This window comes from Carassius carassius, chromosome 10 (assembly GCF_963082965.1).
Source record: "Carassius carassius chromosome 10, fCarCar2.1, whole genome shotgun sequence".
In the NCBI taxonomy this organism is placed as follows: Eukaryota; Metazoa; Chordata; class Actinopteri; order Cypriniformes; family Cyprinidae; genus Carassius; species Carassius carassius.
The window spans coordinates 8,181,532-8,253,620 of record NC_081764.1 but is presented as its reverse complement, the minus strand read 5'-3'; the positions used below and the strand labels follow the sequence as shown (position 1 = coordinate 8,253,620).

Here is a 72,089-nt window from a genome sequence, read left to right as displayed (position 1 = left end):
CAGGTTTTGTCTGAGCAGTTTTGTTAGCCTTGTCATCGTCTGTTGGCATTGGTTGGCGCTTGTTTTCAATGACTGAATGTTGAATCAGCGTTTGGTGACTCTTGGCATGTCTGAGAAGTGATGTACTGCACAATATCGGCTGTTGGTGTTGGACTGCGTCTGTCGATAGGGTGGGAATTGGTCTAAAGTAATTTTGTTATTTACTGTATGATCATGAGATACTAGGTGGCACATCCTCAAGATTAATTAAGAGGTAATTAAGAGGTAATTAATGCATTTTTTGTCATTTTAAAACCCTCATTTGCTGGCATGCACTCAATGACTATTATTATATAATATTACCTATTTTAATGTTGTTATTTTGGCCATGTGATCATAGCTGGCACATCTTCAAGACTCATTTGGAAACGTGAGGTATTTATTGTTTACCTTGGATTTTAAAACCTCATGCACCTATAAAGACTATTTGTGTGTAATATTTTTGTACATATTTTAATTTTGTTTGTACTTTTTGTGTTTTGTTTTAACAAACACAGCGGACAACACTTAAATTAAAATAGACTTTGCAATATTTGAGTTTTTAGTTTTTCATAACAATCTTAAGTAGCTATAGTTCATTCGAAACTGAAAGTGCTATCATCATACTGTATACGTATGAGTGCCCAGTTGTTCTTCAATGTATAGAAAAAAAGCAAAGACATTTTTCTAAATCTTCTTTTATGTTTCACAGAAAATATATCATTTTAACAGCTGTAAACTTTTCTTACATTATCCAATTCAGATTGAGAAAGCAAGAGAAAGAGAGAGGTGTGAGTTCTTGAAGGTGAGTAGGAAGGTAAGACAAGCATGAACACTGACAAATGCACCTCACGCATCAGCTAATGTAAAATAAGGGTGTAAATTACATTTCTAGTCATTAAATACTGAGGAGCTTTGATGGAACCTTTTCACTTTTACAGCACAGTGTCTCAAAGTGAAGTCTTAGTCTAGAATTTGTTGTTCAGATGTAAGAGAACCATTTTTCGGAGGAAGACAAATGCCATCTTATAGGTTTTGACCTGTGGAGGTGGACAGAATATCCAATTCTTCAAGATGTTAACTTTTGATTGACATCTCGCTGTCTATCAAAGCCTGACCCGCACACCTATTTTAATGAGATCCATACCATGATGGTTTTCCAACATTATCACAAATAAAGACCATATGTGTGTGTAGTCAGTTATAGTACTCAGAGATACTTTTAAAGAGATACTACACCAATGTCATTTTAAAACTTTAAAACAGATTTTCTTCCACTGAGTTTCAGTTTGTTATTTGCCTAATAATTAACATTACAATTTTTAGTTTTAAACAAGTTTTTGACAGATTCCTAAAATATTTGTTTTCTCTTTTTATCATGACAGGTGGAATACCGTACATATACATATACATATACATATACATATACATATACATATACACCTTGGTGTTTTTATTTATTTATATATAAAAAAAGAAGTTTATATTATTGAATATATTGTCAAAGTCAAAGTCAAAGTCACCTTTATTTATATAGCGCTTTAAACAAAATACATTGCGTCAAAGCAACTGAACAACATTCATTAGGAAAACAGTGTTAATAATGCAAAAATGATAGTTAAAGGCAGTTCATCATTGGATTCAGTTAAATAGTGTCTGTGCATTTATTTGCAATCAAGTCAACGATATCGCTGTAGGTGAAGTGTCCCCAACTAAGCAAGCCAGAGGCGACAGCGGCCAGGAACCGAAACTCCATCGGTGACAGAATGGAGAAAAAAACCTTGGGAGAAACCAGGATCAGTTGAGGGGCCAGTTCTCCTCTGACCAGACGAAACCAGTAGTTCAATTCCAGGCTGCAGCAAAGTCAGATTGTGCAGAAGAATCATCTGTTTCCTGTGGTCTTGTCCTGGTGCTCCTCTGAGACAAGGTCTTTACAGGGGATCTGTATCTGGGGCTCTAGTTGTCCTGGTCTCCGCTGTCTTTCAGGGATGTAGAGGTCCTTTCTAGGTGCTGATCCAGCATCTGGTCTGGATACGTACTGGATCCGGGTGACTGCAGTGACCCTCTGATCTGGACACAGACTGGATCTGGTGGCCACGGTGACCTCGGAACAAGAGAGAAACAGACAAGTATTAGCGTAGATGCCATTCTTTTAATGATGTAGCAAGTGCATAGGGTGTTATGGGAAGTGTTCCCAGTTCCAGCTAATTAATCCAGCCTAAAAATCCTTTAACGGATTTGGATAATAAAAGCATATTAGTATGTTATGTGTATGCCAGGTTAAAGAGATGGGTCTTTAATCTAGATTTAAACTGCAAGAGTGTGTCTGCCTCCCGAACAGTGTTAGGTAGGTTATTCCAGAGTTTAGGCGCCAAATAGGAAAAGGATCTGCCGCCCGCAGTTGATTTTGATATTCTAGGAATTATCAAATTGCCTGAGTTTTGAGAACGTAGCGAACGTAGAGGATTATAATGTAAAAGGAGCTCATTCAAATACTGAGGTGCTAAACCATTCAGGGCTTTATAAGTAATATATTTTTAAATCTATACGATGCTTGATAGGGAGCCAGTGCAGTGTTGACAGGACCGGGCTAATATGGTCATACTTCCTGTCAAATATTGTCAAATATTATTACAGATTGCTATGACTGCAATGCTGAATTTTCAGCAGTCATTACTCCAGTCTTCAGTGACGCATGATTCTTCAGAAATCATTCTAATATGCTGATTTGGTGCTCAAGAAACATTTGCTACTGTAAGTGTTAAAAACAGTTGTGCTGGTTAACATTTTTATGAAAGTGAAAAGTATAAGACTTGTGGCCAAGTATGGTGTCCCATACTCTGAATTTGTGCACTGCATTTAACCTTCCGAGTGCACACACACACACACACACACAAATGGTGAACACACACCCAGAGCAGTGAACAGCCATTTTTTCTGTAGCACCCAGGGAGCAGTTGGGGATGTGATGCTTTGCTCGAGGGCACCTCAGTCGTGGCATTGAGGGTGGAAGAGAGCGCTGGTTATTCACTCCCCCCACCTACAATCCCTGCTGGTACCGAGACTTAAACCCTGTGACCTTTGGGTTACAATTCTGACTCTCTAACCATTAGGCCACAACTGTCCCCATGGAAATCCTGCTAAATATATTTTTTCAGGGTAATTTGATGAATAGAAAGTTCAAAAGAGCATTTTTAATTTGAAATAAATTTTGTAACATTGTACTGTCACTTTTGAACAATTTAATGCCATTCTGCTGAATAAAAATATTACTGACCCCAAATTTTTCAGTGACTGTATATACATTAAACATTGATTGAATTGTTATATTAGTGGACATGGTTTATGAACAATGAGTAGTTGTGTTTACGTTTATAACATGTCATCTCATCAGTCAAACGCTCATCTGTGTAAAATGAAAAAAATTGTGACTCTGTGCTAGTCAATGTATTTCATTTAACATGCAGTTAAAATTAGAACGGATCATTATAACTAAATATTCATGATACAGAGTGGCATTGCTGCCAACCATCTCCCTACATACTGGTGAGCATAATGAGCAAGAGGTCACATGAGGTTACAGTGCTTGAACTTTTCAGCTCATGCAGCAGAAATGCTGCTCAGTTATGGAGTTTTTAATTGATTCATTTTTAGGAAGAGGTCTCCAGGTTAACCATTCAGATAATTTTGTTCCTGCTGAACTGGCTTTTTTGAAGATCATATTATATTACGTCTTGTGAAAAGGACACACATACAATATGCATGCTAGTGTGGAGGTTACACATTTAATTAGAGGTTACAGTCTGGGAAAAGACAAATGTTCTTCATATTTTATTATATTGTTTCCTATCATATTATGTTGCTGTATAGTCATCTAAAATGCAAAAGCTGTTTCATATATGTCAGTAATTAACTTTCCCATGGCTACTTTTGTTGATTGTACTAAAATAATTTACAAATGATTATATCCTATTAAATAGTAATAATTGTATTATTGTTATTAAAAAGGTTTAATTGTACTTTTAACATTTAGGGGAAAATGGCAAAACAAGCTTATTATTCGAAGTGAGCAGGATTTCAGCAGATTTGATCTTTATGGGAAAGGACCTGCTGTTATTTGGCTCTTAAACGTGAATAATTGCTGCTATAATCAATGTTTCTTTGACAGACCATGCTGTGAGGTTTATATAGACCCATAGCTGTGGAAATCACTTGGGTTTTGTTACTTCAGGAGGTTAAAGATGTGGAAGACGCTGCAGCCAATCACAAACATTCCTAAAGGATTAATAAAAGGGCAGCTGTGACATCACTGTAAGATCAGAGCCACGTGTTGTTTTTTGGTGTTTAATCCAAACCATGGTGAGCGTGCACATATACACATGCACCAGATACCTCATACTGCATGCTGACATCTGGGTAAGAGATAGCAGGTCTCTTGAAAACACGGAAATTCCTGGAGCAGATGTGTGAACGTAGTCATTCTTCTCTTCTAACATTTGTTGTTTTTACATCATCTCATATCATAGAGTTATATAATCTTACTGTGGTGACCCTGCTTATTTACGTCACTTTAAATGTTGTATTACTGTTGGTTCTGGATGTTGCCCTAGAGCTTAAATTGATATGCTGATCTTACAGATGAAGCATCTATGTCATTCATGATTTTCCTACTTCTTTGATATTATATGCTTAATTGTCAGTCCTGGAAACATTTATTCATTTAATGTATGTTTTTATCCAAAGTACAGTCATGCAAATAAGGAAGCAAAAGTAGTTTATCACAGGTGAGCAAACAATAATACCATAGTAGAAGAATAGCACATAAAAAGAGGTAACACTGCAGAAGAGGAGAAAAGAGAGGAAAAAATTATGTTTTTCTCCCCAGAAAACCTCTAAACGGGTCTGCTTTGGTTAAACTTTGATATACTTTGGGTAAATAAAAAATGTAAACGCACAAATATGATCAGTTGGTCAAAAAATGCAGAGGAAACTTCTACTTTATTCTGAGCTTATTTGACATTTCTGTCATCCTCATCCCCATGTGCACCAGAGGAAGAAGGGTTAACTGTTATTAATTCAGGGGGATTTAAACATGTTCAGACATGGCTCAGTGATTTAGTGCTGCATGTGCCAGTAGCTCGTGGCCTAAATCAGAGGGCAACTGTGCCAATGTGAAAATGTCAGCATCTCTGAACATAGACTACTGCACCGATTCATTAATCAGCATATTCATCACAAATTCGCGCCCTTCATGCCACTTCCCGCCGAAACGGGTGTGGCCCAACCCTATAAAAGGAGCTCGAAAAGGCTGACTCACCTGATTTTTCATCTCTTCAGCGAAGCTCACGCATCGCTGGATCACGAAGGAAGCAAGCGCCGTCTGATAGGCATCTCAGTGGGACGAGCCACTTCTGAAGCTGCTGGCCTTCGAAGGCGGCGTTGCCATCGAAAGCCTGCCGCATGACGTCATCGCTGCTCGCACGGATCTTCTCTGCTGCTGGGCAGGCTGCGTCTGCGCTACACACCATGGCCACGCTGCAGATTTTCCAGGGCGATCTCCTCCGCAAGCTGGATGAAATGGAACATGAAGCGATCTGTCTCGCGGATCTGAGGAGTGCTTCGGATCTCTCCCTCCGCGCTACTAAGTCCGCTGCACAGGCCATGGGACGGGTTATGGCTTCAGCTACGGTGGCTGAGAGGCATTTGTGGCTAACGCTTTCCGACATCGTGGAGTCTGAGCACGCTGCGTTCCTCGACGCGCCGCTGACTCCTGCTGGCCTCTTCGGATCATCTGTCAACGAGTTTGTCGAGAGATTCGTCGAGGACCAGAAAGCGTCACAGGCCGGAAGCCCCGGAAGCCGGAAGCCCCGACGTCATTCTAGCACTGCTAGGACAGTGCCGGTGTACGAGTTCCGCTGCGGCCGAGCTCTCACCCAAGCGCGCCGCTGTTGCAGTTGCAAGAATTGTGGCTGTCTCAGCGTCTTCTGCAACGTGCAAGCCTGCACGAGCGCCCGCTTGCCTGCACACAAAAGCCGTTATCACGGCTACCCAGATATTTCCCGAAAAGAGTGTTATTTCTGGTGTTCCGGCCACGGCCGATGGTGCTATAAATGTAGTGACGATGCCCACTCCTCAGTGCCCATCTCCACATGTAAGCACAGCCCTGCACACAAGGCTCGCGCCTATAAGATCGACTCAGGTCGGTCGCGCGCGCCACATAGTAAACGTGCCCACTCCTCAGTGCCCACAAACACTATGTCACACACGGCGCGTGGTTTCTGTAAAAACGAAACCTGTGCACGTACGCTTTGCCCTGGCAGACAGCGAGTCAAAAGCAGTAAATGTGCACACTTGCAGCCCACAGTTACTCGCAGACATCACGAGTCCCACGGGACCCGCTCAGCCCTCCCTCAATCGGTTAAGCGCCGGGACGGGGTCGAGGAGGAGCGATCTGCCCGCTGTGATCAGCGCGCTCCCCGCCTCAAATACCACAGGCGTAACGCCCATGGTGCAGCGCACCCAAGCGCCGCCGTTGCCCAGTCAACAGAGCGCGCTTCGCATCCAGCCCTTAGCCATTCATGCAGATGCATGGTCAGCGCTTCCAGGGGTTTCGGATTGGGTGCTAGGCATTATAAAGGGAGGCTACTCGCTACAGTTTTTTCGACGCCCTCCGCGTTTTTTAGCACGCGTCGAAACCACAGTCAAAACAGAAGTAGCACACATACTTCGGGCCGAAATATCAAAACTGTTGAGCAAAGGGGCTGTAGAGTCTGTATCTCAAGCTCAAAGCCAGGGGGGGCTGTACAGCAGATACTTTCTAGTGCCCAAGAAAGACGGGGGTCTCAGGCCCATACTGGATCTAAGACAGCTGAACAGGGCATTGGTGAAACGCAGTTTCAGAATGCTTACGACCAGGAAGCTCCTCGCGCATATTCGCAGAGGAGACTGGTTCATGTCAATAGATCTGAAGGACGCGTATTTTCAAATACAGATAGCGTCAAGTCACAGGCGATATTTGAGATTCGCCTTCGAGGGCCAAGCATACCAGTTTACAGTCCTGCCGTTCGGCTTGTCCGTAGCTCCTCGTACGTTTACGAGGTGCATGGACGCAGCGCTCGCTCCTCTCAGACTCAGAGGCATGCGAGTGCTGAACTATTTGGACGACTGGCTGGTTCTGGCTCAGTCACGAGCAGAGCTCGTGGAGCACAGGGCCGTTTTTCTCGATCACCTCGAGAAACTCGGTCTCAGTGTCAACTGGACGAAGAGTTCGCTGAACCCCAGTCAGACGATACTGTTTTTGGGTTTAGCTCTGGACTCACGTTCCATGACGGCGCGGCTGTCACCACAGTGCGCGTTGGGAATTCAGCGCGCGGCGAGTTATGTCAGAGGATGCTGGGTCTCATGGCCTCAGCATCTTCGGTTTTGCAGTTGGGCCTGCTCCGCATGCGCCCCCTGCAGTTCTGGCTGAAAGCGCGGGTACCGCGCGGAGCGTGGGTATCTGGTCGACTGTGTCTCAAGGTCGAGAAACCCTGGACAGCAAACGACTGGTACCAATCAGGTGTAAGCCTGGGGACTTCCTCGAAAGTGAAGATGGTGTCGACGGACGCCTCCACTTCGGGATGGGGAGCGCTGCTCGAAGGCAGACTGTCCTTTGGCCTGTGGTCAGAACGGGAAAAGCTCCAACATATAAACTGTCTGGAAATGCTGGCACTGGAGAACACGCTGACGCGCTTTTGTCCCTGAATCAAGGGCCGCCACGTCTTAGTCCATTCGGACAACATGTCTGTGGTGTCCTACATAAATCGCCAGGGCGGTCTAGGGTCCCGAAACCTGTACAGGCTGACGGAACGCCTCCTGGTTTGGGCTCAGCGCAACTTGCGCTCGCTGAGGGCAGTTCATGTGCCTGGGCTACAGAATCTGGGTCCAGACAGGCTGTCCAGAAACAACATTCCCACGGGCGAATGGTCTCTACACCCGCAAACAGTCCGGCTGTTGTGGGAGAGATTTGGCAGGGCGGAGGTGGACCTCTTCGCGTCCCACGAAAATGCTCACTGCCCCGCGTTCTTTTCCAAGAGCGAAAGCGCGCTGTCACGGAGATGGCCGTGCTGCCCGCTTTAAGCTTTCCCTCCCGTCTCCCTCCTTCCGCAGGTGATAGAACGGGTGAGAGAAACGAGATGTTCAATACTGCTTGTAGCACCTTTTTGGATGAACCAACCATGGTTCCCAGATTTGATGCAGTTAGCAGACATCGCCCCGTGGCCAGTGCCGTTGAGGAGGGACCTCGGCAGAAATAAATTATATTTTAAAATGTATTTAAATAAAATAGTGAAAATATTTCACAATTTCACTGTGTTTTAGATTAAATAAATACAGCCTTGACGAAAATGACTTGTATCTATGTATCTAAATGTATCTGTACACTCTGTATGTATCTTAAAAACAGGTGCATCTCAATATATTAGAATGTAATGGAAAAGTTCATTTATTTCAGTAATTCAACTCAAATTGTGAAACTTGTGTGTTAAATAAATTCAATACACACAGACAAAAGTAGTTTAAGTCTTTGTTTCTTTTAATTGTGATGATTTTGGCTTACATTTAACAAAAACCCACCAATTCACTATCTCACCAAATTAGAATATGGTGACATGCAAATCAGCTTATCAACTCAAAACACCTGCAAAGGTTTCCTGAGCCTTCAAAATGGTCTCTCAGTTTGGCTCACTAGGACACACAATTATGGGGAAGGGTAAGCCACAAACATTCATTGCCAAAGAACCTGGCTGTTCACAAAGTGCTGTATCCAAGCATGTTAACAGAAAGTTGAGTGGAAGGAAAAAGTATGGAAGAAAAAGATGCACAACCAACCGAGAGAACCGCAGCCTTATGAGGATTGTCAAGCAAAATCTATTCAAGAATTTGAGTAAACTTCACAAGGAATGGACTGAGGCTGGGGTCAAGGCAAACAGACGTGTCAAGGAATTTGGCTACAGCTGTCATATTCCTCTTGTTAAGCCACTCCTGAACCACAGACAACGTCAGAGGCGTCTTATCTGGGCTAAGGAGAAGAAGAACTGGACTGTTGCCCAGTGGTCCAAAGTCATCTTTTCAGATGAGAGCAAGTTTTGTATTTCATTTGGAAACCAAGGTCCTAGAGTACGGAGGAAGGGTGGTGAAGCTCATTGCCCAAGTTGCTTGAAGTCCAGTGTTGAGTTTCCACAGTCTGTGATGATTTGGGGTGCAATGTGTTGGTCCATTGTGTTTTTTGGAAACCAAAGTCACTGCACCCATTTACCGAAAATTTTTTGGAGCACTTCGTGCTTCCTTCTGCTGACCAGCTTTTTGAAGATGCTGATTTCATTTTCCAGCAGGATTTGGCACCTGTCAACACTGCCAAAAGCACCAAAAGTTGGTTAAATGACCATGGTGTTGTTGTGCTTGACTGGCCAGCAAACTCACCAGACCTGAACCCCAGAGAGAATCTTGTCAAGAGGAAAATGAGAAACAAGAGACCAAAAAATGCAGATGAGCTGAAGGCCACTGTCAAAGAAGCCTGGGCTTCCATACCACCTCAGCAGTGCCACAAACTGATCACCTCCATGCCATACCGAATTGAGGCAGTAATTAAAGCAAAAGGAGCCCCTACCAAGTATTGAGTACATGTACAGTAAAATAATATAGTTTCCAGAAGGCCAACAACTCATTTTATTGGTCTTATAAAGTATTCTAATTTGTTGAGATAGTGAATTGGTGGGATTTTGTTAAATGTGAGCCAAAATCATCACAATTAAAAGAAACAAAGACTTAAACTACTTCAGTCTGTGTGCATTGAATTTATTTAATACATGAGTTTCACAATTTGAGTTGATTTACTGAAATAAATGAACTTTTCCACGACATTCTAATTTATTGAGATGCTCCTGTTGTTGATCAGTTGTATGATCAGCTGAGGCTTATAAAATGTTTCTCCATTTGTGTTCCACGAGAGAAAGTCATATGAGTTTGGTAAGACATGAAAGTAAATAAAAAGTTGACAGAATTGTATTTTTTAGAAAAAAACTAAAACAACTAAAACAAAAAAACGTTACTTGGAATGGGAGTTAACTGGAGTTTGTAGCCTAAATAGACATTTACAAAACATTCAAAAAGACTTTTGTACCCAGTAGACTGCAATACTGTATCTCAAATCTGCGATGACCCACATCAGTCCTTCGTTTCTCATTGTATTCATCTACTCCCAAGTGAACTGGATCTTGTAAGTCCAGTTCTTGGATCATTCCTTTCCATCCCCTAAAAAGTCCCACATGACCATAATTTTCTTGTTCTGAAACCATCACTTCCACTCCAGTAGAATCCTTCATCTCTTCAGCCCATTTCCTTGGTCACTAGAGCTTTGGATTTTGTATATATAGTACATAGTTCAGATTTAGAGCATGTTTCCTCAGCGTTCACTGGACAAGTCCTCCAACTAGGGGCCGTCTGTGGTTTTCTGGGGCGGCGAGTTGGAGTTTGAGGTGGGTTTTATTCAGCCAACTCTGACAGGACGATGGTTACACAACCCTGCTGGCCACGGGATGTGAGGAGAGAGGCTCTTTCAGACAGGGGCCCATTTGAAAATGAACCCATTGTTGTTATTCGTGGGACACCTCAGTTTGTAACAGCCATGATTACATCCATATGTGACCATGCAGGGAAGCTTATATACCTTCAGCTCTGGGAAAAAGGAAAATCCTGTGACACTCTTACTTTGAATCTATAAAAAGGATAGTAGGTCACTCACAAAATCAAAAACCTACCATAAACAAAACATTATTAAAACATGAATGCTGGTCTGAGGCCACAAATTGGAAACATGCATAAGTCTTAAGTTAAACTTGTGCTCCCTTTCCTTTAAAAACATAGTGTTGGTTGCTTCAGTTAAGGATGTGGAAAAAATCAAGAACAAGCAGACTATAATCTTTTAAGCTACTTGTTCCAAAGATTGACAGATTGATCTTTCAGGCACAGCAGTATGTCTTTCCATAACTCTAAACACATCAAGATGTAGAGATGAGTTTGCTTTTTCATCACAACCGATTTGGAAAAATGTAGCATTACATCACTTGCTTCCCAATGGATCCTCTTGAATGGGTGAATGGGTGCCGTCGGAATGAGAATCCAAACAGATGATAAAAACATCACAATACTCCACAAGTAATCTACATGACTCCAGCCCATCAGTTAATCTTGTAAAGTCAAAATCTGCATGTTTGGAAGAAATAATTCCAGAAATGTGAAGTTGTAAATTCAAACCATGGCAAGTAATGCTAAATTCCTCCAAATCTTAGATTAAAGTCAAAGTCAAAGTTTATTTATAAAGCACATTTTAGAAACAGCATGTGTTTACCAAATAGAAATACCAATATATATATATATATATATATATATATATATATATATATATATATATATACACACACACACACACACACACAGATGGCCTGAAGATATTTTTTGCAATTTTAAATTTTTTGGTGATTAGAACTCAATGAGCTCTTAATATTTTTTGCAATTATTCAAAAATTATTTTAAAGTCAAAACTATTTTATGTGGAAATGCTGTTTATTCCCAATAAAATAATGTTGAGTTTTCAAATAATTTGGAGCAATTTTGACCATTTGTAAATGCAACAAAACATGTTTAGAGTTATTAAACAATCAGTTAGAAGGTGCATGAGCAATTGAATACACTTTCCAAACTTACTGGTTAGATTGAAAATTTCTAGTAACCATATCTGTTCTCATGAATATGCAGATGTGAATTAAATAGCCATACCTTATGTTTGGTGAACTGCTTTTGAAACAGCATTGCTGAACTAATCTAAACCCTCCTACAAACACAACAGCTAATTTGACAACAATCCAGCAGTCTTTTGTCAGCAGCTGGAGATAAAAGCAGAAGCTCCTATAGTTGTTCTCAGTTATTTGCGGGGATTAATTCAGAAGAAGCCTAGTCCACTGAAGTCTCTTTGCTCTTTGCTGTAGGCATATGACTTGCAGGCAAACACGGCTATCTCTTTCCCATTTAAATGCTAATGAACAGTAGGATGGGTGCTGAGAGTGGTGGCGGAGGCTGTGCATTTTTAATGTCTTATCTCAAAGGTAAAAGGTAGCAGCTCCTGTGCCATGATTACATGAGTAAGTACATGATCATTTGCATTACAAGCACCAGAGGAGATCTGACCTGCGTGTGTTTATGTGTGTGAGAAAATGCATATTCCTGCAGGCCTGTCATGAGAGAAATTAAGCAAAACTAAACACAGATATTAATGGACTTGCATGTGTGCATGTGTAATCTTTTCATGACTATGCATGAATCATAACTTATTGCTTAGCTTGAAGTGTACACCCAAGAACAAAATAATGTTAGGTTAGGGGGAATAGGGGGAATACAGGGGAAATATATCCTCATTATTAATTAATTAATTTGATTTAAAACATTAAATATATTTTACTTATTTTTTTAAGTAAAATTAATAACAAAAATTAAGATATAAATATTTTATTTTAACTTTATTTTAATTAAAACTTTATTTTAATTTTTCCATCAAGCATTGTTTTTGTCTTAGTGGAAATACATCCCAACTATACAGAAAAATCTGATCTAGACAACTTTCCCTTGACCTTCATCTATAAATTAACTACAAAGGAATTATGTAATTTCCTTCAGTTCCTTTTCTCCCTGATTTTCAAGTGCTAAGTATCTTTCCATTCTACTTTAATGCCATTGCCTGGATCTATTCATTTCCCCAGATGTTTTTAATTATTATCAAAGATAATGTCTGAATATGCCATGGATCCCACGAACAATATTCCATACAGTCATCTCTAAAATCCCAAGACATCTGCCTCATTCTAAATGTCATTTTGATTTTATTACCCAACATCTGGTTGTACAATCATGATATTTGATGATAATCATAAATGAGATTATGAAGCATCACAAAGAACCGCAGAAAATCATTCAGATAATTAAAAAGTAGAGTAACTCTATGTTAACCTAACAGGCCAGCATTTATACATTTCATGGTAATATTTGCATATAGACAATGGAAAATTATATTAATCTGAGTGGGCAGTTTTGAATACTGAGCACTCTAAATAAAACCTTTACTGAATATATTACACACAAATCACGCTTAATACACTCATCCAGTGTGTATCGCCATCTCCTTTCTATCTTATTAAATAGATTGTAATATAATTACACACAAACACAAGCCTGTGCTTGGACTGACTGCTGATGCAGAGATAATGAGATGCTGGTAATTGAGTGGTAATTTCTGGCTTGGTATGTGAAAATCAAGTCCACTTTGTGTCTCTGTGTCAGTGTCATCCTGGATCTGGACCTGTTATCTGTCTGCTTGAGCCAACTGCAACCAGACACTTAAAGTTCAAAACTCTCACTTACAGTACTCGGTTTAATCATTTATTTTTAATTCTCTCATATTCAAAGTTATTGTTGTGTGCTACATTTGGTTGTCATTGCTGAGGCTTTTGAAATCCAGGCACAGTGAGTCATTTTGGCTATCAAGACTTCAGACTTGCTGTTTCCTCTAGTGCACAAACACACACTCACACAGAATGACATGCTTCGCTAGCAAACAGTCAGGTGTTGAAAGGAAGAAATCTCTCCTTGATCTGCCTATCTTCATCTGTGCTTCTTCAATAGCCTCAACAGACAGAGGGAGAGAGTGTTTGCACACACATTCCAACTTCAAAGAGAAATCTGGCAGACATTCATCAGCTATCACAGAATAATGACTCATTTTAACTCCAGACCATATATTTCTTTGTGTTTATAGAAACAGTTTATTTTTTAACATCATAATAGAGTTATTATCGTTTAGTTTTAATAACCTTTTTTTTTTTTTTTTGCTGATCAGAAAACGTTGCATGGAATGTTACATGTTTAAGCATGTAATCTAATTAAGTAATGAAACATCCATGCTTTTTGTCTTAAAGAAAGAGTTTGGCCAAAAATTTAAATTTACTTAAACTCAGTCACCAAAGATGTAGGTGAGTTTTTTTCTTCATCAGAACAGATTTAAAGCAATTGTGTACTTCTTCACTTGCCCAATGAATCCTCTGCAGTGACTGGGTGCCGTCAGAATGAGAGTCCAAACAACTGATAAAAACATCACAATAATACACATCAAGCAGTCTATTAATTAACATCTTGTGAAGTCAAATGCTGTGTGTTTGTAAGAAATAAATCCACCATTAAGACACTTAATTGCAAACTCTTGTTTCTGGCTGAAATAGTCCTCTATCCACAATATCAGCTATTTCCAGTAAACAAAACCAAAATTGTCCAGTCTGAATCAGGAGAGAAATATGCACAGATGAAGAACCATTTACAAGCAAAGATGGTTCAAAACAGTTCTAAACAAATATGTCCGTGGATTTTGATGTGAGAGTACAACAAGGGATGGACCTTTTTCATTACAGGAAGCATTATTATTTATTATAGATTATTATATTTTGGACCGAAGTGATTTTTTTTTTTACAGATAAAAATGTCTTAATTATAGATTTGTTTCTTATGAATATATCTATTCACTTCAATTTTCATGAATTGATGGGCTAGTGTGGATTACTTGTGGATTATTTTGATGTGTTTATCAGTTTTGACTCTCATTCTGACGGCACCCATTCAACTGCAACTCTTCTGATGAAGAAAAAAATTATATCTTGATTTATTTTTTAATTTCTTTTGGCCTAAGGTCCATTTTTTGTGTAAACTATTCCTTTATTTTGGAGACCGGATCAAGAATAGCAAGAATAAGTGTTGTACAAATGGCATATTTAGAAAATATTTTGCCTTAAAAAAAACAGCATTAAAGACAGATTAATTAATCCATGTACGTTGATTGTTATATTAGGTCAGAACATTGCAACATTGGCTTCCCACTCTAAATTACTCTCATTCTCACTTTTTCTTTATCACACACACACGCACACACACACACACACACACACACACACACACACACACACACACACACACACACACACACACACACACACACACACACACACACACAGAGTTAAGCACTTAAACTGTAACATAGATAAAATGTAATTCACAAATCTGTCAGTGAGCATTCTTAATTAAAGGTTTGTATATTGTGGTTTGGATGTGTGTTGCAATTCATCCATTTATTTGATGAACTGGCATGTGGTTAGGCAATGGATTTTTTTGGCCAAACTTGGTCTAACCTCAGGTTGTGCTGTTTTGCACAAATACTCGGACACACAAGAATGCATGCAAAATTCATAATGCATTCAGCCTCCAGGTTCTGTGTGTGTTCATATGACAATGCAAAGAGGGGCTTGACTGAGAGTGCAACACATTAAAATAAACAAATCTACAAATCATCATGCTGCACTCTATGCTGTTTTTAAAGGAAAGTCCCAACAAATCTCACGTAATCCTCATGTGTTCTGCACTTACTTGCCATTCTCGAACCTTTCTCCCCAGGGGGTGGATTTCATAATTTATTCTATATTGTCATAAAATAATAATAAAAAAAAAAAAAAAAAAAAAAAACTGTTACTGCTTCTCACCAGAGAAATCACTCGTGGATTGAGCCTTTAACATTTATTTTTAGCTTCAGTTTTATGAATGGCTGACACATCCTCAGCTCATGCAGCCTCATGGGATAGTAAAAAATACATCCTTTTGATATCCTAGTTATTTCACATGGTTTATGCATAGGCTAGTCTAGAAGTATGCAGGGGGCATTTGCTCCATACTGGATGTGAAACAAGCTTATTTAGTAATTTATTTTTATACAAACTGTGTTTCTCCATCATTATTTAATACAAAAAAAACTCGGGGGGGGGGGGGTATTTAGTATCAGAAAAAGACACGTTTTCCATTAAGAAGTGTGTTCTATCTTAATGTTTAATAAATATAGATACCATTAGCCTATAATTATAGACACACTGTTTCCTATATTTTCAGAGCAATGCACTGAAAATGTAGTCTTTTATCTTCAAATAACTGTGTGCTTCTGTTGTGAACGGGTGTAGCGCGTGGGCGTCGCCTAGAGTGATAGAGAGTGAGCGCGCGAGGCGAGCGCACGCGAGAGTCGTTCGCGTGTTTGCGTGTGATTTAATGAAGATAAGCGCTGCACCCCCATTACCATCATGTCTCGTGTTTTTGTTTTGATTTCCCCGCATGCATTGCAATGCCTAATTGCTTTGAAAACATAAATGGGTGTTACTTTTAAGGTAAGTCTCCGCCCAGGGGGAGTAACAAGCGCTCCATCCACCTGCCAGACTACTTCAGCAGCAGACAGTCAGTGGACCTGAAGCGTACGCTGCTGCTGCGTGGACGAAAATACACGAGACGCGTTTAAAAACTCCGGGCGAGAGGGGATACGTGCACTTCATTTGAACTGCCACGGAATCACAGTCACATAAATTAGTTTAAAGGAGCAATTACTTTGTGGACACGTGTATGCAGTTACTTTTGACTGGACGCATTGTTTTGGTTTCTGTGCGTTTTCTTTGCGCTGGATCGCAAATGATTTGTACACTGGGACACACAGGATCGTTTGTGACCGACGTTTTGTAGGTGTGTTATGTGTTCATTTATGAGTAACATGTTTTCATGCTTCAGAATCATAAATTCTTGTTTTTAAAGAAGATCAGCAGCACTGTTATTATCCAAATATTTTTATATAATATTTTTAAGAGGATCAGTCCATTACACAGCACTGAAATCCGATTAAAATTGATATTTTTATGTTTTTGTTGAAAATGTAAATGACACCGCTGTTGATAACTGAATTTAATTTGCAAGTCATATGCTTATGAATTTGATTTGATTGGAATAAAAAAAAAACATTAGTTGTGACAGAAATGAACCAGTTTAGTTTTATGACGTACTTTACTGGTTATTTTAAGTAATGTAAAAAATAATTATTATTTTATTTTTATTATTATTATTTATTTTTTATACAGTTGACTAAATGGCCATTATACTAAAACAATAAAAACATAACGTGCATTATGAAAGTTTTAATCATAATAAGTCAATATGACAAAGTGGAAGGTTTCCACATAGAATTTAGAACAGTGTTTTACCATTGGTAGACTCCGTATTCAGGAACCGACAACCAATTAAGTACAAGTGTGTAAATATTTGTGAAGATAGATATTTGTGAATATATTTGTGAATAGGTGACTTATCGTTCTATCTCTATTATCAATTTCCATTTTCTTCCATTCAATAAAAAGATAAGTGAATGGTTATGTGAAATCTTAATCATGAATATATAATTGGATCCTCACCCCTTTCCTTCCTCCCTTCCCATGCAGGACCGGATACATCTCTTGTGGGTCTTTGGATATAGTGACCATGCAGGGTGTCAGGACTTTGGTGCTGGGGACCCTTCTGGTCTCTGTGTTTTCAGCTGTCTCGGTCCACAGCAGCCCTTTGTCTTCCCTGCCACCCTTTTCTGCTCCACGAGTCTTCCTGTCCTTCAAAGGTAAGTGGCATTGCTGCTGTGCATGCTGTGTCTCACATTGTTGCTCTGTGGATGACTTCCACCGGTTTCCTGTTAAAATTAATACAGAAATATAAACAACTGCAGCTGAGATTGCATGGGAAACATGCATTATTATTTTTGCCCTCCGTGTTTCCAGGAGCCTCATAATATTAACTTTCAGTGCATACTGTTATAGTATTAGGCAATAGGGTGATTTTTTTTATTGTTTTGTGGGAATCTCTTCAGTTTTATGCTGAGCAAGCTGCATCCCTTCTTAGGTTACCTGTCTGTTTCACCTTTGTAATTCAAGGAGTTTTCACAGTCTGCTGCCTAAACTAATTTTCCTTTCTGTTGAATGTTATTGTGTTTTTTAATTGGTTTTTCAAACACTCTTTGGGATTGAGCATGTCTACCAGCAAAGACCTAAACTCAGAATTTGAGCCACACTCTGTGACTGTGAATTTAACCCTTGCTGGGGGAATTGGATTTAATGTTGGTTTGGTTGGGGTTCATGCATGGCTCTTGGTTGGCTTAGCAATGCAATTAGGTTTTAGTTCTGAAACAGTATTTCCCTTGGGATTCTCTGAACTGTTTTTTCTGAATATCTATGTTCTTGGTAGTAGCCCATTTTCTAGGACTACGCATCCATGATTTTAACAGTTTTATTGTAATTTTATTCTCAGGAATTGCAATTGGAAGGCAATATTTACTTTTAAGCTTAAACTATATGTTTACAGTATTTCCTCCAAAGTGGAATACTGATACGGTATACGATATTGGTCTGGTTTGTTTCCCAGGACCTTTATGTCCAGTCGTAGTGTACTTCTGTCAGTCAACACTGACACTGACCACTCTTTGCTGCCAAGATATACACTGGAGACATACTACATGCATGCGCTGGATGGGATATTCCAGTTTACAATAAAACAAAATCTGATCTGTGAGTTTCTGGAGATTATTAAAACACTGTAGTGCAAGTAAGGATGAAATAAAAGATCTAGTTTACTTTATGGTGAAAGCCCTTTGGTTGGATTAAAGTTTTTAGTTCTGGTTACTTATGCTCCTCTGTCTAACAGCCTTGATTAAACACTTGAATCATGTTCCTCCCCTGAGAGTGAATGTCTTGTCTACATTTGTTTAGGGCTTTAACTCACTAAACATTCAGCTCTCTCCCACAAACAGCTTCAAGCTTAGTGGGATCTTGTTTTGGTGTTGTACTTAGATGTGCCATTAGAAAATTATTATGATGGCTAACCAAAATCCAGGCTTATGTTGTAATTGCTTGCCTCTGTGCTTTTACACTTTGAGACACACAGGACATCCTGTTTTACATCCCTCTCAGTTACTTAAATGTGACTGTTTGAGCCATGAGGTCATCATTTGTTCACTGTTGTAACAGTTATGTACCGTTCCACTGTTCCAATTCTACATCCTGTAGTTTGTGGTCAATTCAATTTATCAATCAATCAATTCTTTAGTTCTGAATTTTAAAATATTGTGTTGTGATATGTTGTTTAAATGCTTACGTGTTTCATGCATGGAGCGTACTGATTCAATTTAGTTTGAGGTCCAGTTTAAGAAAAACAGCGTAAAGAAAGAAATGAATACCTTTTAAGTGATCCTCCCTGGGGGGATTCAGGTATTAGTACTGTCCCTCATACACGCAAGCTTGAACACAAACATAAATGCACCCACACACATTCACTACGGTTCACCAAGATGTTTATTTTTCTGATAGATTCTTATTCTCCAGTATGAGCATGTAAGGAGGGAGGGCAGGGAACTCAGCCAGACAGTCAGTTTTGGGCTCTGAGGGAGGACTTTGCTGCTGTTAGCAATGTCGGTGAGTTAAGAGAGCAGATACTCTGGTTTTGTTGTGCCCTTACGCATTACAGACAGTCCAAATCACAAGAACATCCCTGAAAGCCCAATCATCTGTGAAGTTCGAGGTCTAGGTCTCATGACTAATTACAAGTTCAGACTCTTTTCTATGGCTCTTCTCTTGTCTTTACTCTTTTTATGGGACTAACTATGATATATTACATTTGCCCTTCTCTTTCACATGCACATACTTCTTTTTAATTCCCCTCTTTCTTATGTATCTCTATAAGCCTGGGATTTACATGCTAAAAGGTAGCCCAGAGGACTTACTAAGAGTCCCATGACAGCCTAAGTTCATTTCTTTGCATATGAGCCCTCACATAACTCCTTATTTTTGTACGTGACAGTGAATTTATGGGCATGTGTATGTGTATTATATCACTTTAAGTGGTTAAGGGAAGATTTCAAGGAGGAATGCTATGTGTGAATTGGTATTGTTTGTGTGTGTGTGTGTGTGTGTGTGTGTGTGTGTGTGTGTGTGTGTGTGTGTGGGTGAAAATGGTGCTACGGGTGTTGTTTGTGCACACTGTTTTAATTTAAATTCTATCAGTAGATTCTCTGAGGGGCAGAGTGCTTATTGCTCAATTTAAACAAATGTTTTCAGACAAAGAAAAGAACACTTTAAAGTAAGTCTCTCAAGGTGCATCACAACTAGAAGGTGGTTCTGATGGCAATGCATAAATTGTCACAATTAAATAAAGCATTTAAAGCAGCTCGCTACATTTTCCTTTGCTGTTCTTGCTAATGCCTGGGTAGCGTTCTTTAAAAACACTAAACAGTGATCGGTGATAGTCTGGATGAGAGTAAAAGCTCTTTTACAAAGTAAATTATTAATAAAGAAAATTGAAAAGTTTTGTTAAGATTTAAGATTCTTGTTTGAATGTGTGTGTATTAGCAGGTTTGACCTGATTTTATTTTGACCTGAACACAATATTTGTGTGTCTGTGTGGATTAGTCTGTGCGGGAGTTTTTTTTTTTTTTTTTTACTTCAAGCTAGCCCTAATAACAGCTTATTTGAGGGTTATGACCCCCCACAAAAAACAGAAGCAGGTCATTGTCAGGGTGATCCTTGCTGTGTGGGAAAGAGTGAACAAATTCCTGCTATAAATGCTTATAATGATAATCTGCAGCCCCATTTAAATGCATTTAACTCTGTTCTGGCTGTTCATTTCATTATTTCTGAGTAACACCTGGATGCGTAATTGGTGCCTGAAAAAAAAGCAGAAAAAAAACAGCTAAACAAATGTATCCAAACACCCAGTTAGAGCATTACACTGCTGCAGTGAGAACATGATCTCACTTACAGCTACTAAACATTGTCCATTACAGCTTCCATAATCTTTTTGCATTTGTAGAATGTGTTGCAATTAACATCTCATCACATTTTTGGAACCACTGGCTTTCTCTTGTTAGTTCAGAATATCCAGCTGAGAATGAAGCATAGTGGCTTCACAGATCTTCTTTATACACCAAGAGCTTGTAACTCTCCAAAGAGAAAGGAAAAATTGAAATTGCATCATCTGACCCCTTTAACGCTATAAAAGCATTTTCTCAATTTTCTCAATTTCTCAATAAATCTACCTTGTGCAAATGCTTTTTATAGCATTTTACATGCTATAGTATATTGGTGAATTCAGGCATCACAACATTATAATGTACAGTATAAAACTGAATATACATTCTGGGATTACATTTAAATGTTTATTTTATAAGGTGAACTTTATCTGAGCTTTATTTGACGGCAAAAGTGAAAGAAAGTAACTATAACCTTATACTATAACATTCTACACTCAATACTTTCCACTCATGGCATGATTAGGTATATCCTTCATGTTGTCTTTACCTGGGTTCTAACTGGGTCAATTGCGACACTAGAGACTGCACTAAGTGCTCCCCTCTGACAATGCACACAGATACAGAGAAAATGGGAAAGAATATATGTGTGTGTGTGTGTGTGTGTGTGTGTGAGAGAGAGAGAGAGAGAGAGCCCCGGAGCAATCAGTGTCTCTCTGAAAGATGAACCTCTTTCAACCTGCCAAGATATGCCTAGGAGATCTGCTCAGACAGAAGGTGAGACACTGTCTCTTTTAGTCACACACACAAGAGGCACTAAATTACAGCTATATAGAGACTGTATAGTGCCATTCAGTTACGATTATTACTTTAGCATCCAGCTCACCTGTGGCACATTGATGGGAAAGTTTTTGGAAAAGATTGTGTGCTGTGTTCATTCATTTTAACTTTTGGCCCAACCCTCAGTGTTTCTCATCGGCATCTTGAATCAGTTTTCTCCTGATCAACCAAAAAAAAAAGTGTTTGTCTTCAAGACAACACTGAGGTTTTCCAATTTTAGCTGAAAAATGCAGGCTCAGGCAAGCTCTCTCTTTATAAGCGAAACCGCAGCGACGTATCAGAACAGTATTAAAAACCAAAAGCGATGGGAATCATCAAAAATGCATTATTCTGAGCTGTTCCCATGAGTCTTTCACTAATGGAGCTCTTGGCAGAGTAATAAACTTAACCTCTTGACCCTACATTGAGTTTCAGCTTCATAAGAATCACTTAGAAAAGGCTGCATGGCACACAGATTGGCGTGGGCTCAGAAAGGAAGGCCTGTTCTTTCTTCTTTATTCTTTATTGTGTTTGTTTCTGCCAAGGGTGATATGGTCATGTGTTTTATTAACTGAATTATGGCATCTTAGTCTTGCTGATAATAATTTTTCTCCTGAATATCCTGTGCTAGGTATTGTTGTCTTATTTAGACCAAACACTTTATATGTGATGCCAGGGTGCAGCAGATGCTGTCTCGGTGCTGTTTGTGTCAAGGTGGTGGTGCATCACAGCATCCTGTGCTGCGGCGCTGGATCTAAACTGTCACAGCTAGAGGAGAGTGGAGGTGACAGCAGCAGGGCTAAATATAAGACCCTGCACTCCTACACCTCCACTCTTAATTTCTCTTCTCCATCTTCCTCTTTTTGTTACTAACAAAAATACTACAAAAATAGCCTGGTGTGATGGTTCTTTAGATAGGTATTATTTTAAGTACAATGGCACGTGGTAATCATTCAGAAACATGTTATGTATCAAAGTACCATGGTACTATCATACTGTCCTTAGCAGTTTTTTTTTAATGTTCTATAGCAATACTTTGGATTTTTGGACATGCTACCACGTACCATTCTTTGCCTAATTATTTTTATGCTATTACAGTATTTATTAATATTTTGAATTAGCTTTTATTTTATAATTTTAGATTATAAAATAATATAATTTCAAAAATATAATAAAAAAAAAATGATTTATACATCCTGAGTACCACTGACAAACATCTAATCTTGTAAAATGTATGGTATGTAGTGCCTCTTCGTAGAGTAGGCTACATGTGAATGCAAATCTTGAAAGTGAAAGTAAAAAGCAAACGCACATTCATAAGTGATTTCAATGTCGTGCATATTAATAACGGCTCCCTGATATAATTGTGAGAGAAAGCACTGAAATATATTTTTCTCCTATATCTCGTTTTTATTCCCTTTAGGGGTGCCGTAGTACATGTCATTACCTTTCCAAATACCAAATTCAGATTCAGGCACATCCTTACTAATTAAGTATTAATTCTCGTTAATATATCTATAATCAGTGCTGGGTAGTAATTGATTACATGTAATCTGGATTTACGTAATCAGATTACAAAAACTCAGTTCTTGTATTTAGATTAAATGACATCTTAAAATATTCATAATCTAATAGTCTACAGTTACTTTTTTATAGAATACGTTATTTACATATTATTCACACAAAAGCAAAATTATTCTAAATTTTTTGATTCTCCCCAATTCCTCTTTCATCTTTTAAATGTTCCTTTCTAAAATAGCCTATCACTTACATGCATTTAGAAATTATTCCAGTTTTGTAGACACAGTGTTGCCAACTAATTTCTAGGGGAAGCTGCTAAAGGCAGATTGATTTGTTGCTAAAAATTGCCAAATGACATTGTGATGACATTGCGTAATGAGGTCATTGCCAGACCATGATACAAAACATCATTTTTACATAGAATAAACAAATATTTTTTTCTTACAGAGTAGGGCTGCACGATCTGTCGTTTAAGCATCGATATCGCGATGTACGAATCCATGATAGTCACATCGCAGGATGTGCGATGTAGGCTGTCGTAGGTTGATCCGTTATTCATTAACTGTACGGGGCAGCTGCTTCCCAGCTCTTGACGAATGTGATTCGCAGATTAATTGCACAGCTTAACCATCATAGAGTGAAAGTTTATCATTTGCATGTGTTTTTAAGTCCTGTCATTTTAACAGGGCAGAGAGAGAGAGAGAGAGAGAGAGAGAGAGAGAGAGAAAGAGACCGTCTTCAAACAACACGAGCGCTGTCTTGCTTTCTCTCCCTCGCGCATATTAATCAATTGACACAATGGTGTCGATGTTTAAATAATTTAACATGAGAATGTAAGTGTGCTCACCCCATTTTTGTTTGTAAGAAAAAAATTTGATTCGATTTCATATCGCAATATATATCGCAGAAAAATAAAATATCGCAATATCATGCAGCCCTATTACAGAGTGTACCAAACTGAACAACAATTATATATACAAGCTAATAACATGTTGTATCATAAATATGCATTTATTATTGACTAAGTGGAACTACTGTAGCAACTTAATGCACATTTGATCTTTCTCTAGCTCTCTTCAGGTTGATATGCTGCTTGGCTGGCTAGTTTTTGTCAAATTTGTGCCTTTTCTTAATTTGAGTCACTTTAAAAAAAGTTGCTAAAAGTTGCCAAAAAACTTTTTAAAAATAGCAAAATTTGTTGCTAGGTGCTTTTTGAAAAAAAATTGCAAGGGTAGTCTGACAAAATATTGCTAAATCTAGCAACAAAATCGCTAAGTTTGCAACACTGTAGACATTCACACAAAGACCATGCAGTCGTTAGTCAGATGAATTTAATTACACACAAAACTGAGAAGCCACACAGCATTTGACCACTGGATTTACAGAAGTCATTTCAATTTTAAGAAGTGTTTAAACATTGCATCAACTACTGATGAACACATTCATTTTTGGAATCAATTTAACCATGTACGTCTCTAGAAGAATATTGTCTTATTTACATGCAATGCAGGCATTCCCAAACTTTGTTTTATTTTATTTATTTTTTTGTCCCCTGAACCTCTTTTACCTAATATTTGAAGTACCCCTGAGATTTTAAAATGAATATTTTAATAATTAAGTATCACATTTGTTCACGGGTTCTCTGACATTAGTTAATGGTCACATGAAGTGCCAGTAAATAAATATAGCATTTAACTTTTTTAGTGGGTGTTTTATTTGGCAGAGGTGGAAAGAGTACAAAAATATTCTACTCAAGTAAAAGTACCATTACATTAATGAAATTTTACTTAAGTACAAGGAAAAGTACCAGTCTAAAAATCTACTCAAGTAAAAGTGAAAAGTAGCTCATTTAAAATTTACTCATTTTAAAATTACTTAGTTACATTTTAACAGTGGGAGGGAGTCAAAATGGGACAGGCCAAGGGTGTCAAAATCAGTTCCTGGAGGGCCACAGTCCTGCACAGTTTAGATATAACCCTATTTAAACACACCTGATCCAGCTTATCTAATCATTTAGGTTTATTTGAAAACTACACGATATGTGTGCTGGAGCAGGGTTAGAACTAAACTCTGCAGGACTATGGCCCTCCAGGAACTGAGTTTGACACCCCTGGGATAGGTCTATTAATCTCAAACTAGTTGTTTTTACTTAAAGGAATCAGTTATTTAGAATAATAAAACATTTGGGCTGTTACCAGGCAAATCAGTATCAACAAACTCATCTTTTAATGCAGAGGAAATGCAGAAGATTCATTGGAAGTGGCATTTAGATGTATTACACTGTTTAGTGCAGGACAAGAATGCATTTAACCTGCAGTTACAAATGCATGAATAATGTTTTGATATACAAGACATAAAATGTTGAATACTCATTTGAAATGATAAGAAATTAATTATTTTAAAAAATCAAAAGATACTTTAAATGTGAAATTAAAATGGCCAGTATGTGTCAGCAAGTCACTGTTAATAAGTGAGTCATTGCGATTGAACCGAATCATTTAAACGGTTGATTCATTCAGGAACGAAACACTGTCACGTTGCTCAGAGAGGCAAAACTGTGCTTTGGTTGGGCACGCAGGTTTGTTTACGCATTAAACTCGTGGCCACGAGAAAAACATGTCGTTCCTTCAACATAGCATCTCGAGGCCACGACATAAGGATGTCATTACCTCGACAAAATGATCTCGTGGCCACGACATAATATGACGTTCCCACGAGTTAATGTCAATGTCAATGTCACCTTTATTTATATAGCGCTTTAAACAAAATACATTGCGTCAAAGCAACTGAACAACATTCATTAGGAAAACAGTGTCAATAATGCAAAAATGATAGTTAAAGGCAGTTCATCATTGGATTCAGTTATGTCATCTCTGTTCAGTTAAATAGTGTCTGTGCATTTATTTGCAATCAAGTCAACGATATCGCTGTAGATGAAGTGTCCCCAACTAAGCAAGCCAGAGGCGACAGCGGCAAGGAACCGAAACTCCATCGGTGACAGAATGGAGAAAAAAACCTTGGGAGAAACCATGCTCAGTTGGGGGGCCAGTTCTCCTCTGACCAGACGAAACCAGTAGTTCAATTCCAGGCTGCAGCAAAGTCAGATTGTGCAGAAGAATCATCTGTTTCCTGTGGTCTTGTCCTGGTGCTCCTCTGAGACAAGGTCTTTACAGGGGCTCTGTATCTGGGGCTCTAGTTGTCCTGGTCTCCGCTGTCTTTCAGGGATGTAGAGGTCCTTTCTAGGTGCTGATCCACCATCTGGTCTGGATACGTACTGGATCCGGGTGACTGCAGTGACCCTCTGATCTGGACACAGACTGGATCTGGTGGCCACGGTGACCTCGGAACAAGAGAGAAACAGACAAATATTAGCGTAGATGCCATTCTTCTAATGATGTAGCAAGTACATAGGGTGTTATGGGAAGTGTTTCCAGTTCCGGTTTACCTAATTAATGCAGCCTAAAAATCCTTTAACGGATTTGGATAATAAAAGCATATTAGTATGTTATGTGTATGCCAGGTTAAAGAGATGGGTCTTTAATCTAGATTTAAACTGCAAGAGTGTGTCTGCCTCCCGAACAATGTTAGGTAGGTTATTCCAGAGTTTGGGCGCCAAATAGGAAAAGGATCTGCCGCCTGCAGTTGATTTTGATATTCTAGGTATTATCAAATTGCCTGAGTTTTGAGAACGTAGCGGACGTAGAGGATTATAATGTAAAAGGAGCTCATTCAAATACTGAGGTGCTAAACCATTCAGGGCTTTATAAGTAATAAGCAATATTTTAAAATCTATGTGATGCTTGATAGGGAGCCAGTGCAGTGTTGACAGGACCGGGCTAATATGGTCATACTTCCTGGTTCTAGTAAGAACTCTTGCTGCTGCATTTTGGACTAGCTGTAGTTTGTTTACTAAGCGTGCAGAACAACCACCCAATAAAGCATTACAATAATCTAACCTTGAGGTCATAAATGCATGGATTAACATTTCTGCATTTGACATTGAGAGCATAGGCCGTAATTTAGATATATTTTTGAGATGGAAAAATGCAGTTTTACAAATGCTAGAAATGTGGCTTTCTAAGGAAAGATTGCGATCAAGTAGCACACCTAGGTTCCTAACTGATGACGAAGAATTGACAGAGCAACCATCAAGTCTTAGACAGTGTTCTAGGTTATTACAAGCAGAGTTTTTAGGTCCTATAATTAACACCTCTGTTTTTTCAGAATTTAGCAGTAAGAAATTACTCGTCATCCAGTTTTTTATATCGACTATGCAATCCATTAGTTTTTCAAATTGGTGTGTTTCACCGGGCTGCGAAAAAATATAGAGCTGAGTATCATCAGCATAACAGTGAAAGCTAACACCATGTTTCCTGATGATATCTCCCAAGGGTAACATATAAAGCGTGAAGAGTAGCTTTATATGTTAATATGAAGAGTTAATATGACGTTCCCACATATTAATATCTTGTGGCCTCGACATATTATCACGTTCCCACGAGTTATTATTTCGTGACCACGACAAAACTAAGTAAACCGAACAAGTCACCTTACAGGCACCGTACGAAGGGTTGATGTCTTGTCGAGATTGTATAAGCTGCTAGTTTGGTCTTCCTAGGCAAGTACAGTTTACACTGCATAATAGAGCATACATATGGCCAGGGGTTCACTTCATTTCCTTCGAGTTCAACTTCAGAATATGACGGGGTTTCGTTTTCAGCGGTGTCTGCACCACTAACGCCTGTTTTGTCCGTCTGCATCTTTCTTGTGTTTTTAGCGCCAGTTTGCCCTCCTGCCCATTATTTACTGCCGTAGTTTCCAGGGAGCGATTTTTTTTTTTTTTACTCAGTAATTAATGTGTTTTAAAATGTAGCGAAGTACAATACTTCAAACAAAATATACTTAAGTAAAAGTAAAATTACAGATTTAAAAAATTACTTTAAAAAGTATTAGTACACAAAAAAGCTACTCAATTACAGTAACGCGAGTAAATGTAATTCGTTACTTTCCACCTCTGTTATTTGGAATGTATTATTTTAAAATTATTTATTTAAATGTTATATTTTCATGATATAATTAATTATTTGCTTTTATTTAACACACAGTCACCATTCAAATCAGTGTTATAAACAAATTTGGTTAAAAGAAATCTAAAAATAATCAAAAAGTAGTCTGACTATATTACCTAAAATGTGTCATGTAATGGTATACATTAGTAAATAAAATTTTTATGATGTAATTTGGAATCATTAACAGCAATCTACCCACTTCTGTCTATAACATCTAATCTAATATATCTATGTATATGCACATATTGACAGCCCCCTATATTAAAGTACATTGGTATATGAATTCTACCCTCAATCTACCATGGTACTGCTACTTTAAATCACTCTCTGTCCATCCTTTTGGCTATTTCTCTCTCCCTCTCTCTCTCTCTCTCTCTCTCTCTCTCTCTCTCTCTTGTATTGCTGTTTTCCATCAATTCCCAATTCTCTATTTCATTACTCTCTTGCTTGTCTTCCTTGGCTTCTTTTTTCAGTCCTTTATTTTCATCCTCCTCTCTTCCCCCAGGGGAGGCGTCTAACATGTCAGTCCCTGAAAGAGTAGGGAAGTGCTCCCATGAGACGAGAAAGTGTGCAGACATTCATTCTGAGTGAGGTCTGGGTCACAGCTCCTCACATGAGTCACGCATTGGGTTAGTTGTGGTGTGTATGTGGCCAAGAAACCTTAATTGTGAGAAAACTATCTTCTATGGAAAGACATAGATGACTTGAAGACTTAGGATCATACTTTTCATTTTTATAATATGTCACATTGTTTGTTGGATGTTGAGACCAGTTGTGAGAAAGATGACCATCACAGATGCCATGATTGGTCTTTTTGCAGTTTAAAAACAACTTACATGGGTTAGTTACTCAAGACCTGATCATCTTCATCTGCATACATGTGATTTCATGGGAAAATGTAACTATTTTTGAGGTGGCGTTTTTTTTTTAAGTAAAAAAAAGCAAGCATGATGGTTCTCCCCTTAAAATAACCACCACTGGAACATTAGGAAAACGTATGAGTTAAATTGTACCAATTCATTAAGATTAGCCACAGTCAGAGTGTAAATTAGTTACGAATTTGCATGAGATGGCCATGTTAGAGTGTTGCTCTTATATGTTGGTTCTTTACAAGAGTTGCATTTTGTGCTGTTTTTTTAACAAGCTTCTGGTTGCTTTGATATTGGAAAGAAGAAAAAAAACACTGTTTAAATCTCAATATCTGAATTGTTTCTCCTAGATATCAATGAGATTAAATGAAATTGACTGGGATGGGATGTTTAAAGAAACATACTGTACACTTCTCCTTTAATTTCACATGTAGAGTTTAGAACGTATCTTGAAATGTCAATCTACAGTATGCTAAAATTTGCTCCAATGCCAGTCTGCAGTCAAAAGAGATTTCAATATGAATTATCTCAGACCAAATTGTCTATATTAGACTGTCCACATTTTTTTTAGATCTCTGTGTTCTTGTTGTATGCCAGTAATTCTTAATTTTTTTTGTCTGTTTAATCTCTATTCAAACTGTCTTCTTTCTCTGCAGACACAGAGATATTTTGTCTGTCATCAGTTTTTTACCTCTTCTTGTAAAACAGCCATATTCACAGCACTCACATAGGCTACTCGTCTTGTCTTGTAACACTCATCTGCAGTCTGTGTGTTTTATCATTACCTTTCTCATTGCTAATCAGCATTCACATTCACTTGTTTCTGACAGTATCGCTCCACTAATGTTCTATTGTCTGTCTGTCTGCAGCTCCTCATCTCTGATACACCTTTCACTTCAAAGGCATTTAAAAGCGTCAGGAGTGTAGATAGCTGCCTTGTTTTAATATGCCTCAGAACCAAAGGTTATCCGGTCTGGCTAAATGGTTGCACTGTCAGCCAATTTGATGTGTTTCATTCTGGAGTGTAACATAAGGGTTTCTGTTACCTAATGCAGAAACTCATGCAGAGTTTCAAAATATTTTTCTATTGCTGTTGGAGAGCAGTTTAGTGAAAAGAGGCAAATCTTCTTACTTGTCACTTTGAGAAACAGGCAGGGTTAGTATTCTGCACTGACGAAGACAAAGATGTTCTGTTTGTAAGCTGTGAATGTTTCTTATAGATCTCCCATGCTGAATGTGTTTGTGAGGACAGATTGAAACCTGTCAGACAGAATTAAAATATCCTGATATATTTCTTGATTTTGCTCCATTAAAATTTCCCATAGCTTTTTGGACTGAAAATAGAAAAATCCAAGCGTTCAAATTGCTGCAACTAATATATTTATATATACAGTTCTTATTATCATATATGTTGAAGTTGTGCTGCTTAATATTTTTGTGGTAACTAATCTTTTTTTGTTGTTGTTGTTTAGTTTTTTTCTTAAGTGTTGCATGGAAAATATCAACATACAGCTTCATAATGACGAGGTTGATTTACCGTAATTAATATTTTATTATTATTGTTATTATTATATTTATTTATTTATTTTTGATTTTTGAGTCAACTGTGCCTTTTAAGATCAGAATGTTCATTTTAAGAGCCACATGAAGACAAGAGGTGAAGGGTGGGTTTTACTAATAATTTCCCCCCCAAAAAAGTGTGTGTGCCTATGACGATGCATGTATATATACGTGTCTGTGTTCATACACCCTTTTTCTTCCATCAACTAAGACAACGTTTTTCCCTTGTGTGTCTATTGTTTTGGTTGCCATGACAGTATTTCTTTTGTTACCTATCACTGTATTATGGCACATTTCACCTGTTATTTGATAGCTGTGTTTTTGTTCTCCGAATTTCTCATAATTCAGACTTTGATCTAAGTGGATAGAGGAGGTCTTTTTTATAGTATAGCCATGGGAGACATGCACACACACACAAATCAAAAGAGAAAGAGAGAGATTCTTCCTCCAGATGTGGTTTGGGTGTGGGAGTAACAGCCTGGAGGTTACCAGACATGCTTGACCTTAGGGTGGGCGAGGGGTCAAGGGCGCCTCTCCCTTCATGTTGTTTTAGACTGCCACCATTTATTACCATCTGTCAGTCAGGCATGGACTTTAATTCCACAGCTGTACTTAAACTAAGACAATGACCTGTGCTGACACACCAAAGCATCATGACAGAGGAAACAGAAGGGAAGCTAGCCAATCAGAGCGCAGGGACGCCACTGGATAGAGAGAACAGAATTTGAATTCACAACATGGATTATTGGGTGGTAAAATGAAAAAATGTGTCCATCATTGACTGGCTGGAATTTGTCCATCATGTTAGATGACAGAGAAGGACAGAAAAGAAAATGAGACAACAAAAATGTACAGCATTTGATTATACTTAAAATAGAAATAAATTGATAAATAATATATTGATGAACTTCAGTTTATATAGATGGATAGTTTAATAAGTTTTTTTTAACTGTTTTGAAATAAGTTTCTAATGCTTAGCAAGGTTCCATTTATTTGAAAAAAAAAAAAAAACAGTAAAACAAACACTTTGAAATATTACATGGAAAATTTCTTATTATTTTCAGTGATGTTTTTGTGGAAACTGTGATGTACTACAATTAAAATGTTTGAGGTAAGATTGCAAAAATATTAAAGGAAATCAGTACTTTTCAGTAAGAGTGCATTAAATTGATTAAAACTGACAGTAAAGTCATTTATAATGTTACAAAATGAATGCAAAATTAATAAATTTTGCAAATAAATGCTGTTTCTTCTTAAGTTTCTTTTCATCAAGGAATCTCTCTCTCTCTCTTAATTCAGTGAGAGTATGCGTCAGTGTGTGTCTGTGCATCTCTCAGGTAAGTTGTTCCTCCAGATGTTCCTCATCATTTCCGAGGAATGGTGCATGTGGGCTGGAGAGTTAACAAGTGGGAAAGATGGGCTTGTGGTTCTGAGCTGGAGTCTCAAGTGACTTTTACATAGTGTGTAGATTGTGTACATGTTTGTGAGTGTCTGGGATGAGACTGGAATCGTTGTTGTTGTCTGTGGTGGCAGCGAGCTGTCTGCTCATGTTGTAGTGTGATGAAGTGATCTCATGCTCATTAAAGGCAAAGTTTGTTCAGGAGGTCAGTGAGATGATGCCGTTTTCCGTTCCCCCTCAGACATGTCTCTATTTTTGTACTTCGAAGTAAAGGGCTGTGAATGTAGACACCCCTAAGGCTGCACGGGTTCTTGTAGACTTGGCCGCTGTTTCTGTCTGTCTTTCTGTGTCTCTTCTATTCTTCTTGTCCCCTGCTGTCTCATTCCTATTTTTATGACTCCTATATCTCTCTTAGTATTTGCCTTACAAAACAAACGATTTTTGTTTCCCCTTTTATTTTATTCCTGGGTGTTTCCTTAAATATAAAAATCTGAAGCAGTTTTCACTTATTGATAATTACTTGAAGACCACGTTTTTCGGCTTTTTTACATATTATATATTTATGTAACTTTATAAATAAAAGTGTGTTTTAATAAAAATATAAATCATATTAAATATGTATAATGCATTTAGTTTTTTTCTATTAACCCTCTATAAATAGAATTGTTTTCAACAGCACATTATTTCTGGTATCACATTAGTTTTTCTAACTAAATTTGATAGTTTATTTCAGTACTGCATTCTGTGAGATACCATATAAATGAAAATGATACCACCACATAGGGCAGTATGATAAATTGTATTTTAATTGTGATCTTGATTTCTGCTTCTCTTGATTTATTAAGTATAATCATCTGCAATATTTATCCACTGGTTATTTATCCTGCATAATGTTTTATTTTAATTTGCCATTATCCCGTGCATTGGTTACAAGCTTCCTCAAGAATTCATGATTGTGGTTGCCAGATGTCAGGAGTTTAAACCCTCTAATCAGAGCTTTCCTATTAAAGTTCCCCTATTATGCCATTTCGAATATATTTTTGCGTATTGCTTTGGTACCGAAATTTGTACCGAGAACTGCGGATTTTAACTGGTATCGATACCGTGACAACACTATTGGCTGCCTGGCCACGAACAATTTTACCCACCCTCAAATACTGTAGCTTATTCATGTCGAGAAGATGCTGTGTCCTATGCTGTGAAAGTACATTTGTTTTCTATTCACTTACAAAAGACCTTGCATGCATGTAAACCTATAGTATTGTAAACCTATTGTAGGAGATTCTCAATACAATATTAGGAACCTTAAAATGGCACAATAGGAGCACTTTAATACAATTTATGTTCAGTGGTTTACTTAAGCTTCCCAATCTGGCCATTTTCTTTCTTGCTGTCTTTCTTTCTTTCTTTTTTTTTTTTTTTTTTTTTTTTATCAAAATAATTTATGTGATTAACCATTTAAGCATTATCATGCAGCACTGCAACCACAGTACCTTTTTGTACAAAATGCTATCATGACCCAATTAAAATGTTCATGATTTCATATAATTATATTTTCCCCCACAATTTGTGTCGCTTTGAACTTTACACAAACCTCACCAATCAATCACCAGTGAGGTCTTGGAATGAGGTCAGTTTCTGTCCACACACAGGTGTACGCTTACAAAAAAATCCAGATGAAACTTTGACTGACATGCTGATATTGCTGTGAAATATGGCTGGCTACAATTACTTAGGAAATTCACTTTTAATGAAAAAAGATGGTCCCTCTGCTTCTTACATAAGATGGGACTACTACAGACTCTCTTTCAATCCAAGACTTAGGCCTTTATCACATTTGTATATAAATTCAAGTGGGTTCATTTTTATTTTTTTTTTAAAACAGAAGAGAATAATAGACTGATAAGGAGATATTAGAGTTTAAAACAACACAAAGAGTGAACACTGAACAGCCAAATAATTCTATTCTGATCCTTGTCAATTAACTATTTTAAAAAACTAATTTTAAAAACTCAAGGGCCAGCAGCAAATAAAATTGTTTTACAATTATTCAATCTAAATACAGTTATTTTGCAGATATACAGTACAATGCACAACTTGATGAATAAGTACATTTATGTATATGGAAAAAATATATACATCATGCTACTGTTTAACAATCTTTTAAGAAAACTCTAAAATAACATTAAACGTCAACGCAGACACTGATAATTGATTTGCAGGCTGTTTTTAATGATAAACTATTAATACTAAAGGGGTCATACTGTACAAACCTGACTCATTTAGTTTGAGACCCCTGATTTAAAAAAAAATCTTATTGGATTAGTTTAACATCACCACTTAAATGTTAGAGAGAAGATGAAAGTACATAATTTTGAGAAGCATGTCAAATATATCTGCCAGAAGAAGTAGCGACTGCTTTGGAATGGAGCCTGAAAAGAGTTTTCATTAATTGCGGTCTGATTCAGTTCAGTACTTGGGACAGGATATTGGATAATATTTTTACCTCTGAAGACTTTTAGAGCCCCGCGTTATAGAAACGGTAAAGCTATAAAGTCAAAATCATCACTCACATATAGGTTAAAAGTTAAAAATCAGACACATATAGGTTAAAACCACAAGATTTAGTATTATCATCCCTCGACAGTTCGAAAAATAGCACAGGGACCAGATGAATTTTTTTATTTTTTTTTTACAGTTGAGATTTAAAGCTTGAGTCACAAGTCTGTCAAAATGGTCCCATAGGAGGCAAAATAGATATGCTAAACTATACCTTTTGCTGGAAAAGAGACACAAACAGATGTGAAATAGGACAGTGAGAAAGATTCTGTGCATATGGCCCAACGTTAAATGTCCCACAAATCATAGTCTATTTGTGAGTCTCCCGTAAGCAGAGAACACATTGATTCAATAACAAGACGGAAATGTAGATAAGATGTATTGGGAAAAAGAACGTAATCTGATAGTAGAAGTACATGCTGGAGAGATGCGAGGAAGAATGTGTTAGGTGTCTGTTTAGAGTCAGCTAACATCTGTTTCTGCAATTTTTAAACGTGATGTCTGTACTGCCTATTGATTTTGTAACAGAGAGAATCATATGAGAAGATATTTACTGCTTTCTAAGCTGCTTCTTTGACATAAGTGTGTGTGTTTGTGTGTGTGTGTTGGGTGGCTACCCAAGAGTGTATAAAATGTATAAAATTGTAACTTAAATGTTTCTGGTAATACAATCTGTGTGCATGAAATATATAATCACTGAAGCTGTTTCTCTCAATTATCAAGCAACCAATGATCTATACTGATTATTATGAGTACAAACTTTATGAAAAAGTGAAACCTAGGGCTGCACCATCCACTGTATTTAATAAAATTGATTCTGAAAACAATTAACAACAAATGCCAGGAAATGCAGGTTGTGCTTTAATGGGGTAGTTCACCCATAAATGAACGCTGCATCCGAAATCGAGTACTTCCATACTATATAGTATACAGCAGTGCTTCCCAAACGTGAACTTTTTGTATGTCTCCCTTATCTAACACACTTGATTCCACTAATCAGCTCATTAGTAGAAACTGCAAGAACTAAATTGGGTGTGTCTGATTAGGGAGACATACAAAATGTTCAGGGCAGGGGATTCTCCAGGACAGGTTTTGGAAGCACTGGTATACAGTATGCCAGTGTTTATTATACAGTATAAAGTGTAGTAGGTCTGAATTCATAGTATTTGAAAAGCAGTAGGCGAAAAATACCTGGATGACGTATTACTTCCACCCAGATTCTGAAGTGTGCATTCAATGAACACTTTACTATCCCATGAGGGCTTGGGAAAGGAATTGTGAATGGCAGTGCAGCAACTCAACTGACACTGGTAGGTCATGTAGTAGTAACAACATGGCAGATGTTGTATGTCTGAATTGCATTCATACTATCCATATTCATACTATATATATAACAATCTTTTTTTAATAATTGTAGAGTAACTTCAAATTCAATTTATTTTGTGTTATACAGAATAAAGTCATACAAGTTTAGAATGACAAGAGGATGATTAAATAATAATAGTTTTCATATATTGCACACATGCATTCAATACAGGTGAATCTCAATAAATTAGAATGTCATGGAAAAGTTCATTTATTTCAGTAATTCAACTCAAATTGTGAAACTTCTGTATTAAATAAATTCATTGCACACAGACCGAAGTAGTTTAAGTCTTTGGTTCTTTTAATTGTGATGATTTTGGCTCACATTTAACTAAAACCCACCAATCTCATCAAATTAGAATATGGTGACATGCCAGTCAGCTCAAAACATCTGCAAAGGTTTCCTGAGCCTTCAAAATGGTCTCTCAGTTTGGTTCACTAGGCTACACTACACAATCATGGGGAAAACTGCTGATCTGACAGTTGTCCAGAAGACAATCATTAACACCCTTCACAAGGGGAGGGTAAGCTACAAACATTAATTGCCAAAGAAGCTGGCTGTTCACAGAGTGCTGTATCCAAGCATGTTAACAGAAAGTTTAGTGGAATGGACTGAGGCTGTGGTCAAGGCATCAAGAGCCACCACACACAGATGTGTCAATGAATTTGCTGAACCACAGACAAAGTCAGAGGCGTCTTACCTGGGCTAAGGAGAAGAACTGGACTGTTGACCAGTGGTCCAAAGTCCTCTTTTCAGATTAGAGCAAGTTTTGTATTTCATTTGGAAACCAAGGTCCTAGAGTCTGGAGGAAGGGTGGAGAAGCTCATAGCCCAAGTTGCTTGAAGTCCAGTGTTGAGTTTCTACAGTCTGTGATGATTTGGTGTGCAATGTCATCTGCTGGTGTTGGTCCATTGTGTTTTTTGAAAACCAAAGTCACTACAACCGTTCATCAAGACATTTTGGAGCGCTTCATGCTTCCTTCTGCTGACCAGCTTTTTGAAGATGCTGATTTCATTTTCCAGCAGGATTTGGCACCTGCCCACACTGCCAAAAGCACCAGAAGTTGGCAAAATGACCGTGGTGTTGGGGTGCTTGACTGGCCAGCAAACTCACCAGACCTGAACTGTAGGTGAGGATATAACTGTGAATATTTTCAAGAGTAAAATGAGAAACAAGAGACCAAAAAATTCAGATGAGCTGAAGGCCACTGTCAAAGAAACCTGGGCTACCATACCACCTCAGCAGTGCCACAAACTGATCACCTCCATGCCACGCCGAATTACATTTACATTATACATTTATTCATCTAGCAGACGCTTTTATCCAAAGCAACTTACAAATGAGGACAGTGGAAGCAATCAAAATAAAAAAAAAATGTAGGCAGTAATTAAAGCAAAAGGAGCCCCTACAAAGTATTGAGTACATGTACAGTAAATTAACATACTTTCCAGAAGGCCAACAATTCACAATTTTTTTTTTATTGGTCTTATGAAGTATTCTAATTTGTTGAGAGACTTTTTTGTTAGGTTTTTGTTAAATGTGAGCCAACAAACACTTAGGGCCCTATTTTAACGATCTAAATGCAAAGTGTAAAGCACATGGCGCAGGTGCACTCAGGATCTGTTCAAATCCACTTTTGCTATTTTAACGACGGAAAAACGGTCCGTGCGCTGGGGTGCATTTTTGGAATGGGTTGTCCATATTCTCTTAATAAGTAATGGGCGTAACGTTCAATAAACCAATCAGAGAGTCATCTCCCATTCCCTTTAATAGCGAGATGCGCTCGCGTCATGGCGGATCACTATTTACATGGCAGAATTTGTTGGCGGAAAAGCTAAATGCTTCTCAAGCGAAGAAACCGATCTGCTCGCACGAGCAGATCATCTACGGGACAAGCAGGAATGGGCGCAAATGCATTTGTTAATTAAACGACGTGGTACTGGACAGGAAAATGCGAACGGCGCTGGACTGAAACTAGCAAACACACTTGCGCTGCACCTTGCCTCGCCGTGTATGACAGGGCCCTTAAACTACTTCAGTCTGTGTGCATTGAATTTATTTAATACACAAGTTTCGAAATTTGAGTTGAATTACTGAAATAAATAAACTTCTCCACCACATTCTAATTTATTGAGATGCACCTGTATATTTACTTTTGTTTGTTTGTTACTATTTAGTCGGCACATTGTTTAAGGCAACACAGAATCTGCACAGACTTGGAAACTGTAGATTTCTTCAGATTTGGAACATCCATTAGTTATACAAATTCCCTACTCCTAGCATGTTTGTTTATTAAAGATATTAGATACATTTGTTGTGTATTGTTGTAGTATTAACACATTTGACCACATTTAAACACATTTCTACAGATTTCCCCCTCCAAAATAACCCAGAAAATGTGTGCGCTGGACAAGATATGGACTAACCTGCATTTCAAGTGCTAGGAATGATATTTGGCATTTTTACGTTCAAACAATTGATTAAACCAGAAATCAACAGTTTAAACACAGGAAAAAGGAAACGGTGTATTTGAACTTCCTTATCAAAATGTCCCAATTAAGGCCTCATGTTGAGACTCTGCTCTGCAATTTCCCACATCATAACTCCTGAAGACTGATCATGTTGACTTTGCCAATGAAAGCATACCTTATTAATCCTTATCATTTTTTTTTTCTTGTTTTCCTTCACAGGCCATTTATCACTAGCTTGTTTCATTTGGCTCGTGAATTCAATTAGTTAACCGAACAAGAGACAATCCAATTAGATCATTTCATGGCTGGTTTGGATTTAATTGCCTGTAACATGGATTTAAATAATTGGTCTTATTAAAACATGTAAGGTGATCCATTTTTATGGGGGCACATCTAACCCCAGGGACTATCTATTGCTGATGTCAAACCAGCAAATGAAAGAGAAAAGTAAAATGTTTTTTTTTTTCTCGTTGAAGCTTGTTAACTTTTTCTATTCACTGGCTGGGATTTTGCACTCTTTTCATGTTAATCTCCATCATGCTAATAATAGGAATTTTGCCATTTTGAGACACTCACTGCTCTGTTTCTTTTATCTGCTCCTTCTGTTTCTGCTGGATATTGTCAGCTGAAGTGCCTCTAGAAGAGCTGGTGTTGGACACAGTGAGCTTAATGTAACAAAGGAAGAGCAGAACTAATGAGAAGTTCAATGCCATCTCTCTGTAAAAATCACATGATCTTTGTTGTCAGGGCTCAGAAGTCATGGGGCGCTTGAAAGGACTGCCCACTTGTCTGTCAAATGAGAAAGGGGGCTTTAGCTCTAAAACTCATGGTTGCCTTTAGTGGACGGGGTTATCTTGTCTGTCACCAGGAACCGCAAAGGGGCAGTAATTGGCTTGTCAAGCTATCAATCAGCTTATCATAGCATGGGGTATTATGTATTTATGCAGAAGATAAAAGCTAGAGACTGCTCTTTTAATCAGAATGGTTTTCAGTGACTCTGCAATTCATTTTTTTTTTTTTTAATTGAGATTGAGCTGTTGTGAGTTTGTTTTTCTCCATATGCTCATGACAGTGTCTAGAGGGGATGGCCATTTGAATTGTTATTAAGTTTTAAATGCTCACTCTTCCAAAGGCCACTTTGCCCATCACAAATATGAGGTATTCTCTGGGCTCTAACCCTACTATTTTCATTTTAAAATATAGCTTCCCTAGGACATACTGTATGTGAACAAATGGGATTTTAACCACAGTTTAAATGTAGTATATAGTATTTTAAATGCATTTATGTAGTGCTTTAAATGTAAACAACTTTGACTTTACATTTTTATTTTAGCTTTTAACCAACATGACTTACAAATGAGGAAAAAGCAATATAAGCACTGTCACACAAACAATTTAAGAGTTCTGCAATAACACATCTGTTTTTATATAAATAAGTTAAAAAAATGATGCTTACATGTTTGAATCTAAATGCAATGCAGTTCATTTTAGGAACTATTTCTATGAAGTTGGCATCAACATGTTTAATCAATGTGTGGTCTTTATTAACTCAAGGAAATAGAAAAAAAATGGAATGTTTAGATGCAGTTCAATTTTAGAGTCATACAAACATGTACGTCTAGAAAATACAGAAACACAATAACATTTTTCTGTGTGTAAACCTTTATATTTTCTTCCTTTCCACATGCAAATTTGAATATTTCTGCCATAACATCTAATTTATTATCTTTAAGATAGCTTGCTGCTGGCATCACTCCTTATCAAATAGAGTCAATTCATGCAGGCTTTTTCTCTTAAGTGGTTAATATGCATTTTGATTGACACCTCCTATGGGGGTGGGGAAACACATTCAAATTCTTCTGGTCTCTCTCCCATGAGACAGAGCTACATATGTTGATGTGTTTCAGTTTGCACACGTGTTTGTGTTTGTGTTTGTGCATGCAAGAGTTTGAGAAACAGTGAGAAGATGAGAGACACTGATGCAGCTTGGTTGTTTTGGCACTGTATGGTGACATTTTGATGCATATCATGTTGTGTCTTTGAGAAACTCTGCTTTTGAATAAAGCATGGGAGCCTGCACCGGAGCATCAGTGACATTATATTAGAAATTAGTTTTGAGAACTAACGTTATGCTGGACTGCATAGACAATTATTGAGGGTGTAATTATACAAATCCCACCCCATTAACACAAACCTACACAACCGTTCAAAGTTTGGGGTAAGGAAGATTTTTTTTCTTGAAAGAAATTAATACTTCTATTCAGAAAGGGTGCATTAAATTGATAAAAAAAAGGCATTTATAATTTTACAAAATGTTTCAGTTTCAAATAAATGCTGATCTTTCAATTCATTAAAGATTCTTTAAAAAAGTATGTAGTTAACAAAAATATCAGGCAACGCATCTGTTTTCAAGCATTGATAATAATAACTAATGATTTTTGAGCACCAAATTTTTAATATATTGAAATCTAATACCTTTTTTAAATTATAGTAATATTTCAAAGTATTATAGTTTTTACTGTGTTTTTGATCATTAAATGCAGGCTTGATGAGACTTTTATAAAAAGCAATGAAAATCTTACCACACCCAAACTTTTGAGCAGGGAGTGCAGATAGATCTTAATGCATATTTTGAAAGTTAATGATTAATATTGAAGATGAAAGTTAATGATATTACATGACATTACACTGTAAAATTTGTACTTTTAGGGGTAAAACAACTTGTCTCTTGGCATTACCCTTAACACTTTATAAAAGCTTTTCTTATAAAGATTTTTATTTATTTATTTATTACACTGAGGGAATAATGGAAAGTTTTTTAAAAGCATAGTTTACACAAAAATGAAACGCAAAAGGACATATTTGGTAGAATGTGAAGTCTTCTTTTACAATATAGTAGAATGAAAGTGATAGTTTATATCATAATTAAGAAGGGAATAAATAATGATAAATATAGAAACAGGTGTAGCACAATGCACTTGACAAAATATCAGGAGGAGAAGATACAACACTCAACTTCTCATGAACACATTGCTGGTTTGATTGAAAGAGCGAAAGGGTAAAAGAGTTTACAGTGACATTAAGGTATACAGACCAAGACTTTTTCATTTGTGCATGAACTGTCCATTTAAAACCATGCTTTTATAGTATTCACAATCAAGCCAAAGACAGAGGTGAAAGGCACTCAATGAATGAGTGGAACACAACAGCCAAATCAAAGCTTACAGGCTCTCTCACACACTCCTAACCAGCAGACGAGCAGCGGCTGCCGCTTTCAGATGCTTGTTTCTCGCCTGTCACATGCCATTAAGGTCTTTCGCTTGGTTACGGGTCACTATGACTATTCATACCGGTATGACCTCTCTCTTGTTTCCAAGCAACAGAGGTCAAGTGGATGTGTGCTGAGTATCCAGTAGGCAACCCACTGACCCTTTTAATGACCTCGGCTGGAGTTTTAGTTAGAGCTAGTGTGTATGATAACCTTTGTGACCACTTGACCCTGATCAAGCTAACCAGCATAGCCACTGTGTGTTGAGTGGTTTTGTGGTGTCAGAGAGACTGACATGAAACTAGAGCTCAATAAAGTTGTGAAAATACTCCAGAAGGTTAATTTAAAATGAAAGGATACTGAACAAACAAAAAGTGTTTTCTTTCTTACTTCGTTTTATTGAAAATGCTTCTCAAGATTCCTGAGATACACCCTGGTATAATCAACAAAGCCTCTATGAATTTTTGATTCGTTAAATAGTGTTTTACTTGTCCAGATCAGAATCGCCTTTCTTTGGGTCTCATGCATCTCTTGTAAAAGACATACACAAATGAGAGCGTTGAAATAAGGATTCAAGATTTAATGTCACAGTCTTTTACATGTTAATTCAACTCAAGTGTTGCTAATTCGAAAACAGGTCAGGAGAAAAAAGTAAGGTCCTTGTATACAGCTGTGTGAAAAATAATGTTTTCTGAATTGGTCATTCACTTCAGAGAGCGATGTTGTAACAATAGACAGATTTAAAATTGTCCATGCAAAATATTTCTGTATATAGAAATAATGTGTGCATATACTTTTTTTTTTAATAAATAAAATGTATCATGCTTTCTACAAAAAAATTCTTATAAGACCTATTCATAACAATAGCAAATTTGCAATCCCTGTATGAATAGCTCTGTTGGAGCAGTATGTGCTGTATAATGCATAGTGAATAAAAGGCTTTTAGCGTCCTTAAGCTAAATACTATAAAAGAAAAATACACAAATAAGTGAAGAAGAATTATCTTCTCCACCTGCATTTATGTTCTTCTTTATTTAACACTCTCACCTGACCCAGAAACAGTAGCAGAAGATGTTACGATGTAGAGATAAGCATGTCAAAGTGAGAGAGATTGAGTGGGAAGGATCAGAATTATCTGTCATTTTTTCCTGGTATGTAGAAATAGACTCACTGAAAAAAGAATCAGAGAGAGGAAAGCTAGAGGCAAAATGAAAGAACAGGCTGATGAAATGTTTAATGCCCTGCAAAAATAATTTTCTTAATCAGTTTTTCTCCCCAGCAAAATCCATCTTTAAAATGAAATAAAATGCAATATTATGCAAGACAATATATCTTGACTCAGAGATATGATCTTGAATTCAATTTTTGTTCTAAGATTTTTTTTCTTGCTTTAAGCACAAACCTCACAATTGTTTTGATTTATGCTTAAAACAAGTAGAAAACAATTTGCTAACTTCAAAATCAAGATTTGTTCTTTTAACTGCTTTGATGTTTTTGTTATTTTTTGAAGTGTCACTATGATGGTGTGAAACACAGGAGGCAGGACCGATCTAGTGTTGAAACGCCTTTAAAAGGGAAAAGATTAAAGGAGGAAAGGAAACAAGCAGATCTCTGATTGCGTTCCTCATTGGAATGCTTATTGAAAGATCTGCTGCAACCATCAGTTATACCAATATGATAACATGGAACAGGAAGTGGGGCTGCACTTATCTCGGACTGTTTGTTGACAACCTCATTTAAGAAGAACCATCCCAGTGATATCGGAAGAAAGTGAGATAAACACCTTTCTAACACGTTTGCATGTTTGAGTGTAGAGTGGAAGCAAATCAGGGTTATCAGACAAGGCTATGTTGGATGCATATTTGGTGAAAAGTTTTTTTGGTCACGAAAACTCAGAAAAGTTTGTCATGAATAGACTTAATTTCATAGCATGCCAAGTTTATCGCAAACAATAGAAACAGTGTTGTGGAAGCTAATGTATTGCCAAGCTACTCATAACTTAAACCGGTGCTATTGTTAAACAAAGCTATTAAAATGTGTTTTTAGAAATTGAGATAACAGGGAAATAAAATAAAATACAAATAAATTTAATTTATGCTACTTAATAGCAAGACTAAAAAAATATCAGCATTGTAACATTTTTTCTGTGCTTTATTGCTGCTTGAGCAAATTGGAATTACTGTGAAAGTTACTAAAAGCTACACTATTATGAAAACAGCTTAGCTGCTAACGAACTTACAACAAATTTAGCTAAATTACCAGGGTAGCTGAAAATCTAACATATAGTTTTCACACATTGTTTCCCACACTTAATGTTTAACACCTAAAAAGGAGTACTACAGTTTGTTTAATTGTTCGCCAAGGCTAAGCCTGATTCTTCAAGCACATTAAATGAAGTCGTGGCCTGTTAATTATTACCATGTTTCTGCTGTTGGGCTGCTGTAGGATTCACTGTAGGATCACATGGGTCAGGGTAACACGTGGTGCTCGAATTTTTTTTTTTTTCGTTTAGTTTGTGCCTGTGTCTGTGAGCGTGATCTACGACCCTCACTCTCACTGAAATTGTGGCCCACAGCAAACAGTGGCACCCGCCGATCCCTGAGGGGAGACTCCCAACCGTGGAGATTACACACTCCCATCTCCTCCTCTCTTGCTTCATCTGTGCTATTTTGTTTCTCTTTTTCCTCCTATGTTCATCACTGTTCTCCACAATTCACTCTTTCTTTGACTTATTTCTCATTTGCTTTATAGGTTCTCCTCACATGAGGAGCATTTCCCTGTAGGTCCATGATACTAAACAGCCTGCCAGTGACAGGCCTGGTTCTGAATATACAGTGGCCCCAAACAGAATTTGGTTACTGAAGCCTCAAACATTTTTATCACTTTGCAGTAAATATAAATATTTATATAATTGTATTTTTTATTTCATTCAATAAACACTATTCAATAAAAAATATGACTGTTCAAAATATGAAACAATAAATGTAATGTTCAAAATGAATACAAACAAAAAAGTCCTTTGATACTCAACAGTATTTGTCATATTTTGTGGAACATTAATACAATGAACATCAGTGGTTATTCTGCTGGGACACCTGTATTATTAACTTAAGGGAAACTGGATTATTGGTTTGATATGTGACTTAAATGTCCAAAGTACATATTTTCTTATAAAAATCAGGCAGTGCATTTTTACTTTCGTGTGCAAAGTCATTCCAACTGTGAAAGTTTAAACATAGTGAAATGATTTACATTAAGAGCTTATTGTAAAAGTAGTATGATACTTTTATTTTTTAATCAATGGTACTTGATGAACTTGGAGGTCAGATGTGCTTGTGTGGATTCCTCACATATAGTTCAAAGCTCTTTAAATGCTTTGAAAGACACTTTTCTAAACCTTTATATTTATTTACAGGCCCACTTAAATAAATATAAATATGCCATATTAAATACATGTAAAAAAAATGAAGTTACTTGCCATATACATATGCCATATGAAATACAGTACATGTACAGTATTTAAAGTGTGGCTTAACTGTTCAAATACTACTTGGGGCCAAGTATATGTACATATAGTGTTGCAGATTAAATGTGTCCCTCATGGTTTTTGATGTACCACACACTCGGCAGGTTGTACGTTTGCCCTTATTTATCATAAGACTTTGAAGGACAGATGAGAGAGAAAAAAAGACATTTTATCTGTGTGATTTGATTAAATCCTTTGCTTTAATTACCCCATCCTGTCTTCCCAGAAGATAAGGATGATGGAATAATCCTCTGTCAGGGATGAGGGCTGTTAAAGTCAATGCCTCACATGCTCAATGTGAGAGAAAAGTTTTCATTCAGTTAAAGTCACACACAGGTAAGGTCTCTCCCTCCATCATATTTGGTCCACCATCCATCAACTGGTCACTCTAATCCATGCGATCTGTCAAGTGACATCCCTTTAAAGCTATGAGATAAGACCTAATCTTTAAGTGATCCTTTAGGCTGCACAGCTGAAGATAAAGTTCAATCTCCAAAGATAAAATGAAATGTTTGTATTTTTGTGCAAGATGAAATTAGGTTGTCACTGCAGACAGTAGATACTAAAGTAGTACTCAAAACTAGTTGCTGCAGATGTCCTTCAAGTGTCTTTGCCAGTCACAAGCCAGTTCAAATTTGGTTTGCAAAACAATGTGATCACATAGCCCCCTTTCAGATCTAAAATGTTAAAGACAAGGTGTTATATTGTGACAGTACAGAACTTGATATAAAAATCCTGCTATTTTCTTTATAGAGATTGTTACTTGAGTGCATTATTAGTGCTTGCAAAGACACGCTAGACATGGTTGACAACTTGTTGGAACATGGTGGACCTGCACTTGTGCTTAATTAGAAACCTGAAATGATAGAGATGAGGAATTCTAGCTATGTGCCAGGAATGCCCACACAGGTAAATGATATTTTATGTTGTCTGCGGCCCCATGCTAAGTCTCTTTGTGTGAGAGTGGTGTAGATTGTGTCTTCTGATAGAATGTTCATATACTGTTACTTTGCAGAGACGGTTGCTTCTATATGGCTTGCACATTCCATTAGATTACTAAACTTCGTGAAACATTCTGCCGAGCTTGACTGTTGGATCTTGTTATAAAATGTGTTTTTTTTTTACATGCTTAAAAAAGCCTTTCTTGTCATGAATAAGTCTTTAAAATTTATAATATCATGAATAATTTATTTATTACAACATAATATGTTTTAAGGAAAGTAAAATGTTTAATGTGTATATATATATAAATTGTTCAACTTTGTGATTCTTTCCAAAGCAAATTTTCACAAATTATCATTATTGCTATACAAACCACAAACGATATCCGAGTCAAAAAAGCAGAGGCTGCATTTATCCTATTTTAAAAGTTTTTTGTTACATCTATGTAGACATCATGTTCTTGTGGTTGTATTACAAACTATTTCGTTAATTCTTTTAAAAGACTTTGATGGCACTTTTTTCCATCCATTGGGCCTTGAGCAATCAGAAATTATGTCTTTCTAAAATGTGGTTACGTGGTCTGGTGTCTCTTTTCATTATGAAGTTGCAAATTTGACCCTGGGCTGCTAAGTGCAAGCATGTGCTTCAGACTTTTAGCATAGATCTGTTTCACAATAGAATGGGGAATTGTTACAGTAGATTTGGAATTGCAGTTTTGCTTGGCCGATCTTTGTTGTATATGCTTTGCCAACTACCTGCAGTGAATTATTTCTTTCTCATACATCTGCTATCCTGCAGTTGATTCTCAAGTAGACCTTATCAGAGATGGAAGCAAATATGTTGTGTTACAGTAACATTGTGTCATTACATTCTTCAGAGGTTTCCTTCAACATCTGACACAGTCCTCTGTGGTCATCCAAAGGGACTGTGCTGTGAACTTCATGAACCATATCCTATAATGTAAAAACGTAACGTACAGTAGGAATGTAGCCAGGACATTAAACATCAGGGAAGAACTCCAGACTGGTCATATTCATGCAGCAGTACAGATGCCGTTTTATTGAAGAACTACTGTGACTTGGCAACACTTGTGTTGTTTGGATTAGTTGTATGTGAGTCCTTGTAGAGGACTTAAGCAGATTTGGAGAATGGTTATGCATCCAATGGAAAGCCTATTATATTTAATAAATCTTTTGAGAGGTTCAAGTTGCTTCTGTTATTTTGTTTTCATTATCTTTAATGTTCATAATCCTAATTGCACTGACAAAATCCTTGTGTCCGTATGAATTTCAGAAACTACTGTGAATAAAACAAATGGTCAATAAAACAATGTGACCAACAGTCCAGAGAAGCTCTGGCCTCCTAAGCTGAGCACTGTGGGTTTAAGTCTGAACTGATGCTGACTTCAGCTTTTCCATAACCATATTTTTTACCTTGTTTGTGTGTTGCTTTAAAAAGAAGCATCTGCTAAATAATTAAATGGTCTCTTTCACCCTGTCCTTTTTTTAGAGCTGAAGTCTACTGAAACTGCCCATCACTTCGCTTTTCTGCTCAACTCGACAGACTACAGAATCCTACGTATGGATGAGGACCATGATCGCATGTACGTGGGCAGCAAGGACTACATCCTGTCACTAGACCTGAACGATATCAACAAAGACCCCCTCATAGTAAGATTTCTCAGTTACACAATACAGATTGCAACAAACCAAACTACAAGCAAGGCTTGGCAATGGTAAGCTTGAATCTGGTCAGTAGATAAAGGAGGACTGACATTTGTTTTATCACTGTCTTTTTCCTCAGATTCACTGGCCTGTGGCTCCTCAGAGGAGGACTGAGTGTGTTCTCTCGGGAAAAGACATCAATGTAAGAATCTGCCGAGACAAAATGTGGATATTCTTTTCTGCTGTACTTATTTATTTATTTATCAGAGTTTGGCGTCAGTAAGATTTTTTTAAAGGAAACGAATACTTGAATTCACAAAGAATGCATTAAATCGATCCAAAGTGACAAAGATAAAAAAGGTTTATTTAACAAATGCTGTTCTTTTGATCTTTCTATTCATCACATTTTTAAATATATTCAAATATTTAACTTTAAATATAACTTTTTATATAATATTTAAATATTTATTTAAATATACAATATTAATGTTTTAAATAAAAAATAAGAGAACTCTTTCAAAAATATATTTTTTTTAAAGTTACCAGCACCAATATTTTGAATTGTAGTATGTCATTATTTATATTATTTATTTGTAATATTCTCTGTTTATATTTTTATATGGGCCATTTTTTCTCAGAATTTTAATATCGGTGGATCACTACTAATTACCAAAATCTTTGTTAATCCTAGTTATTTTAACGTGAGCATGTCAGTATCCATCTGAAAGTATAATTTCACCATGTAAACATCGCTGATATCATTCTGTTCTGTGTCAACAGGGCGAGTGTGGTAATTTCATCCGTCTAATCGAGCCATGGAACAGGACTCACCTGTATGTGTGTGGAACGGGAGCTTACAACCCCATCTGTACCTATGTGGACAGAGGTCAAAAGGCACAGGTAAACTGTCATTCGCTGGTGACCTGCTACCATTTGCAGGTCAAGGGTTCAAACGGTTGGCTACCGTAGTCAAAAGGTACTATGTCATTAGAGAGGAATGTTTCTCCACTTTGGAACAAACAGGATAATCTTTACCACCTGCATGTCTTTTGACTTTTACTTCAAAAACTCTTCCTAGTGTTTAGCAGGGTAATTGCATTTAAACATAGTCTTAATTTCACCTACCTTCTTCCCCATGTCCCATCATTAACCACTGTCCATAAGAACATCATTCAAAAAAGTCTGAGATCACATTGGAAATCTCCAAAGTTTTTTTTATTTTTAAACTTCCAGTTGTACTGGAAATAAAGAAAAAAAATGATGAATGAAAAATGTACAATTCTGAGCTATTTTTAGGTACATTTTCAAATATAAGCAAATTTTTTACATTGATCATGTGAACCTATTTTTTCCCACTCACATATTGATTAAATAATTAGCAAATAATAAACTAAAATGTATTAAATTATTATTATAAAATGAACACTTCCACTGGTCTCAGGCTTTTGGATCCTACTGCATTTTTTCTTTTGTGGGGTTCTGCAATATGCATGTCTGTTTTTTGTTTTTTTCATATGTAATGGGAATTTCATGTCCTAACAAGGCTTTTCATAATGTGCATGTTTTAGACAACTTAATATCAACTCTTCTTTGTCCACTATGGATATACCATACTGCAGCCATCTTTTTAGCATTTCAACATCTTGTTTGGACACATACTTGAACGTTGTCTTGAGTCCTAGAAATAGGTCTTTATTGAGGCACACACCTTGTTTTATAGGGCATGCTCCAAGATCAGATGCCTCGTGCGGGAGGCCGAACCAGTCGGGCCGCAGATCCTAGTACCTCACCAGAACCACAAGAACCCAAGGTGGGAAATGAACTCTTCAGTGGGATGAGGTCCTTTTTGTACTTAATTATGGCCTCTTTTTTCTTAAGATGCACTTACAAGATGTTTTTTACTTAGAAGTTTAAGGATTCACAGTATCTGGATTTTCAACCGCTGGTTTCCTCAGCCACTAAAGGCTTTGAGAGAAACAGCAGAGGAACTGTTGTCTTGAGAGCTTGTATTTCTCTAGTTTGCCTATACTTGTCCAGAGCTTGCCTTTGGCGCAGAAATCTAGCAGAACGTGCAAAAATTACTCCCACACCCACACTCCATCATCTTTGAATGTGGATAGTCAGCAGAATCGGTGGATTATATTACATTTGTGGTGTGCGTGTAAAGCTTAGAAAGTAGAAATGTTCCATAAACTTTTTGTATATTATCCAAAGCAAGTCATTGTTGAGACATGAATTTGCTGAATTGCTGATAAATTCTTTGCAACATATTGTAGACTCTTTAGATGTCCTTCTACATCTCTGCTTAGATTTTACTTAACATGTTAATTCATGTTAGATGTTGTTGTGTATATTTGGTGCAAATCCAGCAGTCACCAAGCTTTTTACTAATACTGTTTTGCGTCTGTTTGACTGTAGATGGAATGCAGACTGCATGAAGTGAAGTGGACTATTAGCTTAAAAAGATTTAGTTTTTCTAAATACCAGAATGCAATAGTTGTCACTAACCCAACAAAACCATATAGACAATTTTAGATTCATATGTTGAGAAGTTGATTGTGAGAAACTGTTAATTTTCTTTGGCTACCAAGAACCTTGGAAACCTTGGATTTTGGCATTCATTTCTTTTTTTTCTCTGCAGTTTTACACAAGCTCTCTTTTGTCAAATGGCAAGATATTGGTGTTGGCATTAGACAATATGTTAGACTCCAGCATTTAAAAAGCACAAACAATTGGTTACCTTAAGATATTTCAATTATATTACAACCTCAGCTAGTTTTTTTTTCCATTTATCCCAGTGAACCTATGTGCATTTCACTTCGTGGCTATACCTCTTGAACACAGGAAACTTAAAGTGTCCAAGTAAGCTGAGAATCAATACTGCTCATCTAATGTGATCTGTTGCACTGTCATTAATGAATCCTTCATGCTCTCCCTGTTCCAGGAATACATTTTCCGCCTGGAGCCTGGTAAAGTAGATTCTGGGAAGGGGAAATGCCCCTTTGACCCCAAACTAAACAGTGTCTCAGCTTTGATAAGTACGTACCACTCATTGCCATCATACTACTTTTCAATACTTTTAGAAAATAAACAAATTTTTTTGTTTCATACTCATTTTTCTCAAGTTAATCTATCTATCTCTCTTTATCTCCTTTATGCTCGCTCTCTTTTGGCAGATGGCCAGTTGTACGCCGGCGTCTACATCGATTTTATGGGAACAGACTCGGCCATCTTTCGCACATTGGGAAAACACACGGCCATGAGGACTGACCAGTATAACTCCCGCTGGCTCCACGGTACGCACAAAATTTTTGAACCATGGCATACCATCAAGACAAAGTTCTTTGTTTACTGGGGAAAGTCCCAAATATGAAATTTTAACACTGACCCTTCATCCTACCTCCTGCAAACTAACCTCATATTTCATAGACAGAGTTTCCCTTGTATTAGACATGACTTCTTTACTTTAGTTTTTCCGTTTTAATCATGAGTCTCCACTGTGATAACCATCAGAAATTTCATACAGATGTCTTACATGTGGACTGTTCGGTGTAGTGAATGAGAGGATATATTAACCGTGAGAGAGGTCATCAGACACTTTGCATTAGTTGCACTTTCTAGTGTTATTTAATATTATCCCTTTGCTCTCCTTTTTATTATCTCTTTGCTTTCTGCTCTAACTATAATTCATCTCTTTTGTCGTTTCCCTTCCTCTCTCTTTTCTTTTTCTTTTAGATCCAACATTTGTCCACGCTCAGCTCATCCCTGATAGTGCAGAAAAGAATGACGACAAGCTGTATTTCTTCTTCCGTGAGAAGGCCTCTGAGATGGGTCAGACTCCCATGGCTCAGTCTAGGATTGGGAGGATTTGTTTGGTGAGACATTTTCTTAAGCTTTGTCTTGTATTCCAGTAAAACATGTTAAAAGCCATAGTGCGTTTATTCAACTTCATGTTGTTTTAAGCCCACATGACTTTCTTTTTCCATTATATACAAAATTATATATAATGGAATATGCACATATTTGGTGTTCCTATGCTGAACTTGATTCTAAATAAATTATGTCCATTTAGGGCTGAACTGTTGATTGACAGAGCATCGGGATCCATCATTGTCCAATGCCTCCTACATGACAACCGCTTGTTTCTTGGTTATTTTTTGCTGTTCTAATGTGAATAAAAGCAGCATGTTTGTAATGTGTGGGTAGCTGCTGGCGGCTGGTCACTGGGCATCGCTGCGTCTCATTATTGAAGCTGGCTGCTGTCCACAGCAGATGGGGCTGAGCAGTGCTCAAAGCCAATGTTTACAACCCAGTCACAGCCAGTTAATGCAAACCCACAGAAATAGCCCGAGAGCAGTACAGATCCTGATGTAAAGCAATGCCTTAATTTCACATATAGAGAGTCCATCAAATCAAACTTCTGCTAGAATGTGTGTGGTGTCTAACAGTGAATCTTCATGGCTAACATGACCTCACTTCGTCTACAGAATGATGACGGAGGACACTGCTGTCTGGTGAATAAGTGGAGTACCTTCCTGAAGGCTCGGCTCATCTGCTCTGTGACTGGCTCTGATGGAATTGAGACACATTTCGATGAGCTCCGTAAGTCTCTCTTTTACCTCAGCTGTAAATACCATGACACTTACCCTTATTACTGTGGCAGTACCATGGTAAAGTGTTAGCATCATCAGATAAAAGCATGGTACTTTAAAATATACCATGGTACCATAATTTAACATTCTTTTTGTCCAAAATACTGTGGTAAAACCACAATACTTTTTTTGTCAGTGTAAGTTTTAAAATAAAAATGTACTGTATGTTGGTGCTGCCATGAGTGATCAGGTGGTACTACTATAGTACTTTGCATATATCTTGGTATTGGAATGTCACTTCCATCTAATTCAGATATTTTGGGGGCATTTTATGTTCTATGATTCTGTGGAGATTACAAAACATGACAAAAACAGCTTTACCATTTGATTGACTCCATATATACAGTGAGGTGTATTTTTAGGTTTATTTGCTGTTAATTTTTACAATAAACTCGCTGAAATAAGAGGCCTCTTCTGATATAGCTCATTTGTGGAAACTGCTCATGTTTGATGGTTCAATGGATATGTCTCTCCAGAGGGTATAACTTGGAAAAAGCAATTTCCTTTCTTTCCTGTATGTGCAGTGTGTAGCATTTGTGCTTAAGCGTAAAGTGCCACAAGGCCCTGTGTAGAGGCAAGCAGTTCTGAGTATGAAATTGAAGTTCCAGTAGAGCCTAAAATGACAAATTGGGCTTTTAAAAAGTTGTACTACAACTGCCCGAAAATAAAAATAACTCTCTTTTTGTGGTTTTACATTTTGCTCCACACATGATTGTGCATTTAGGTGTACATGTGTGAGGTAACTCATGCATGTAAGCTGCATCTTAACAGGCTTACACAAAATGGACTCTTTCCCGGTGTGGGAGAGTTTGATTGACAGGACTGAAAAGGATTGGCTGACAAACCAGCTGTAACAGCCTCTGCCACTCTTCAGAGGCAAATAAACGCAAGCGCATGAATGCTGCAATTTTATTGCTTTTGCGATGTGCATAAATTGAGTAAGCGGTCGTTCTGTGTTTGCTTCATTTCACAGCTCCTGTAACATAGCGCATAAGGTACCCTCAGGACTCCTTTCTCTCATCTCTGCCCTCTCTTTCTCACTTGGTTGGCCATTCACCCTCTCTCTGCCACTGTGTTTGAGAAATGAACTTGTCAGTGGAGTTTTTGACCAGATGTTTTCCCTTTTACTCAGGTGGGCAGTGAGGTTTTATGGATTGTTTTTTGTGGCTTGGCAAGAGTGAGATTCATTCGCTGCACTGTGGGATTTTCCCTCAGCACGTGATTACTTAGTCTGTTTAGTTGTGACTATCCGCCCGAGATCATCTGTTTTCTGTTTTTGATGGGACATCTGTCTATGCTTTTACCACTTGCCCTCCTTATTCCCTGAACTATCTGGGTCTCCTTTTGGTTTCATTTCCTTCTGCCAATCTTTTAACCTTCTTCTATGTTCCTCTATCTCTCATCCCCCAACACACAATTGCAAAAAAAAAAAAAAAAAAAACACCGGTCCTGCTTTGCCCCTTATACTTTTATATCATATTTTTTCATCTTTCTCATTTTAGCTAGCAGACTATCACTTGTACTTTGTGGTTAAACTGGAGGATTTTGGAGGCTGAGACAAAAACAAAGAGGAATAGTGAGAAAGAAAGATTGTCCTCTCAATGTGATGGGTTTTGTATGATGTACCTGAACTGAGATAGATTTGATTTCCCACATAGACTCGCAGACTTTTGGCTTTTTGTGTACCTTGCTGATATGAAGCTGCTGAAATGTTGGTGTCACCAGTGGTGCTAAACTGAGCTGAAATAGAGAAAAAATTGTGAATGTTTTCGAAACAGGTTTTCTCAAATAATCCACCTGCCATCCATTCTTTAAAAAAAAAGATTCATTCCCAAACTTCGGTTTAGCCATTGTTGCTATACAAGGCTGCTTAAATAAACAGAGCTTTTGGAATTGGAATTATTGTGTCCCATAGTACATCGAAAACTATGGAACCCCCTCTGGTGATAGATAAATGGGAGGTGGGAAGAAAAAGTATATCCCAATGCTTTTGTGCTTGTTCTCAAAATGTATGGATTCTCTCACACAAGAGTAAGAGTTTCCTTAAAAAATGTTGCATTCGTTTGCATTTGCAGTCTCTCACAAAAGTATTGCATCTAACCAAAGAAGGTTTGCAATTGTTGCTAGAGCTTTTAATACGGTTTCTGCATGGCATACGATTTGCAGTGAAATTTCAAAGTGTGCTAATGTTTCCCAAAACCCCTTGTGTAACAAGGGAGGAGTTTGTGACTTCTCTTTTTGACTTTTTCAGTGCAAAAGTAGTAAGCAAAATGCAAAACCTAAAGCTGCCTTGACAGTATTAAATATTAAATTATTTGGTATCAGGACACAATCATATAATGTTATAATGTCTCATTACATACTCATTGTCTTACTACTTAGACGTATGTGCTTTATTCTCACCATCAATGTACACACTTAAGTATGTGAATTAGTTCATTTATCTTCAAATCCAGGAACTAAAGTAATTTAATCTTCCTTTCAGGGGACGTGTACATCCAGAAAACCCAAGACACCAAGAATCCCGTCATCTACGGCGTCTTCTCAGTGTCTGGGTGCGTAAGTTCATGACGGTCTCTCCCCTAGTAAGAGATCCAGTCCTCACTTCTCCTCGACGCCTCTTACTAATCAAACCACTTATCAGATTGGCAAGGGAGCTTGAATATATTTGCTTTCATATTCACACTCCAGTTGCCCACAGGGCAACACCCCCATTTCTCCACCGCTGAAGACCGTTTCTAACATACTGAATAACAAGTGTTTGGCAGGCTTCACAGACAGTAGTACAAGTCCTCCAACAGCACAAAGGAAGGAGCCTTTCTGTGAATCTGATATGTGATATTCGCTTTAGGACTTACCTATATAATACCACAGCTATTAGATGCGGTTAGGAGAGGGTATTTGTACATGCTAAAATATTACACAACTGGCCTCTGCCAACTTTTTAGATCAGGTTCACATGCTAATCATCCAGTGTAAATACACACGGCTGTTAGTGTGTTAGAGCAATTCACAGTCTCGCTGTAGATTTCAGATAAAATCGGTGAAGCCCTTGGGCTCTGTCTGAGCTCTTTAAACCCAAAAGCACCATCCTTGGTGATAATAGTGAAAACTCTCCATCAACTGCAAGTGATTTCACAACTCTAGCTGTCCCTCTGTCTCTTCTCTCTCTCTCCCTCTCTCTCTCTCTGTGTATTTGTATTCATGTTGTTTGTAAAACTGCATTCTCTAATCATATTATATCTGTCATCTTCATTTGATTAGTGACCTAGTAATAGTGCAGAATGTTGTGTAATTCTTAGTCATTTTAGGGCATAACTTTTCTTTGTTTTAAATATTTCAGAAACCTTGTTTATTTCCAAGTTTAAATTAGATTTTGAGTTGCATATTTTCAATGTGTTCTGACATTTGGATCCCACTTTGTTTCTGCGTGAATTTTTTTTACATATTACATATTATATCACATACGAAATTAAGCCAAATGGTTATAGTGGTCAGCAGATTTACATAAAGACAACCATATCTTATTTCAGGAAATGTGTATAAAGAGAGATTTTGTGCGAATTTTACAATTGTGAATAATAATAATATGTATATATATATATATATATATATATATATATATATATATATATATATATATATATATATATTAGATCGATATATTTTACTTTGTACATCAATGTTGCAACATCTGTGTGACAAGGCCTGAGTGATTTGCTTTAATACTGTGTCTACCACCTCTCTTTTTGCTTCAATGCATGAATTCTTCTCTTTCTGCATCTCTAGGTCTGTGTTTAAAGGTTCAGCAGTATGTGTGTATTCAATGGCTGATGTCCGCATGGTCTTCAATGGTCCTTTCGCTCATAAGGAAGGGCCAAACTACCAGTGGGTTGCCTACCAGGGTAAACTTCCCTATCCCCGACCAGGAACAGTGAGTGTCATCTCTAATGTTTACAGTTTTTCACATTTGCTAAGACACTAAACCCCATTCTTGGAACCAAATTCTCAATAGCCTCAACCAATTTGTCCAATAAATCACTCTTTCTGCAAAACCTTAAACAAGTTCAGGCAGTTTAGACACTGTTTGCAGATCTAATGCACTTTTTGCAAAACTCTAAACACATTCTCACTCACTAAAACACAATTTGCACTGCGATTAAACTTGTGATGCAAAACCCTAAACACAATAAAAGAAAAGTTAAGCACAACTGCAACATGATGGTCGTCATTTACACACAATAATTCAAAACGGTTCACACTTTTTTCGAAATATGTGAATGTACAAAAAATATTGGTGCATCCATCAATAGAGGCACAGACGAGGGCATATACCAATTTGCCACGGTCCATTTTAAATGAGCCTTGGCCCAGAGAAAACGCTTGCACTTCTGGATCATGTTTAGATATGGCTTCTTTTTTTACCAATAGAGTTTTAGCCGGCAATAGCAAATGGCACGGTGGATTGTGTTCACCGACAACTTTTTCTGGAAGTATTCCTGAGCCCATGTTGTGATTTCCATTGCAGTAGCATTCCTGTATGTGATGCAGTGCCGTCTGAGGGCCCAAAGATCATGGGCATCCAGTTTGGTTTTCCGGCCTTGACCCTTACGCACAGAGACTGTTCCAGATTCTCTAAATCTTTCGATGATATTATGTACTGTAGATGATGATAACTTCAAACTCTTTGTAATTTTTCTCTGAGAAACTCCTTTCTGATATTGCTCCACTATTTTTCACCACAGCATTGGGGGAATTGGTGATCCTCTGCCCATCTTGACTTCTGAGAGACACTGCCACTCTGAGAGGCTCTTTTTATACCCAATCATGTTGCCAAATGACCTAATAAGTTGCATATTGGTCCTCCAGCTGTTCCTTATATGTACATTTAACTTTTCCGGCCTCTTATTGCTACCTGTCCCAACTTTTTTGGAATGTGTAGCTCTCATGAAATCCAAAATGAGCCAATATTTGGCATGACATTTCAAAAAGTCTCACTTTCAACATTTGATATCTTATCTATATTTTACTGTGAATAAAGTTTAAGTTTATGAGATTTGTAAATTATTTTATTTTTTACTCACAATTTGTACAGTGTCCCAACGTTTTTGGAATCGGGTTTGTACATCATATGAACAAGATAGTTAATGTTGGACAGTCTTAAATGCTGGAATACTAATTTTATCCCTGTGATTTCAGTGTCCAGGAGGGACGTTCACCCCTAAAATGAAATCTACTAAAGACTACCCTGATGAGGTTATCAACTTCATGCGCAACCATCCGACCATGTTCAATGCTGTTTATCCAGTCCACAAGCGCCCTCTAGTGGTCCGTACCAATGTGGATTATGAGTTCACCACCATCACAGTGGACCAAGTGGCTGCAGTTGATGGCAACTATGAAGTTCTTTTCTTGGGAACAGGTGAACTTGATACACGTTTTAAGTTATATATTTATTATATACATAAACAGTATACATACTGTTTAGAGAAAGTATACATACTGCATACAGAAATACACAATAAACGTGCTGTATAAATATGGCTCATTCATTCATACTGTGGGGTCTAAAAGCCTTTTTATAAAGCTTTTCAGAAAAATAAAGGAAACTTTATTCTTCATTCACTCAAAAAGAATATTCGATTTTATAAATAGCTCTGACTCCTATATTTTGGTCAATTACAGATAAAGGAACTATTCAGAAAGTGATCATACTGCCCAGAGATGATCTACAGACTGAAGAGCTAGTGCTGGAGGAGGTTGAGGTCTTCAGAGTAAGATCCTTTTTTTATTTATATTTACATTACACTTTGTGTCAACATACTCTTTATTGTTAAATACTATTTTTTTTATTATTATAAAATATAACTATAATTATTATTACAGGTTCCAACTCCAATCACTACTATGAAAATTTCTCCAAAACGGGTAAGCACAACATTTTTAAAAATACATTTTTGAAATATTAATAGTAATAATATTAAATATAGTTTTGAAACTGATTATTTAAATTGTTATTTAGCAGATGGTTTTATGCAAAGCAACTTACAAATATGGAACATATTCTTCACATGTTCTCTATGATGTGTTTTGAATGATACTCTTCTAACTGTTCTTTTTCATCCCGTCTTCCTGTGTAGCAACAGCTGTATGTGAGTTCAGTGGTGGGCGTCACTCATCTGGCGCTGCACAGGTGTGATGTGTACGGAGAGGCCTGTGCTGACTGCTGCTTGGCCAGAGACCCTTACTGTGCCTGGGATGGAAAGTCCTGCTCTCGCTACTCAGCAAACCAAAAAAGGTGAGCGCTGCATGTGTGTAAATATCTTTATTATCAGACCATTATCCTTAAAATAGAATTTAATATAACTTACACGATTTGTTTGAATTCATTTCCTCCTTTGAAATTGGTTGTCTGAATCTTGTAGGCGGAGTCGGAGGCAAGATGTGAAGTATGGCAACCCTATAAGACAATGCAGGGGCTATAATTCCAATGGTGAGAAACCAAAAAATACACTTAAGTTTCTTTTAGTTTATTAAACCATACTTTGGAAGAAGTAAAAGAACTCCTTTTGATTTTGGTTATTGTTTTAGATGGTATTTTGTTTTAATTCCTGCCAGCCAATAAGAACACGCTGGAGACAGTGCAGTATGGAGTAGAGGGAAGCACAGCCTTCCTGGAGTGCCAGGCCAGATCTCCTCATGTGTCAATCAAGTGGCATTTCCAGAAGGAGAACAGCGATAGGAGGAGAGAGGTGCGTGTGACATAATGTTATACCATAAGTGATGTAATTTTAAAATCAACATTTTCTGTACTTTGTGTCATTTTAAAAATGCATTTTTTTTTTTGCCAGTGATATTATTTGCTTTATATAACCTGTACACTATTGGTCAAATATTGAAAAAATAATTGACATCTCTTATGTTCACAGAGGCTGCATTTACTTGATGAAAAATACCATAAAATCAGTAAAATTGTAAAATATTATTACAATTTAAAATAACTGCTTTAGATTTTAATATGTTTTAAATTGAAGGCAAAGCTGAATTTTCAGCAGCCATTACGTCTTCAGTGTCACATGATCCTTCAGAAATCATTCTAATATGCTGAAATTTCAGCTTTGTATTCACAGAAATAAATTACATTTTAAAATATATTAAAATAGAAAAAAGGTATTTTAAATTGTAATAATACTTCACAATATTACTGTCTGATGGTATTTTTTGGTATAAAATAAATGCAGTATTGATGAGTATAGGATTTTGTTATGACATGATGCATGTACTATGTGAATGAAACAATGACACAAAAAAATTTATGACACATAAAAAATATCCCTTTTCACATTAATGTACATTTAAACTTAAAATCGTAATTTTTGTTCCCAACAACCTATGCATTTCAGATCCGTTCTGACGAGCGTGTCGTTCATACGGAGCAGGGTCTCCTCCTGCGCGCTCTCCAGCTTTCTGATGGAGGGGTTTACCAGTGCACCTCCACTGAGAAGAACTTCAAGCACACGCTGGTCAAGCTTCAGTTGGTGGTCCTTCCCGCCCGCACCATCAACACCATCCAGATCGAATCCACCGCTCCCGCCACAACGCCTCTCCAGTCCAGCGCCTGGACGCCCAGTGCAGAGCAGTATAAAGATCTGCTGACCATCCTCAGCCAACCAGAGATGGGCCTTATCAACCAGTACTGCCAGGACTACTGGCAGATGGGGGACGACCCTGCAGCTCACGCACACAAGAAGAAGGACCTCAAGGAAGTACAGAAGGACCTCCAGAAGCCACGAAACAGGAGACACCACCAGGAGCAGGGCAGCATGGCTGAGACATGAGATGGAAAAACCCACTCACTCCAAATGAATGAGACTCGAGATTGACCTGAAGGTCTTTGACTACCATTACACACAAACATATACCATTATGACCGAGGAGAAAATAAACAATTTGTTTCTGAAAATTCATAGTATTTATTGTAGGCTGTACATAGATAGATTCTGTGGATATCTTTGTATGGAAATAGCAAAAAAAAAAAAAAAAATGTTTTTGTGTATAGATCTGTGCAAATATTTTATCATTGTTACTTTTTCTTCCAATATATTTATTACAACGGTATTCACATACATAACACACGTGACTTATCATAAAACTTAAAACGGCATAGTTGGACATTTAAAACTCTTGATGGACAGTTTGACTGCACTTGATGTTTTTATACTGGAGGAAACATGGGACTAAAGCCATTGTACATTTAGTGGACTGTTTCAGCCGAGCACGTGTTCTCATTCTGCAGATGTACGGATAAAGAATTTCTCCATATATTTGGTGCATCTGAGTATTCTGTGACCTCCCAAAAGACTTTGAAAAACACTTTAAAATCATCAGAAAATCATCATCTTTTAATCTTCTTGATCTTCCATATGTTGCTATGCTAATGTGTGTAAAATATAAAGTCGTTTCTGTGTGTTATACGTTTGGTTTATTATTGATTACAGCCTCCTGTACAGTATGTACATCACTTTTCTGTTCTTTTCATTTATATAAATATGTATTGCACACAAAGAATGTCGAAAAGCGGGGGGGTTCAAAACCTGTCCGTCTCTTTGCAAGCAGAATTGTTTAAAGCATTGTCTTTAAGTATATGTACCTCTCCAGACATTTTCAGTAATAAGTGTCCAAGCAAGCACCTCTAATCATTTAATAGGTGATTATTCGAAAGCATTAAATCATTTGGAACTAAACTTTTGGGGGCTTGTTTGCGTTTGCATGAATTGTATTTGTGCTGTACAAATATGTAGTCAAATTCTGGATATTGCTGTGTTGCTGTATGGTCTTTGAAATAATGAATCGAGAGAGCGAGAGCGAGACTGTTTTTTAAAGACAGAGGACTTTGCTGAACTCAAGCACAATTACCTGATGTGTCTGTTTTGCCTCCGTTGTTTTTTCAGCACGCATAGCAAACAGGCTGTGTGAAATGGTTGTTGTAAAATTTTTCTTTTCTTTTCATTTGTAAGACATTATTTATCACTGTGGTTTGTCCCCTTGTTTTGTCTTTTTTTAGGATATTCTAATGTGAAAAAGATCCAGAATTAGATGTTATGAACAACAGTTAATATTATAGTAATGTTTTTTATTTTCATCGTTGTTGTTGACTAATTAAAGTTATATATTTTATAACAAATACAGGTTGGCCTTACTGCAGAAATATAACTATACTTCCTTTCTTCTGCTGACTTGAAGTAAAGATTGAAATACACACAGCGAAGAAGTTTTGCTGAATAAGAAAATAGCATGTTTACACCAAAAGCACACCATGTTGATTTGCCTATTTAATTAACTGAGGAAACAGTACATTGTTTGGTAATTTTGCATTAAGATCATTCAGAAGAACTAGTGTAATTTGTCTCTTCTTTAATACTGATTATAAGATGTGCTGCATTTTTATGAATGCATCTCTGGCATTCATTAAATAAATTCTTTCAAAACATAATTCACAAAAGTAACAGAAATAATGTGGTATGGTGTTATGACGTCTGTCAAGTGCCAAGAAAAAAAATTCTGATCACTGAATGTAACATTTGAAAAAAACACTTGGAAATCTGTTTTATGTAAAGATTATTTTTGCATTACAAACTAAATGGAGATAAATCTATCAAACATTACTGTATTGTCTTGTTAATAATACCTTGTCTTGAGGTAGTTGTTAAAGAAGTCTTGAGGACAAAAATGTTGCAGATGTGGCACCGTTTTCTAATAATAGAATAGCCCATTAATTCTCAGCCCAGCTACATGAAAATATATATTTTAATCCACTGTACACTCTTAAAAATACGTTCCCAATGGGGGTGTCATACTGTAGAAGAACCATTTTGGTTCCATGCCAAAGAACCTTTCCATGAAGAGTTCTTAAAAAAAAAATTTTTCTTAGTGTAAAGAACATAAAAGAAGCTTTTGTGCAGTGGAAAGGTTTTATGGATGTTAACATTTCTTTAGAAAACCTTTGTGATAGAGTGTGGCCAAAGAAAGGTTTTATTAATACTACTTTTTGAGTATATTTTTTTACTAAATGTTTAGCAAGATAAACATGATCATTTAATCATTAAACATGTATTAAACAACTTGCAACAATCTCTCAAAATACTGAAATGAACAGCTACTGATGAAGTACAATGAAGAAAGTGTCTCTCTCATCTGTGATGCCTGTGGATTAAAATGTATCAATCTTCAGATTGGGGCCAATGAGCTCTGTCAGGTATAAGACTAAAGCTCTTTAAACGCTGCACTGCACACTGTGTCCGCTGGAAAATGTCAACTGATCCTGATGACTACAGTGGAAAAGTGAGATTAGAATTACTCAAGGAGATTTCAATATCCAGCATCAAAAACACCTTCACATTCAGTCCAAGTTCTATTGAAAAGCCAAAAATGTAGGCCATAGAGATGTAATTTTATAGACACATAGATATAGGAAAATTTATCAAGTTCAAAGTCAACAAAACCATTTATGAGACCCATTTAGTCGTGGCCTAGTGGTTAGAGAGTTTGACTCCTAACTCTAAAGTTGTGGGTTTGAGTCTCAGGCTGGCAATACCTTGAGCAAGGGTGTGTGTTCACTGCTGTGTGTGTGCACTTTGGATGGGTTAAATACAGAGCACGCATTCTGAGTATGGGTCCCCATACTTGGCTGTATGTCATGTTTTTTTTTTTTCTTTTTTTTTCAAATTAAATATCATAACTTAGTCATCAGCAGATGATGGCAAACAATCGTAACATTTGCAACATCACATTATTCCACTCACACATTCTCCATTGCCTTACGCATGTGCTTGTGAAGATCCTGGCCAGATTATCACCCTTTGCTGAGCACAGCACCTTCTCATTAAATCTAAGGGTAAGATGACCTCTCTATGCTTTCAATGCCTTCTGTCCTTGTTCTTCATTGGCCCAACCAACCCAGGTGGTCAGAGACATCTCCAAAATCCTTCTAAGACTCCAAACAATTCATCAGGTCACCAAGATCCAGCCGAGGAGTGAGCTGTATAGCTGCCAGCACCTGGAGGCCTCTGGGCAAGCAAGTGGTCATCCCGAAGGACTTCTGTTCCCTAATCAAGAGTCAGTATGAGGGCCGGGGCGAGCGCTGAGGAGAAACACTCCAGGGAGCTAGAGAAGAAACTGAAAGAGGACGCTGACAAAGATGCCAGGACCGTCAAACTTCTGTTGCTAGGTAACAAAAAACACAAGTGGACTCAGATGACTGTTCAAGCCAAAACATGAAGAATAGCTCATTTGCTAGATTATATTGCAGATGTGTTGCAAAGCCTTTCCATTTAAACCCCATAATAAACAGGCAATGACTTCACATTTTGTTTTATCAATTTGTTTTTTGTTATTTGAAAGGAACAATTATTTAAGGCTCACATGCAAGATGAAAATTGATGCCTTACTGAAATTCAAACCAAAGTGGAGTCAAACTGGAGACTCCTAAATGTGATATTTCTCAATATCTATTTATATCTAATATTTAAAAGTATACATTTATATTCAACAAAAGTTGTATCTCTATTAAGGCTGTCATGATATTAGATTTTTCATATCACGGTTATTGTGGCCATAAAAATTCACGATATCGATATATCACAATATATACCTATAGAAATCTTGGTGGGGGGGGGGGGGGGGGGGGTTATCAGTCAAATAATTTTTTTTATTTTGTTTAGTGAGTTTTTCTTTTTCATACAACAACATAAGGATACTGATAAATGCAGGACAAAAGACTCTGGCTTTGTCCGGTATATGCCGGTATTCGGTAATGGATATAACACGGTAATGAATATGCACGGTATTGTTATGGGCACTTCTAAATACCGTGAATAATTATATATTACAAATTATTCAGAATTTGGAATGCTTTTTAAGCATACTATTCCCATCAACTGGTCAAAATGCACAACGTCTGTATGCTGCTTGAAAGACGCGAGGGAGCTCTGTTGTAAACAAGCGCATGAGAAGCACATTTGGGAACACTTAAGACGCGCTGAATGAAAACACATTCACTCAGACAGCAGATAGCGTTAAATTGCAGAAAATGCAGCCCTTACCCTGGAAACCTCATAAATAAAGCAGCTGCGCTACTTTCTAAAATATATTTAAATAATTAAATAGCCATTCAGATTTGTGTATTCAATATTCATCACAGCCCCAAATACTTTTTTTTTCATTTTAATATGGACTACAACATGCCCTAGATATTGTTTGAAAGTGTTTCGATTCTTTATTGTTCATTCACACTTTACATTAGGGCTTCATTAGTTAACATTCGTTAATTCATTAGCCAATGAAAAATTCTTCTGAACATTCATTAATCATAGGTATTCCAATATTTAATTAAAATCAAAAGTTGCAGCTGTATTATTTAATCTGTGTAAAACTTTGAACTTTATATATTTTTCAGTATTGCTTTATTGTATTTAAATATTCAGTTATTTTTGTTATAAGAAAAAAATATTTAACCTGTTATACTGCATTATGACCTTTTTCAATCTAAATTGAAATACCGTGATAATACTACATACCATGATAAAAGCATAAGCAATTAATCGCAACAGGAAAAATTTATACCGGCATATCCCTAAAACACTTTAATGTTAACAAATGTCATCTTATTGTAATGTATTAGGCTAACTAACATGAAAGAACAGTGTACAATGCATTTATTAAATGATTTATTAATCTTTGTTAATGTTAATAAAAATAGAGTCGTTCATTGTTCATGTTAGTTCATAGTGCATTAAACACAACTTGTGATTTTAATAGCCTAATGCAATAGTAAATGCTGAAATGAACATGAACTAAGATAAATTCTGTGGAAATATTGTTCATTGTTATTTGCAGAGGTGGAAAGTAACGAATTACATTTACTCGCGTTACTGTTATTGAGTAGCTTTTTTGTGTACTAATACTTTTTAAAGTATTTTTTTAAATCTGTAATTTTACTTTTACTTAAGTATATTTAGTTTGAAGTATTGTACTTCGCTACATTTTAAAACACATTAATAACTGAGTAAAAAAAAATAATAATAATAAAAAAATAAATCGCTCCCTGGAAACTTCGGCAGTAAATAATGGACAGGAGGGCAAACTGGCGCTAAAATCACAAGAAAGATGCAGACGGACAAAACAGGCGTTAGTGGTGCAGACACCGCTGAAAACGAAACCCCGTCATATTCTGAAGTTGAACTCGAAGGAAATGAAGTGAACCCCTGGCCATATGTATGCTCTATTATGCAGTGTAAGCTGTACTTGCCTAGGAAGGCCAAACTAGCAGCTTATAAAATCTCGACAAGACATCAACCCTTCGCAAGAATGTAGAGGTAAGCTAAATAATTGCATCGTTGCATTGGTGGTTAAAATGAAGCTTTGACATTTTAGCAAGAGGTTTTGCACAAATTAGCCAAAAAGACAGTGGTGTGTGCTATTTTTGTTTTAATGATGTGCACGCGCATTTATAGTGCGTTCTTTCACTGTGTGATTCAGTCTCCTAAAATGCATTTAGAATGATCACAAAATTGAAGATATAGGGGCAGACAATTCACATATTTATATAATTTCATATATTAAATCAAAATCACACAAAGAATGCCATCTTTTCCTCCAAAAATCATCATGAATATATACATACATATATATAACAGTTCAGTAAAGTTAATTAAGAGACTTGCGTTTTAGACATCATATTGCCTTTTCTAGCTCTATTTCTACAACAGAAAATAATTCCAAACACAGCCACCAAAGCACAGTTTTGCCTCTCTGAGCAACGTGACAGTGTTTCGTTCCTGAATGAATCAACCGTTTAAATGATTCGGTTCAATCGCAATGACTCACTTATTAACAGTGACTTGCTGACACATACTGGCCATTTTAATTTCACATTTAAAGTATCTTTTGATTTTTTAAAATAATTAATTTCTTATCATTTCAAATGAGTATTCAACATTTTATGTCTTGTATATCAAAACATTATTCATGCATTTGTAACTGCAGGTTAAATGCATTCTTGTCCTGCACTAAACAGTGTAATGCATCTAAATGCCACTTCCAATGAATCTTCTGCATTTCCTCTGCATTAAAAGATGAGTTTGTTGATACTGATTTGCCTGGTAACAGCCCAAATGTTTTATTATTCTAAATAACTGATTCCTTTAAGTAAAAACAACTAGTTTGAGATTAATAGACCTATCCCAGGGGTGTCAAACTCAGTTCCTGGAGGGCTGTAGCCCTGCAGAGTTTAGTTCTAACCCTGCTCCAGCACACATATCATGTAGTTTTCAAATAAACCTAAATGATTAGATTAGCTGGATCAGGTGTGTTTAATTAGGGTTATATCTAAACTGTGCAGGACTGTGGCCCTCCAGGAACTGAGTTTGACACTCTTGGCCTGTCCCATTTTTGACTCCCTCCCACTGTTAAAATGTAACTAAGTAATTTTTACTCTGAGTAAATTTTAAATGAGCTACTTTTTACTTTTACTTGAGTAGATTTTTAGACTGGTACTTTTACTTGTACTTAAGTAAAATTTCATTAATGTAATGGTACTTTTACTTGAGTAGAATATTTTTGTACTCTTTCCACCTCTGGTTATTTGTATATGTTAATGTAATTAACTAATGTTAACTAAAGAACCTTACTCAAGAAGGCATTAAGTGCATGGCACTGCGACCAACTTTAACTATTAACAGTTTAATGAAGCAATGAATGTAATTTGTAAAGTAAAATTTCCTACCATATTTCGCCGAAAACCGACGTCCTATTAGTCCCGTGCCAATCGGCATCTCTGTGATGTGGCCAGCATTTGGCGGGTCTTATTTTTTTTTTATTTTTTTTTTGAAGTTTCTGTTTCCTGTTTGACTTTTTTATCCACCTTTGCGAAGACTGGAGCTGCGTTGGAGTGTTTTGATAGTGTTTTGGGTGCTGTCATTTCGCTACAACACCCCTACAACTATAAAATTTGCAGAAAAAGAAAGCTGTAAAGGTTTCGAGGTTGTGTTACAAAAAAATCAAGCATAAAGCTTGAGATATTATTTAAACCTGGTGAAATGTAAATGACAAGGCACAAAATTATTATTATTTTTTTTTTTTTTATCCATCTAAACGAACCACAGAACGGGACTCTCAAAGTCTTGATATCCGGGTATCAGGGAGACAATTCAGTAAATTCGAGTAAAATCACAATAAAAGCTTCTCTTATCCCCAGCGAATGCACCACGCGAAATACTAGATAATACTTACCCCCTGCGAATAGGACTGACTATTAAAATAATGGCAACTTACTCTGACAAACACGAATCTCCTCGTAGTAGCTGCAGCACTGCGTCTTGTGTGACAGGTGTCAGCGTTAAGGCACAATACTGCCACCTGGGAGCTGAACCAGGTACTGACGCTGGAGTATTTACATGTGGTGTCATCATAAGGGAACTGTTCATTTTAAATATTGCGGTTATCGTCTAACTCTAAATTAACATGATATCGATAATTGTTTCTATGCATATCACGGTTATCGTCAATACCGGTATATCGCGACGCTCCTAAACTCTGTCTATCACAACTGAGTTTGTCTTTGTCTGTGAGGTGATGTAGGTTAGGGTCATGGGACATCAAGCTTTGACAAGGCTTAGGACAAGAATAATAAGCCTATTAATGTAATCCTCCAAAGATAACCACAATAGAGGACAAGGATGTATTCGTTCATTCACATTTGTATGCCGAAATAAATAAATAAATAAATCTTACCATTTGAATTCCTACAGTTTGACAAAACTCAGTTGTGTTACCCCTCAAAATACAACACAATTTAGATTTATGGTTTTCCTAGATAAATTTTATATATGTATGTATGTATATATAATTTAATACATTAAGACATAATATTACAAATGTCTGAAGTAGAAAATTTCTATATCAATAAATAAATACTGTTCTGTTATTTCAGTTCATCAAAGAATACTAAGATACAAAGAAAAAAAAAACAAGTTTCCATAAAAATATTATGCAGGATAATTGTTTTCAACATTAATAATAAAAACAAATGTTTCCAGAGCACTAAATCAGCATATTAGAATGATTTCTGAAGGATCACGTGACACTGAAGACTGAAGTAATGGCTGCTGAAAATTCAGCTTTGCATCACAGGAATAAATTACATTAAAAAAATATATTAAAATAGAACATTTACTTTAAATTGTACTAATTTCACAATATTACTGTTTTACTGTATATTTGGTCAAATAAATGCAGCCTTGGTGAGCATTTTGAATATACTTTATTGAAAAACATTTTAACATCTTACCAATGACACTTTTGAACAGCGGTAAATACGTATGTCATAAAAATGAATTGCTATACTAAATTGATTACTATCTTCTCCAGGTGCTGGTGAGTCAGGGAAAAGCACAATTGTCAAACAGATGAAGTAAGTGTGAAGTAAAAAAAAAAATCATAATACAATAAATAGGCTAATGCGAGTCTATACTCACTGTTCATTCATATTTAGTGCTTTTTCATAAGAATAACTTGGTCCATTTAATGTTTGTTCGTTTTTTTTCATGACAGAATTATTCACAAAGATGGTTACTCCCTCGAAGAGTGCTTGGAGTTCATTGTAATCATCTACAGCAACACCATGCAGTCGATGCTGGCCATTGTGAGGGCCATGACCACACTCAACATTTCCTATGGAGATGCTGCTGCACAGGTGCTCTACTCAAACATTCAAGCATCCATTAGTCATTTGCATAAATAAACAGATTAAATGATGGAAAAGAACTGTAGTGATAACATGGCACAATGATGATATCGATTATGCCACCTGCCTTGTCCAAAAATATAGAATCCCACTTTAATTGTAGGTGTTTAACTACTGTGTATTTGTATATGTCAAAAGCATTCATTGTTTGGTAGGGGCAGGGATAGGTTTGAAAGTATTAATTACAATTGTAATTCCAGAAATGAATTACAGATGATATTTCTTTTAAATGTATGCACAAGACTGAATTAGTATTATCTTGTATACTACAAAACAAAACCGTAAAAAATAGACTTTTAGGAAAAGTCATGAATGTTACACATCTAAAAGAGACTATTAAATCATGATGAAGAATTTTACAATATTTACAGTCACTCACATCATCCCAAAAGTCTGTATAGTAGCTAATGCTTAAACACCTTTAGTTACACCAACCCAAATCCATACAAGCTGACTAATATGTAAAACATAAATTAATAAATAAATAAATTACCGGTTTGTTTCAGGACGATGCAAGGAAGCTGATGCACTTAGCTGACACCATTGAGGAAGGCACCATGCCAAAGGAGCTGTCTGACATCATTCTGAGGCTGTGGAAGGACACAGGCATCCAGGCGTGCTTTGACAGAGCCTCCGAATACCAGCTCAACGACTCTGCCGGATAGTATGGCATCAGAAGTAGTCTTTTAAAGCATTAAATAACAATTAACAAGGTTTTAATGTATATGATCAAAACAGTAATCAAATCATCTTTGAAACATTAAGTATGCGGTGATATTGTACTGTTTCTTAATCTATCTCGAAGCTATCTGAATGACCTGGAGAGGCTGGTCAAACCTGGCTATGTCCCTACTGAGCAGGACGTCCTGCGATCAAGAGTGAAGACCACCGGTATCATCGAGACGCAGTTCTCCTTCAAGGACCTCAACTTCAGGTACAGCTAAAATACAAGAGCCTCCTCAATCCTAACTAAGGCATAAAGTAAACCATGATCATTCATCTCAAAAATCCAAGCAAGTTTAAGAATGCAAAGGTATCAAGAAGACTTGAATAACACCAATGGCAAAAAACTGACTGACCTTTTTGGTCTGTAGGATGTTTGATGTGGGCGGTCAGCGCTCAGAGAGGAAGAAGTGGATCCACTGCTTCGAAGGTGTGACCTGTATCATCTTCATCGCTGCTCTGAGTGCATACGACATGGTGCTGGTGGAGGATGATGAAGTGGTAGGTTGTCATTTGTGGTCCATCACTGGAAGTTTTACATGAACTGTTACTATGAGGCATTTTAGTAATAAACCCTGTTTTTCCATGTCCTTCCAACCAAAGAACCGAATGCATGAGAGTCTCCACTTGTTCAACAGTATCTGTAATCACCGTTACTTCGCCACCACATCCATTGTACTCTTCCTCAACAAGAAGGATGTCTTCTTGGAGAAGATCAAGAAAGCTCATCTGAGCATGTGCTTCCCTGATTACGATGGTAAGGCAGCATTTTGTCTGCAAATAAAAATATAAAATTAATTCTTTAACATACAGATTCTTACAACTGACTTTTACTTTAAACTAAAGAGTTTATTTTAAAGAGGATTAACACATTTTCAGCATGGATTTATCATGGAACATCACTTCATAATTTGCAAAACCATGCTAAAGATGACAATGCCATGTTTCTCTTAGGTCCCAACACCTTTGAGGATGCTGGTAACTACATCAAGGTGCAGTTCTTAGATCTGAACTTGCGACGAGACATCAAAGAAATCTACTCCCACATGACCTGTGCCACAGACACAGAGAACGTCAAGTTCGTGTTTGATGCCGTAACAGACATTATCATCAAAGAAAATCTCAAAGACTGCGGTCTATTCTAAGCAAGCAATGTGTGGGATGAGGTGATTATAATATAATATCAAAAATATGATATTACATATCATATTACATTTTGCTACAATTTCTATATGTGCATAACTAAAAAGCCTTTCTTCGTTTATTGAGATGCTGAATCGACAAAACCCAAAACTGACCCTTTGCCCCATGTAGCCCATTTTCCTCCCTGGGCAATAAGCAATTCTCCAGTGCACACAAACACATATACAAATACTTAAGGGAACTGAATTGATTAAATCATGAAGATGAATGTATATAGTTGTTGGGATCTACACTTGATTGAACACACTGCATGTAATTAAATATCAGAGCCTAATACAAATTCATAGCAGCAAGTCATATATACCAAGACCTATATGAGGTGTATTCGGCTCTATTAGTGTTTTTTTTTTTTTTTTTTTTGCAGTGATCTGTCCTGTAGATTTACAACTTCACTTCACACAGCTATAAACCAAATAACCGTCCTTCTGAAACAACTGCATATGCACTTCAGCATAATGTTTTGCAAGAGTACATTATGAAGTATTTCAGTTATGCCTTATAGCAGATACTGCGTAAAGTTCAGGCTTTTAAGCTAATTGAGAAAAGTTGCGACTTGACTGGCATACAAAGTTCTAGATATTTTACGGAGGAGTTATATCACGTTATGTCCCATCAGAATCTCTATGTATGATGGATGACTTTGATGAAAAGATAGCATTTACTAAGTTGTTTAGCTAAGGAGCAGCAAGAATACAACAGCGAAATTGATTAAAATGACATATAAACCATAAACAAATGTAAACTGAATGAATAAAGCTTCTGTAGAAAAGATTGAACCTGATGTGTTTGTCCTTTAAGTGTCCTGAACAAATGCGATCCAATGAACAGCTTAAATCCAGAGAAAAACAGGCTTTAGTATCATAACCACATTGGGATGGTTGAGTGTTTACAACCCGAATTCCGGAAAAGTTGGGACGTTTTTTAAATTTTAATAAAATGAAAACTA

The 72,089-nt window shown here is 37.0% G+C and overlaps 2 protein-coding genes and 1 long non-coding RNA gene across 3 annotated transcripts; 2 read left to right on the top strand and 1 right to left on the bottom strand.

The window, feature by feature from the left end:
- Nucleotides 1–16,151: 16,151 nt before the first annotated feature.
- Nucleotides 16,152–61,909, top strand: LOC132151666 (semaphorin-3F-like). The gene is made up of 19 exons (XM_059559955.1): nucleotides 16,152–16,641; nucleotides 17,388–17,557; nucleotides 47,610–47,770; nucleotides 47,904–47,966; nucleotides 48,545–48,664; nucleotides 49,485–49,574; nucleotides 50,709–50,802; nucleotides 50,941–51,060; nucleotides 51,500–51,639; nucleotides 52,252–52,366; nucleotides 54,902–54,971; nucleotides 56,206–56,350; nucleotides 57,616–57,838; nucleotides 58,102–58,190; nucleotides 58,303–58,344; nucleotides 58,557–58,714; nucleotides 58,842–58,909; nucleotides 59,035–59,168; nucleotides 59,820–61,909. Exons 2-19 carry the CDS (start codon nucleotides 17,428–17,430, stop codon nucleotides 60,252–60,254), a joined length of 2,397 nt encoding a protein of 798 aa, XP_059415938.1. The 5' UTR covers nucleotides 16,152–16,641; nucleotides 17,388–17,427; the 3' UTR covers nucleotides 60,255–61,909.
- Nucleotides 57,855–67,224, bottom strand: LOC132151670 (uncharacterized). The gene is made up of 3 exons (XR_009436434.1): nucleotides 67,199–67,224; nucleotides 58,788–58,876; nucleotides 57,855–58,693 (listed from the first exon to the last, which is right to left on the bottom strand). It is a non-coding gene; the product is annotated as an uncharacterized LOC132151670 (long non-coding RNA).
- Nucleotides 63,208–71,129, top strand: LOC132151669 (guanine nucleotide-binding protein G(t) subunit alpha-1). Its single transcript, XM_059559957.1, has 8 exons — nucleotides 63,208–63,643; nucleotides 68,842–68,884; nucleotides 69,025–69,166; nucleotides 69,724–69,881; nucleotides 70,023–70,151; nucleotides 70,312–70,441; nucleotides 70,544–70,697; nucleotides 70,895–71,129. Exons 1-8 carry the CDS (start codon nucleotides 63,538–63,540, stop codon nucleotides 71,083–71,085), a joined length of 1,053 nt encoding a protein of 350 aa, XP_059415940.1. The 5' UTR covers nucleotides 63,208–63,537; the 3' UTR covers nucleotides 71,086–71,129.
- Nucleotides 71,130–72,089: the final 960 nt, after the last annotated feature.

Coding starts and splice junctions, on each gene's coding strand:
- LOC132151669 (XM_059559957.1), top strand. CDS start 63,538: ATGAGGGCCGGGGCGAGCGCTGAGGAGAAACACTCCAGGGAGCTAGAG. Junction 63,644..68,841: donor CGTCAAACTTCTGTTGCTAG/GTAACAAAAAAC, acceptor TATCTTCTCCAG/GTGCTGGTGAGTCAGGGAAA. Junction 70,152..70,311: donor TTCAAGGACCTCAACTTCAG/GTACAGCTAAAA, acceptor TTTGGTCTGTAG/GATGTTTGATGTGGGCGGTC.
- LOC132151666 (XM_059559955.1), top strand. CDS start 17,428: ATGCAGGGTGTCAGGACTTTGGTGCTGGGGACCCTTCTGGTCTCTGTG. Junction 51,640..52,251: donor GGATTGGGAGGATTTGTTTG/GTGAGACATTTT, acceptor CTTCGTCTACAG/AATGATGACGGAGGACACTG. Junction 58,715..58,841: donor TACTCAGCAAACCAAAAAAG/GTGAGCGCTGCA, acceptor TGAATCTTGTAG/GCGGAGTCGGAGGCAAGATG.